Source organism: Myxine glutinosa, chromosome 7 (assembly GCF_964187855.1).
Source record: "Myxine glutinosa chromosome 7, kmMyxGlut1.1, whole genome shotgun sequence".
NCBI classification, from domain to species: Eukaryota; Metazoa; Chordata; class Myxini; order Myxiniformes; family Myxinidae; genus Myxine; species Myxine glutinosa.
Genome location: NC_136267.1, coordinates 62,175,278 through 62,247,366, shown reverse-complemented (window position 1 = coordinate 62,247,366; position 72,089 = coordinate 62,175,278). Strand labels below are relative to the sequence as shown.

Genomic DNA, 72,089 nt, shown 5'->3' with positions numbered 1-72,089 from the left:
TGATTTGAAAAAAAGATTTTGCTGATGCTATGTTGAGCACCTGTGAATTACATGAGATATTTTGGAAGTAAAATATGAAAGTAAGGTTGATGAAAGAAGACGAATTATTTAAAAGTTACAGTAATGATTGATTTCCTTCTCACCTTGTGGTGGGAGGACCACATGATTGTGCAAATGTTGATTGAATACATGATAAGATTTGAGATTTCTGGGTGATAGAATTTTGAGTATTTTGTTTTGTGAGGAAAAGGGAAATACAATTTTGAAGATTTATTGAATACATTCATATGTACTTTGGTTATGCTCGAAACATGTACACCCCTGATTTAATATGTTTTGTTCAGGTGTTACACATGAAATATAATCTTTCAAATGTTCTAGGGGAACCTGTGAATCAATGTAAATTGTTATAAGGCAGGACATAATCGGGATATTAATTATATTGTCAGTTATAATGTGTTAATTTCATGTTTTAAAATGATTCTACATGATCCAGTGTGGTGGAAACAGGCTCTGGTGTGATTAAATGAAAGAGGAGAATAACCCACTTGTACGAATCGAAAAGAGGCTTTTGGAAGAGTTGCTGGAGATTATGATCAGAGAATTTGGCTGGCTCAAGATGAAATTATTATGGCATGCACCTTCGAAACATGGAAAGACAATTTCCTTTGGAAAATTGATAATTGTGGTTCACCTACCCTCACAGGAGTTTCAAGTGACCACTTGCCTGAACCACATTGTTATATGTGGGTTGAAAGTCACCACCTGCTCCAGTACAATATCAGAAATATCTATCACATCAGCACCTGTTTTGGAGCTCACATCAACAGCCAAAGTTTCTTCTTCCATTGGCATGGCAAACTACAGCTCCTGCCTGATATTTCAACATGACATCGCAACACTGCTGATTGCCAAAGGAGGGTGTGTCCTGGATGGGACTGCTGGACTGCGCTGGACACTGGGCCTTCATAGCTCAACTGGCTGTTCCTGGTGTGCATCATGGCTCAATTGGACATCATGATCCTGGAGCCTTCATCGATGCACCTCCTGCTTTGGTCCTTACTTCACACAATTCTGTTGATTGAGCGGGATTTGTGCAGCTCCTCACACTCTCTGCTTGAGAGGGCAGGCCAGATGAAACTGGACACAGCCTTGGTGAAGATCTGCTAATGCTTGTTGTAAGAATGGCAGTGATGCTGCCAGCTGTGCAGAGTCGTTTTGTGATCTTGCCCATCTACAACCATATTGGTGATTCAACGCGCAATGGCTTGTGTGCTGCTGAGACGTGGCAGATTGTGCATTGCAAGCATAGAGAAGATTGTGACCTGTACCTGGTTCCTCAAGCACATGAGAGATAAGGGTCACTCTTTGATGACAGGAGCACAAAGTTCCAGCGTTCATCCTGCTGCAGAGAATCACACATGAATATTTGCCAAATATTAAAGGAAGTGGATCACTTGAATGAAAGAGCTCTGCAACAAATTGAACTGTCAACAACGGAGGGATTCAACATGCAAGACAATGCCTAATAACAAACAAACTTTTCCATCAGGATGGTGTATGCATGCTGTAGGTAGAGGTAAGTTATTTGTGAAAGCAGGGTTAAAATTCTGAACGATTGTTGCTCAAAACAGGGTCAACCTGTGACTGAAATAATTAAATTGAACACTTCTATATTATGGTCCTGGATACAGGACCAAAGGAGCTATTGAGGAAGTGTAAAAATAATTCTATGAATCGAGTGATTTATATGAGCCACAACCTGTCAAAATCGTGTGTTTAGAACCTACTTATCTTGTGTACAACTTTTTAATGATACATACAAGTTTATAGATTTTTTATATACTACACAATATATCCATATATTCTATATAATATTTCTTTATGACTAAGGGTAATATAGTTAAAGAAATGATGCTTTGAAATATAGTATTAGTATTAGATTGAGTCTTCCCAAATGATAAATAATTCTGTACAATAACAAATAATGATTCAGAAAATCACATTGCATTATATTTTTAATACACTCAAATATAAGTATAAAATGTTTTTATACCGAATTCTGTAGGCAAGTTGTAGAAAGATGAGGTTTTCTAGGTAAATAATATGGCTGACAGCTGGCGCCACGATGTCTGATTCAAAGACACTTGTTTACCATTTCCATTGTGTTTGGTAAAAACTAATTTCCATCGAGAGGAATGTTCTTCATTTGCATTTATTGTTTGCCTGTTGGCCAAACAAACTTGGTGAAATCATAACTGTCCTCTAGGTCAAATTAACTCAGTATGGAGTATGCAATAAAACATTGTTTGATAAGTGAGATGCAAAATACTTGTAAATTATTTTGCAGGGTGGAGGGGTGTATTCCCTCCCACTTGCATACTTGAGAGCAAATGATTTTCCCTACATGACCTCTGGGGAATGGTAATTCGCATGTACCTTTCTTTCTTCCCACTTGCTCTTCATATACAAGTTAATCTTATAGCTAGGTTTTGAAAAAAATTGCGTATAGAACTATAAAAATTGTGTGCAGTCTTGGTTTTACAAAAACAAGACCCGGAAACAATTCGGAAATAAATACTTGTAATTCATACAGTTGCATACAAGTTTGCTTCAGCAGGGTAGCTATCTCTGGCATTTTGAGTAAAAAAAATAAGACGTTCTCAGTAAATCTTTCCAAAAGCAATAATTTGAACACTTTGAATCAAATAAATCCAAATGAATGAGTTGAGAAAAATGAAAGCTTATAGTTTATTAGGGTTTTTTCAAAAATTTAGTCTGCATTCAAGAAAGAAGGTGTAAAGAAATCCTGGAAGCCGATCCCAAATAACGACCACGTGTATGCAATTCCTTTTTGTAACGGTATATATATATTGCTACGGTTTTGAGATTTGTACATATGACATCATTAAAGGCTAAAGGGTTGCCCCCCATAGTTAGTCCACGAGCAACACGTAGGCCCACTTAGAGTATTAGTTATGTCATTGTATGTGTGAGTATAGGCCATTTCCCCTAGTAACATCTGCGTTGTTTAAAGACATGAGTTTAGGTCCCTTCATTTTTGCGCCACCCTCCAAATTCCACCTATGGGCATAATTGATCCCGTGCCCCATTTGGCTGATCCCTCAGTTTGTTACACTTTGGCTACCCGCAGCAGTTTGTTACGCTTTGGCTGCCAGCAGCATTCGCTGTCCTTTGTTCGCTCGCTAGTCAAGTAACATGAGGTAGGCCTGAGAAGAGAGAGGAGCATGGGGTCAGGGTGGGGCGGTGTCAAGGAGCGCGTCAGAGGCGATGACGGTAAGGCCACCAGCCAACCAGGGCTCTAAGGGCATGGCGTGATAGGGCGTGGTAAGGCGTGTCTGGCAAATGCTAGAAGGTTCGCGGGGCGTGGATATAAAAGTCTGCACAAAGCCCTTGAGCAGGACTTGCTCACTTACTTACGTGCAGAAGACTTACTTACGTGCGGAAGACTTACTCACTTGCTTACGTGCGGGAGAGGACTTACCCGAAGGACTTACAAGGACTCACAGAGAAGAGGGCTGGAAGGACTTTTACGGTGAGGGCATTGAGAGCACTTAATTGTGTCAGCGCTTCAAAGCTTTGAACTGTATTCGCCTATTATGTACGCAGCCACGCGAGTGAACGCGGCAATAGTCACCAGTGTTAACCGCCAGAGCCCAGACCCTACCGTTCGCCCCGTATTATCCTGTGTGCGCCAACGACACGCGGATAGCTCCTGCCGTCTCTACTTACCATCTGCCCGGTACGAGCTGGGGACCGGAGAGAGAGATGCACGGAAGCCATCCCTGGACGTGGTGGTGACCATCCACCTGACCTTCATCAGCAAGCCCCGTGTGAGTGTGTCTGTGTGTGAGATGGGCCCGTTTGTCTTGGGGTAGTAAGTTAAGACTGTTTTTAAGGCTGCACTGTGTCTCTTCTTCTTCTCATCATTGTGAATAGTGTGAATAAATTCTGTTCTTCCTTTCTTCCCAATTCGACCGCTTCTGTGATTTCTCCATTGGGCAAGCATGGCACGAATAAGAACTGCTTGGATCGGGGTCTAGTAATTGATAACGGCATGGATCGCGTGTTCGCTACTGCTCGGCGTATCCACCAACACACGTGATTCGTGCGAGGCGTATCTCCTCGTTTCAGGGCAGCGCTAGTACTTAGGTAATAGAGAATCTGGTCCAAAACCCCATTTAGCGCTGTCCGGAAAGGACATCATAGGCCTCGGGTCGAACCTGGTCAGTCAAAGACAAGGGGACTAATCCCCCCTTGGTAAGGGGAGAAGGCCGGCGCTGAGATCCTCAACAATATACAGCCATACCCCGTTTTACGCCATTTTGACCTACGTCAAATCAGACTTTACGCCACTCTTCTAGAGTAAATTTCAGTTCAGCGAACATCATTATGTGCGACTTTACGTCACTCCTACGGACGTGAAAAAAATTTTTTTCCTTAAAAATATGTTTAAAATCAATAAAATAGTACATAAATTAACAATAAAAGAAGCTAAAAAACAATTAAAAATACAATAAAAAGCACATTAAAAAAATATATAAATGTACGTACAGTATACTGTACATACGCGCAGCTGCTGGTTCTCATTCAAAACAGAGGTGGCGTACAGTATTCCTTTACTGTGTCTGTGTTAGCCATGGGTCCTAAGAAGGATAATGCTAGTGTCTCCAAGCGTAATGTGGTTACGATGGAAGATAAGTTAAATCTGATTAAAAGGTATGAAAAAGGTGAAAAAGTGTCGGTGATAGCGCATAGACCTTATCGCGAATCGGAACCGCAATGCGTCATGGGATCGGAAAGGGGCAATAGCGCCGCCGGCGGTTGCTGTCACTTTGACAGACTGCTTGTTTACATTGACACACTACGTGAGAGTATTGACCTACTCTCAAGTGCCTTGTTGGTATTACACCTAGCGGAACAATTTCATACATTTCCAAACCTACAGGAGGAAACACGTCGGACAAAAAAATTGTAAAGATGACGAACATTGTAGACAAGTTCCAGCCCGGCGATATTTGTATGGCCGATCGAGGTTTCAACATTCAGGAACTGTTCTTGCATAAGCAGGTTGTTTCACTTCTACAATGGGAACCCCCCTTTCCCTCAAATATTTCTTTAAATCGCTGGATTTTAATGCCAAAAAAAGCTGAATTTCTTTCACATTAGCCATCTTCCTTTCCGTAAACACAGCGTCGATCGTAGACAGACGCTTCCTCTTCTGGGTTCGTGTTTACCTTTGCCCCCTTTTCGATCCCATCATGCTTTGCGGTGGAGCGCCCTCTGTTGATATTTACCGATTCGCGATAAGGTCTATGCCTTAGGGCTGCCACGGTCGACGGTATCGACCATCATTCATGATAGAGAACGTATTCTCGCATACGTCACTGAAAAAGCGCCGCCGGCTAAGACTGCTAAAATGTGTGTTTGTGTTCAGAAGAGACGCCATGTTTAAGGTGAATAACATAATCTTATTAATTTTATTTATTATTCTTTACAAATTCATTTATTAATTGTGTTCATTACTCATTTAAAAATATGACTAAAATGTGTTTTAGTGTTCTTTAAGGTTTAGCGATAGTTACATACTTTCGCGAGTTATTTACTCTAGTTTTACAGTGTTTGTCTTCATTTTAAGGCATTTTTAAGGCTTTTTTTTTTTGTATTTTTTTGTATACAGGATCGAGGCTCGTGAAAGAGCTAAAACACATTACGCCCGGTTTACGTCAAAAACCGAGTTACGTCACGGCTTATGGAACCAATTAATGACGTAGGCCGGGGTATTACTGTATATATATATACAGACTTGGCATTTAATATGGAATATATTTTTTTTTCTTGACTTGGGTTTACTTTATGAACTCAGTATATCAATCTGGTGAGTTTATTTTACCCTTCCGTGATGTCTTTGTTGAAAGAACCATGTCACCGATTGTCTTTCGCAGCAAGAAGTCAATAACAGGATTATATCACAGGTGGCGTGACAAAATGTAAGGACAGGCACATTTGATGATTGGCTTCACAATCGGGTATATAAGGGTTGTTACGTTCTGTATTAGTGGAAAACAACTGCTGCACGTCTACAAAAGTTATTGCCGCTTCCTCTGGAGATGGTCCATCAACTTGACAACGCTGCTTGTCATGGAGTGGTGGCTTTATGAAATTCTGGCATGAAACAGCGTGCTATTGCTCGGCAGTATGGCATCACTCAAGGTCAGGTGTCAAAGAACCTGAAACGAAATGCTCAGAGGGGTGTCCCTACTCCAATACCGAGGCCAGGACGTCCACGCAGAACCACAAGGAGAGATGGTCACCAGCTGCACCGGTTAGTCTGCAATGGCCATACCAAGTCAGCTAATCGGCTTAGGGCTGAGTGGCAGCAACTGACAAATGTGCCTGTATCCAGAAGGCTAGTCAACCAACGACTGGTTCAAGCAGGCTATCGTGCCAGGCGTCCCCTGAGAAAGCCACGCCTGACCAGACAACACAGCCAGCGCCGATTGCAGTGGGCCAGAGAGCACCGTCAATGGCAGCCAGGACACTGGAATCACGTAACCTTCAGTGACGAGTCTAGATTTCTGGTCTATCGTCAAGATGGCCGCGTCCGAGTGCGCAGACAAGTACATGAAGGCCACACCGAAGATTGTATAGTGCCAAGAGTCCAAGCTGGAGGTGGTGGGGTGACCGTTTGGGCTGCTTTTCATGCAGGGGACAAAACTGACCTGGTTGTTCTGAATGGAAACCTGAACCAGTTCAAGTACAGGGTCATTCTGGAAGAAACATTGCTTCCATTTGCTCGTGCAGCCTTTCGAGGAAACTTTGTCTTCCAAGATGACAATGCACGGCCTCATCGTGCTCGCATGATCCAACACTTTCTTGCTGACCGTGGTGTAGAGCATATGGAGTGGCCTGCCATGTCCCCGGATATGAATCCGATAGAGAACTTGTGGGCAGAATTAACGCGTCAAATCGACAACTTGGACCAGCAGCCCACCACTGTGCGTGAATTGCAGCAGGCTATTGTCACTGCATGGCAAGCGATTCCTGTCCAAACCTTGGCAAATCTCGTGAACAGCATGCCTCAACGTGTACGTGCTCTCCTGAATGCTCGTGGGGGTTACACGAAGTACTGAACTGTAATTTTACTGTCCGTAATCTCAGTCATAATTTAGCTTTTGTTTTTGTTGAAAATATTTTTGTCTAATGTGCAAAATAAAGAGATACTTCTGGAAAACGTACAGAGGTTTAACACAGTACTGTCCGTGAATTGAGTTCGATATCAGTTTCATCACTTTCAAGGATCAATTTATTTGCTTCAAAATGTCAAATGTGGTTTTTATTTATTTTAAAGGTCACATTAACAAAATCTAGAAGAATTTCAACATAATTCCAATGAACTTTTGGTTCGAAGACATCTTGAAAAGTAAGTTCACCCCCACAAAAAAAATATTCCATATTAAATGCCAAGTCTATATATATATATATATATATATATATATATATATATATATATATATATATATATATATATATATATATATATATATATAATTATATATATATATATATACATATAAAACACAGTTTGTGTGTGTGTGTGTGTAGGTGTAATGTTACCGATAGACTCCTAAACGGAGAGGCTCACGTACTTGATATTTGGCACAGACATGGCCATTGAGCCTGGGAAGAACATGGCCGACCTAAAAATTTATTTCATAATTTTTTTTTTACCATATTTTTACCTCAGCGCATTTCAGCGAGGAATATTACGACCGGAATGGCAGAGCAGCGCGTTGATTCGCTCAGAGCGATCACGTGATGTTCCTTGCCGCCATTAACTCAGTTACGCATTCGCACGTATTTCAGAGCGAAAAGCGATTGCGTTTTTTCACATTTCAGCGAGGAACATTGCCATTCACACCACATAGGTTTTTTTTTCTTTCACCTTTAGATCCATATTTTTTGCCATAACGTAGCGCATTATGGCTCTCTCTCGAGCTCGAGTTAGCCAATCACCTGGGAGCATGAGGCCCGGTTGGCCACGCCCACGACACGACGCAGAGTTGCAATCGATCGCTCAGAGCGATCACGTGATGTTCCTTGCCGCGCGATTGCGTTTTTTCACATTTCAGCGAGGAACATTGCCATTCACACCACATAGGTTTTTTTTTCTTTCATCTTTAGATCCATATTTTTTTTCAGCGAGGAATATTATACACGGAATCTGAATCGGTGGCAGAGCAGCGCGCTGATTCGACGATTCGCGCGCCCTCCCCCCTCCCCCTCCCCTCTCCCCTCCCCCTCCTCCTCCCCTCCCCATCCCCCTCCCCCTCCCCTTCCCCTCCCCCCTCACCCTCCCCCTCCCCCCTCCCCCCTCCCCCTCCCCCTCCCACCCCTCTCCTCTCCCATCCCTCCCCCTCCCCCTCCCCCCTCTCCTCCCCCTCCCCCTCCCTCCTCTTCTCCCTCACGTTTATACATGGAATGCCGGGTACTTCCCCCCCCCCCCTCTTCTCCCCTCCCCCCTCTCCTCTCCTCCCCTCCCCCCTCTCCTACCCTCCCCCCCATTCCCCTCCCCTCCTCTTCCCCCTCCCCTCCCCTCCCCCGCCCGGCAATGCCGGGTACTTCTGCTAGTATATATATATATATCTATATATATATATATATATATATATATATATATATATATATATATATATATATATATATATATATATATATATATATATACACAGTGCGTATCAAAAAAAAGGTAATCCGCATTCAAGGGGTTAATATGCAAAGCTTATTTATTTTGACAATTTACATGTGGTTTACTAATTAAGAGGATATCCTCAGCTTTCCATTGATACCTTCCATGCATCATTGCTGTCACACATGACCGAGTACATCTTCATTGAAAATGACAAGTTCAAATCGCATTTTTACAAGTTTGGCTAATCGATGCAAGTCAGGATAATTGGTGCAAAATGACCGTCAGATGTGAGCTTTTCTCAGGAATGATTGGCCTTTATGCACCTACACCTTCAACATGTCCACCTCCCCTTTCAACACAAAGCTCACAGCGGCGGAGCATGCCCTGAACCTGAACTGCTCGTCTCACCAAAGCCGGGTCATTGCCCAAAGCATCCACTTCATGTCGAATACGGCCCTGCAATTTGTCAAGATCACAGGGAGGAGTTACGGACACCTTGTTGGCGCCGTCTTGGGCCCACCAGAGATATCTGAAGACACCACGAACCTGTCGCTCAAAGTTCTCCTCCAGCTACGGTAAAACTTCATCATTGATCATCTGCAAATACCTGTTACCATTGACATTCCTTTGAAAGAAAAATGGTCCGATCACCTGACCACTTCCACAAAGTCCCAACCAAACAGTCCACTTTTGTCGATTCATGTTGGTGTCAAAGTTAAATTCCGGGGGTTGTCCTGTCGGTGCATATTCAAGAACATTATGGGTATTGACCTTGCCATCCATGGCGAAAGCAGCTTCGTCGCCGATAACGAGATACCGCAGGAAATTGACATCTGCTTCGCAACATGCTATCAACCATCCGGCAAGCACCAGCCTCCTGGAAAAATCCCCTGGCGTAAGTTGATGCCGGATGTGAATGGTGGAGGTCCAGTCTTGTGATTCGGTTGAATGTTGCCTAAGGCAATCCCGTCCCATTTCGTCTTGTGCTGTATCCCGAGGATGCTCCAAAACTTGCTGCCTTACTGCTGCAATGTTCATTTCCGATCGCCCAGTGCGCCTCCTACCAGAATTCCCCTAGTTACGGTTGAGGCCAGTGCCATGCTCTTGATATTTTCTAACATTCGCCCAGATGGTTTTGGCTGCTAGAGGCTCCCATTCTGGGAAACGTTCCCTGAACGCATCACGAGTTCCCTGCAAGCTTCCAGTTTGGTGGAAGGTTGTAACCACGAAGGTCCGCTGTTCAGTCGTAAGTTGAACCATCTTTTCAATGACTCAGACTGTCTCTAAACCCATACACCATAGGCCCATCTTAAATACCCATATTAAACAAAGGATGACGCAACCGACGATTACCAGAACAGCTTAACAATTTTACATAATCAACTTGGCAGTCGACAAGTATTGCGTCCATTTCAAACTGACTTGCATCGATTAGCCAAACTTGTAAAAATGCGATTTGAACTTGTCATTTTCAATGAACATGTACTCGGTAATGTGTGACAGCAATGATGCATGAAAGGCATCAATGGAAAGCTGAGGATCTCCTCATAATTGGTAAACCACATGTAAATTGTCAAACTAAATAATCTTTGCATATTAACCCATTGAATTCGGATTACCTTTTTTTTGATACGCACTGTATATATATATATATATAAGTTTATACTTTTTCTTATACTACACAATATATCCATATGTTCTATATAATATGTATATTCATTATAATTATCTTTTGACTTATGAGCGAAAAGATGAGTTTGCAGTTTGACAAAGAATGTACAGTCAATGAATGACCTTCAAATGTCCTTGAAGTCTTCAAGGATAATTAAAAGAATGATGGCTCCACTAGGTCTGACAAAAGACAATGGGAAACAGATGTGCCTCATAAAGAATATTTGATATGCAGACCTAATGTCTAAAACACTCAGCAAGAAGTCTGCCCATCCCAACATTCACTCGACCTATCAAATTGCATTTCCCCATTTCTCGATCCCCCCACTTTGCTCAACCCATCCTACTACTCTCCTCCCCTTTTCTTCATGTGACCAATCCCATCTTTTCTCCTCCTTTCACTTGCTCCTCCCAATTTATTTCTTTGTTTCCAGCCAGTATAAAAGACATGCTGACAAATTCAGCTGTTAGGATTTCACTTGGGTTGTAAATATTGTATGTTGATATTGTACTTAGGATTTCATTTGGTTTATAATATTGTATGTTGAAATTGTACTTATGATTTCACTTGGTCTGTAAATATTGTATGTTGATATTGTACTTAGGGTTTTTTACTGGATTTTTCGATACTGTATGTCGATATTGTATACTGTGCATACAACACAACAACAACATGCATTTTAAGGCCATTTTCCCTGCTCGAGCGGGGGTTAGCCTTGCGGTCCCCATGACAATCTTCTCCATTTTGCCCTATTTTCTGCATCTCTCCTTGTTAACCCACTTGCCCGCATTTCTTCTTCCACCATCTTTAGCCAAGTCTTTCTCGGTCTTCCCCGTCCTCTACTTCCTTCTACATTCATTTCCATCACTCTTCTCAACCAGTCAATTTCATCCTTCCTCAACACATGACCAAACCATCTCAACCTGTTCCTCTTCACAGCATCAATCACAGGCTCTATTCCCAATCATCTTTCGCAATTCATCATTTGTCTTCCTCTCTCTCAACGATACTCCGCACATCCACCGAACCATTCGCATTTCCACCCTTTCCAGCCGTCGTTGCTGCTCCACGTTCATTACCCATGTCTCGCTCCCATAAATCATAACACTTCTCACACATGCAGCATACACCTTTCCCTTCAGCTTCAACGACACTCCCCTCCTCGTCAGCACGCCACTCAGTTCCCGAAAAAAGAAAAAAAACTGTGCATGCTACTGTGTATTTGGTGTATCCTTATGATGTTTTCTTTGATGTACATCTCTACTCTACCAGGACTTAGGATTTTGTAGTGTATTTTGTAATGTGCTCTTCCTGATTTACAGTGTGTTCTTCTTGGTTTGATAAGGGTTTATTGTTTCTTGCTGTGTATCTTCTTGTAAACAAAAGTGATATCCTCCTCGGGAATTAAAATTTTCAATCCTTCTTCTGACAAATATTGTTTGGACATTGAATTATTGATTCATCAATTACATACTGTCCAAAATTCCACAACAGTCATCTACAACATCAAAGTTAGATTTCGTCTCACTTGGCTTCCTTCCTCAATGCCTTCATTCATAGCCCTCTTTCCTAGTGCCCTATATATTCACCAATTTTGGTAATCACCCCTTAGAATTACCCTTTAGAACCCATTAGAATTACCGTTTAGAATTACCCTTTCAAACCTTTTAGAATAACCCTTTATAACCATTTAGAATTACCATGTAGAATCCTTAATAATTACCCTTTAGAACCCTCTAGAATAACTCTTTATAACCATTTAGAATTACCATGTAGAATCCTTAATAATTACCCTTTAGAACCCTCTAGAATAACCCTTTATAACCATTTAGAATTACCATGTAGAACCCTTAATAATTATCCTTTAGAACCCTCTCGAATTACCCTTTAGAATTCTCTAGAATTACCCTTTAGAATTACACTTTAGAACCCTCTAGAATTACCTTTTAGAATCACCCGTTAGAACCCTTTCGAACACTTTAGAATTACCATTTGTAACCCTTTAGTATTACCCTTTAAACCCCCTAGAATTATCCTTTAGAACCCTTCAGAATTACCCTTTAGAAGCCGTGAGACTGACCATTTAGAACCCTTTAGTATGCTTTCTAACCCTTTAGAATTAAAGACGATGGGTTAAGTTAGAAAGCTTCTTCTTCTTCTTCTTCTTCATTTTTACGATGGACATAGTCAAATATTGAAGAGACTTCACCGCTTAAAATACACCATATGTTTCATCTTGTGTGCATAGTACTACATTGATATGCGCTCTAAACAACCCGGCAATAGCATGTGGGAAATGAGTGTTATAATAGAATAGGGAAAGGGTTAGTTGTGCATACCCTTAATGCAATGTGCAGCAATGTTAAGAAGGGAGCATCGTATCGATTATGCTGCATTTTATTTATGTGTAGAAAGAAGGAATGTTTATTAGTTTTTCAATAGTTGTACACCGCACCTTTCCTATGCCATCTACAGGCATTGCAAATCGTCATTGCCGGGCACCGAAGGGGGCTCGGCAGTGACGCACGCTGAAAGGGAGTACTCAGCTTTCACTCTGTTTGTTTGTTTTCTTGCTTGTTTTCTTTCTTGTTTTCTTTCTTGTTTGTTTTCTTTCTTGCTTTCTTGTTTTCTTGTTTGTTTGTCCGGGCGATATCTCAGCCATCCTTTGAGATAGGAAGCTGAAATTTCGGCACAGTAGTGAGCAGGGTCCTTTGTCAAAAACAGTATTTTTTGTTTTTTGATTAATCAATTAATTGAGGAGTTATTTAATTATTAGCGATTAATGAAGTACTTATTTAATTAATCAAATTTCCTTTCTCTTCTGACCATTAACTCAGGCACCTTTTGAGTTAGGAAGCTGATATTTGGACATGCCAATGACCAGGTGATTTGGCTGCAAAGGCTATTTTTGATTTATTAATTAATCAATTAATCAATTAATCGATTAATTATTTAATTATTTGATTAATGACAAAAAATTTAATTTTTTTTTAAGTTACAGATTCTGATGAAATGGTGGTGGTTTATGTGTTCTCTGACTGAATTGATTAATAATTTAATTTTTTTATGATTATTATTTATTTATTTTCATTATTAATCATTTATTTATCTTCTTTCTCATTTGGCCAATATCTCAGGCACCTTTTGAGCTCAGAAGCTAATATTTGGACATTAGTGACCAAGTGATGTGGCTATCAAGGATATTTTTGATTTTTTGATTAATCAATTAATCGATTAATTATTTAATTATTCGATTAATTACTAAAAAAAAAAAATTCCCCCCAGTTACAGATTCTGATGAAATGGTGGTGGTTTATGTGTTCTGTGACCGAATTGATTGATAATTTAATTTTTGTTAATGATTATCATTTATTTATTTTCATTATTAATCATTTATTTATTTTCTTTCTCATTTGGCCAATATCTCAGGCACCTTTTGAGCTGGGAAGCTAATATTTGGACATGACAGTGACCAAGTGATGTGGCTATCAAGGATATTTTTGATTTATTGATTAATCATTTCATCGATTCATTATTTATTGATTAATCGATGAATTACTTATTGATTAATCAATTAATTATTTAATTTTTTATTAATGACTTATTTGATTAAATTTCTATAAGATACATCTTCGGATGAAGCACTAGTGGTTTAGTTATGCTATTAGCCAATTGATTAAGAAAATATTTTGTGATAATCTTTTATTGATTTTAATTATACAATTAATCAATCAATTAGTGTACACCTCTCCCTCCCAATGCAGCCTCTATGAGCTGCACTGCGGTATTTCCGGGCGCCGGAGGCTCCCCGGCAATGCCGCGCTGTAGGATATTTAATTATTTGGCATGGGGGCGGTGTACTTTGAATGTATCTGTACTTGTTTGTTAATGTTTTGGTTGTCTTTTTGCCCATCTTTCCCCATAAAATGAGCGGGAGTACAATAGAGTTACTGGCTGAAGTGATGATGATGATGATGATGATGATGATGATGATGATGATGATGATGATGATGATTATGTCTACTCCCACATCAATCATCAGGTGCATATGGCTGCCGAAGCAATTTCTTGACTATTGTGCACAATCCTGGTCAGGGCATCACTGATTGCAGGATACTTGAATGGCTCATTCATCCCAGTAAGCTGGTACTCATTTCGCCAACCTCGGAAGGATGACAGGCTCAATCAACCCCACCTGTCAACCCCCCCTCAATCAACCCAATTCAACAATCAACCAGGATTTGAACTCAGGATCCTACAATTCCAAACCCAGCACCGTAATCATGAAGCCAACACCAGGCTTACTGGCTGAAGTAAACATGACCCCAAATTATGGGGGCACATGATGCGTGAGTTTGACCAGCAACAGTGAAGCTGGAAATTATCAACTGGGTTTCATCGGGAATGACGTGGGATGACCTGCAAGACAGGTTCTGGCTGCAAGACATGTCGGCAAGGAGAGCTTGTATGGGGCTGTCCCGTTATCTGTTGCTCGTCGAGCGGACAGTTCCGGTGGATTTCTGAAAAATGAAAAGGTCTAACCCTAACCCTAATCCTAACCCTAACTCCCCCTCCCAACCCAAATTGAGTATTACCGAGCTGGAGGACATTGCGGAGCAATCCTGAAAATGACTGGCTGGTATACGATAAATCCTCATACCACAAATATACCAGCAAGGTATTTGGCAGTATAGAACACGTTTACTACAGATAGATGGAGCCACATGCTATATATACATCCATAATATCCAGAAGCACCTGTGCTTGGAAGAGACGGAGTGGGCTACAGTTTATTGCCTGGGCACCACATTTAGACGACATGAATGCCATCAAACATGTCTGGAAATATGGATCGGGGATCTGCGGAAAAGCCGAACTCTGCCAAGTAATGTGCAAGGGCTGCAACAAAATCTACTCCACATTTGGCAAAATCTGTATGAGGCATTTTCTGCCATCCAGAAAATCATTGATTCAATGTCTTCACAGGTTCAAGCACTGTATCATGCCAAAGGTCATGCTATATCAGATACGAATATATATGGAGGCGATTTGATTGTGTTCATATTGCTGATTGGCAAAAAACGTAATTTTGACAATCCAAATCGAGGGTAACGTAGTATTTTAGCTCCTGATGCAATTTATTAAACCGCAATTAATAAGCTTTGTTATTTCTTGAATACAAACTGAAACATCAACGCGTCATCACTGTTAAACCTTCAATAATACCATTTTTGCTGTGAAAACACGAATATATGCGTGTTTTAACGTTTATATGTTTTGATGTTTGCTTATATATTGATTTCAGGCTTGTACTGTATTTATTTGTCTGTAGAGGAAGGGTCGGAACTGTCTTACCTAATGGAAAAGCGATGGCAATTATCTTTCAATTAATGGCCTTACTTTGTGTTTAAGACCAAATACATCATTGATTTGCAGGTGGGTCCGAATGCAGGCCAAAATACCAACTTAATTCCTTTTACTTTCCTTCATTAGCTTCAAGTGTTTAGCACCACTGGATTTAAATCTCCCAACTGGCATAGCAATTAACACTTATAAACGAGATTCTCCTGATTAACTAAAGTTTGCACATGTGCACACCATCAAACATTCCTCACAATATAGCCTGCTGTAGACATGAAATGGCTGAAAGTGCAATAAACATGTCACACTTTATGCACGGTACATGAATCCGACTGTCAATAAAACATCTTGGTCATATCTCAGATACAATATTGCCAATAAAGGATGTACAATAGTTAAGGGTTTTTAGGGTATCTTCTTAATTTATTTTTCTAGATCCTCCACAAGCCTCGACTTTGTATAAAAAAATAAAATAGCCCCCCGAGTGGGTTGACGCTCATCTCTTGACGTTGTAGTTCGGACCTCTGCTGATTTGAGAAAAACCCCCTTGGAAGCCCCCGATGAGCGATTCTGTGGACCATCGAGAAGAAGAGCTGTGTCGGGTTTTAGAGCAATCTGTTGGTAAATAAGGGACAAGTAGGGATCCAAAGTTTGGGGATTAACCCCTGCTTGAACCCTCATGATCCGATATCGAAAAATCGAAGCCTGAGCGATTGTGCGGGATACTGTCTTGTATTCATGTGTCAGGTTTCAGAACAATCAGCTGGGAGATGTGTGAGGAGTAGCCAAAATAGCAAAAAGTTAACGGATGGACAGATGGACAGACGGATGGACAGCCATCCGGATATCACTACCAAATTTATAAGTCAATCTCTTCCAGAATCGAGATATGACCCAATAAACAAACAAATAAATAAAAAAATACAAGAGGACCAGAGAATGAATATTCCATCCGGCTTTTTCTTCAAAAACTTCAAACCACATTTTGAAGTCAAATTTGCATTTTTTGAGGTTCAAGCTCTACCAAATAATATGAAAGTGTAATCCAGTGACTTTTCCTGTAAACAAATTTCCCTCTCTCTGAGATACAAACTGCATCTATTCATAGGAAAAAGAAAATCTATGGCAGCAAAGGCTTTTCACAACCAAGGTAATCAATGTTGCCAAATTGAATATCGCTAACTGTCGGGGCAGCTGGCAAGGTGTCCATCCAGAATCGGTGCAACATCGTTAGCTACCTGAGAATCGTTTTCGTGTCAGGTTATCTTCTTTAATGTTCCTCTCTGATAACATGTATTTTAAGATTGCAACACAATAATATACTCGGTTAAAGCAGGACATAGCCCAAAATAAATTCCTACATACTCATGTGATGTATGACACCAGATTGCATGCAATGATTAAGAGTAAGCTATTTCCTAACAATGATATTCTTCAGCAACATCAAATGTTATTACGAGGTAAGGTTATGTGCTGGAGGTGATGTATTATATGTGCAGTTGTGTACGTTTCCATCTTTTAACCTTTTCACCCCTCTTCAACTCTCACTTGCATAGGTACTCATGATGTTCCAAATGGATAATAACAAAAACAGTATCCACAACATATGTAACAAGAAAAAGAGCAATCAGAGATTGCAAACCATCGCCAGGATGTATTTCCAGTGGTTTTTAAGGCTTTTGTGTTAAAACAAATATGGCGGCCGAACCACGTGACCGATGACGTCATCTTTATTTTTTTTTCTAAACTCATTTATTCCTAGATTATGCTCAATAAATTTCATCTTGATCGGATGAAGTTTTGTACTTGTCGAATTATGACGTCATAATGGAGGCACCTATGACATCATCATTAACATATTTTATTTCACATGGAGAGTTCTTTACAATGAGCCATGTCTCAATTTCTTCGATTCAGCACTTTCGGAGATATAGAGGTGCAAATTTTTTCGGATTTTCCAAGATGGCTGGCAAACCACGTGACCGATGACGTCCTCATTTTTTTTTCTCCACCAGTTTATGCCGACATGGCGCTCAAGAAATTTCATATTGATTGGATGAAGTTTTGTACTTGTCGAATTATGACGTCATAATGGAGGCACCTATGACATCCTCATTAACTTATTTTATTCCCCATGGAGAGCTCTTTACAATGAGCCATGTCTCAATTTTTTCTATACAGCACTTTCCGAGATATAGAGATGCAAATTTTTTCGATTTTTTCCAAGATGTCGGCCGAATCACGTGACCAATGACGTCATAATTATCATTAAAAAATTATACAGGTGGATTTGCAACTATGGTGAAAATTTCTTGTCAATTGGAAAATGGTTGCAGAGAAAATCATATTTATTCTGTGCGGACAAACAGACAAACAAACAGACAAACAAATGAAAAATCCGTCAGAGACCGAGAACTTGCCGGAATGTACTTTTTTATCGGCCATTTTGGACAAATATGGCGGCCGAACCACGTGACCGATGACGTCATCATTATTTGTTTTCCAAACTAATTTATTCCTAGATTATGCTCAAGAAATTTCATCTTGATCGGATGAAGTTTTGTACTTGTCGAATTATAACGTCATAATGGATGCAACTATGACATCATCATCAACATATTTTATTCCCCATGGAGAGTTCTTTACAATGAGCCATGTCGCAATTTTTCTATTCAGCACTTTCGGAGATATGGAGGTGCAAAGTCTTTTCGTTTTTCCAAGATGGTGGCCGAACCACGTGACCGATGACATCATCATTATTTTTTTTCCTCCACCAGTTTATGCCGACATGGCGTTCAAGAAATTGCATCTTGATTGGATGAAGTTTTATACTTGTCGAATTATCTAATTATGACGTCATAATGGAGGCCTTGGGCCTAGAGAGTTAAAAATTGGGCACAGTCTATTCCAGGGCAAGACAAATATGTGTGTAAAGTATGGCGATTCTATGTGCAACAGTGTAGACGTAGTATTGCGCACAAACAGACAGAAAAAACAGACAGACAGACAAACAGACAGACAAACAGAGAGATTAAAAATCGGTCAGAGACCGAGGACTTGCCAGAGGGTACTTTTTGATCGGCCATTTTGGACAAATATGGTGGCCGAACCACGTGACCGATGACATCATCATTATTTGTTTTCTAAACTAATTTATTCCTTGATGATGCTCAAGAAATTTCATCTTGATCGGATGAAGTTTTGTAGTTGTCGAATTATGTCGTCATAATGGAGGCACCAATTACATCATCATTAACATATTTTATTCCCCATGGAGAGTTCTTTACAATGAGCCATGTCTCAATGTTTTATATTCAGCACTTTTGGAGATATAGAGGTGCAAGTTTTTTCGGTTTTTCCAAGATGGCGGCCGAACCACGTGACCAATGACGTCATCAATTGGGCACAGTCTATTCCAGGGCAAGACAAATATGTGTGTAAAGTTTGGCGATTCTACGTGCAACGGTGTAGATGTTGTGCTGCTCACAGAGCGACAGACAGACGGACAAACAGACAGACAAACAGACAGACAAACCAACCGATCAACATACTGGCCGGAATCTTTTCCGGCAAGTAACAAACAGACAGACCAACCAACCAACATACTTGCCGGAATCTTTTCCGGCAAGTAATGAAAACTGGACCCCCCAGATTTCACATTTTGGGTGACCTTGACAATAAGGATAACAAGAAAAAGAGCAATCAGAGATTGCAAACCCTCGTCAGAATGTATTTTCAGTGGTTTTTAAGGCTTTTGTGTTAAAACAAATATAGCGGCCGAACCACGTGACCAATGACGTCATCATTATTTGTTTTCTAAACTAATTTATTCCTAGATTATGCTCAAGAAATTTCATCTTAATCGATGAAGTTTTGTACCTTTCGAATTATGGTCGTAATGGAGCTACTACCTATGACATCATCATTCACATGTTATTTCCCATGGAGAGTTCTTTACAATGAGCCATGTCTCAATTTTTATATGAAGCGCTTTCGGAGATAACGAAGTGCAAAGTTTTTCGGTTTTTCCAATATGGTGCCCATACCACGTGACTTATGACGTCACAATTATTTTTTCAATTCTACAAGTGGATGTGCACCTATGGTGAAAATTTCCTGTAAATCGGACCAACAGTTGCAGAGAAAATCTTATTTATTCTGTGAGGACAAACAGACAGACAGACAGACAGACAGACAAACAGACTCAAATGCAATACCCTCTCCTCTGGCGAGGGTAACTAGAGAGTTAATAGAACATGATACACCATGCAGTGTTGCTTCAATCTTAATAAAATAATGATTTTAACGGTTTTATCGAAAGTTTAGTGTTATTGAAGTAGTCCAGAAGAACACCACTCTTATACACCACCCCCATTGAAATTGAATTGAGATTTTTGAAAGTATTAAAAAGCGATTTGTGTTCTACAATCTTCAAGAATACAATTAAATTTAGATAAAATGAAGATTGTAAAAGACACATAAAGAAATTTATTCTGGTTTTAGAGCCATTTTCTGCAGTGGCTATTACATCACCCTATCTAATGCATTACAGTACATTAGCTATTCGTGCCTGTTGTGTGTGTCCTTTATGACGTCCTTAAACACAGTTTCCTGTTTTTAATTATTTTCAGTTTTGTTTGACTGCCAGACAGGCAGACAGAGTAAAAATATGATCTCACTCCTATCTGCGCATGTGCGGTCAGGACAAATTTCGAGCCATGGTACGGTAAACCAATAGACTTGTCTTCCTAATCATGTTTCAATTCATGTTCAAAATACAACATTTCATTTAAATACGTCGTTCCACCATCATAAACTGATAAGACAGACAGACAGACAGACGGACATGAACCCATTGCTTAACCAAGCTTTGCTTTGCGTGTGCGGGGTAACTAGTGGATATACCTGACAAGAACAGGTGATGGGGTAGATTAGGGTTTGAAAGGACGGGAAGATGATGACAATACTGTGACATTGGGCATGAAGCCCCCACCATAATGCTGTGAATCATCCCACATAGTGAGCACTATGACAAAAGTCTACTTTGACTGGGCCAAGCGGAATAATAGGAGTTGGATGTAAATTTACAGTAGATGATATAGGCAGGCAGGAGCCTGGTGTTGGCTTAGCGGTTAGGGTGCGGCTTGGGATCCTAGGATCCGGAGTTTGAATCCCGGTCGATCACTGAATTAACGCCAGTGGGGTTGACTCAGCCTGACCATCCTTCCGAGGTCCGGAAATTGAGTACCAGCTTGCGAGGATGAATGATCTTGCGAGGATGGTGTGTACCCCGATTTAGATTAGGTACACAGTATCCCTGTACATCGCAAGAGGGTTGGTGTCAGTAAGGGCATCCGGCCAAAAAAAATAGCCTCAAACAAGGAACCATGATTGTCATGGGGCCCGCAAGGCTAACCCCTGCTCTAGCGGGGAAAATGGCCTAAAAACGATCATTCATTCATGATGAAGGCAGGATTGCAAGACTCTTAATTACGCTTTATGGAAGTTTAGTGATGCTGCACAAAATGATGAGAGTTAGAAAACCGGACAGACAGTGTCGTATTATTCACATAGATTGTCTTTTATTGAATGGCAGGTGATGGACAAATGGAAAATGACCAATATATTTTCAATGTCCCTCAACTACATACAATATTTTACCATTTCGGGCTGAGGTGTGGTACTTTTACCTTTTAGGTTAAATCACCTTGATGATTGTGATGTCATACCTCTGTTAATAGTGTGAGTGGAGCACACTTTATTTCTTCATCCACCTCTTCCCGTTTTTCATTCTCTCTTTTATCTTTATCTGAAGCTCTGAAAATGCCAGCCTCATTCTCAATGTCACATCTCGCGGCATTGTCACTTAGCTGAGAGTTTTGGTCTTCTTCAGACATTGCGGGGATGTTCCCTCCTTATATTTACACAAGGTTTGCAATGTGTCGTCTGGAAACACAGCACATTATCCCACCTGGAATAAAAGATAACATGCAAACGCATGTTTGTCAGAGGTAGCATTCACTTTTGTTGCTCAATTATTATATTACTGTCATTAGGTACCCACAGAACTTCCACATCTTACTATAATTCACCAAATGTCCATCCGTCTGTCTGTCTGTCTGTCTGTCCGTTCGAAGGTACCACAAAAACGGCTGAACCGATCGCAACGATAATTTGGGTGGGTAATCCTGGGATCTCCTGGAGTAAAATAGGGTATATTGTTTTTTCCAATTTCAGCTTTGGCCCCCAGCATTTTCATGTTTGGACTCCAGCATAACGTTATTTTCCCGGGTGCCGCACAAACGGCTGCACCGATTGGCTGCACCGATCGGACTCGGTAACCTCGGACAAAGACCTTTTATAAGGACATGGGTTGAATCCCTGCTTGAGAGAATGCCAACCCCCTCCCCACCATCACGGTCGTCTCTCCAACTCACAATCCAACAAGATATGCGGAAAGGATGACCCAAAACAAATTATCTTCTTTTTATTCGTATATAAACATCATTAAAAGTAAATAATGACCTCGGCCAAAGTTCAAACGACGTCAGTTTAATCTCTACATGAGAGAATTCCACATAGCTATTTGGGCAGTGTATACGCTAACAGATCGCTGTCTCCATCGATCTTGCCGAGGCCGTAACCCCTATTGGCTCAAGATCCTTTTAACTGTTGACTTGGTAGTTTTTACAATGAAGGAAACATTAACAATGTTGTTAAAAGTTTATTTTGTGATTAATTTGTGATTGGCGTTATATTGTTTGGAAAGAAAAAAAGAGATATCAAGTTCAAGTAAATGATGACATGCCATGATGGTTTCTACTTCTAAACGTGAACTTCGCGGATCGCCATATGCAGATTCGCCACGGACCCATGATCGATGTTTCTATATGTGAACGTGCCCGTTTGTTTGTGAACGGGTACGTTTTTCATGGATGTCCTTCACGAACTTGTTGTCCATGTCTGACCTGCGACTGAGGGTGCTACAGACATGTGGAATTTATTGGTTTCATGCTTTAGCATTCGCCGTATCTGCATTGCCTATTTGCTTCTGGCCTCCCACCCGTGTGTGGCACGGGTATCTCACTAGTAATGTAAAATGTGAACTCAAGTCTTCAACCTCCCCCCCCCCCCCCTCCCAACCCCAAGTCCTTAAACCCTCCCACATCCCCCACAACCTCCCCCCTCCCCACAACCCTAAGGCTTCAATCTGCTCCTCATTCCAAGTCTTCAAACTCCCTGCTCATGCCAAGTCCTCAACCTCCCTCCCCCCCCAACTCCAAAGCAAATACTCAACCCCCTCCCCAAAGCCTCAATCTCCCACCCTAACTCTCTGTCCTCCCTCTCCCCCTTTCTTCCCGTTCTCCAAAGTAAGAGGGCACTTTTACTTCAATGTATATTATTTCTTCATTAAGGTAATTACCTCATTGTAATAGTGCAATATTTAACTCTCTTTCATATATCCACCTTATTATTGTTATGTCTCCCAGTCCACTGAAAAGCATCCCCACAGCATGATGTTGCCACCACCATGCTTCACGGTAGGGATGGTGTTAGATGGGTGATGAGCTGTGCTCGGTGTCTGCCAGACATAGCACTTTGCATTCAGGCCAAAGAGTTCAATATCCATCTCATCAGACCACAGAATATTTGCCTCATGCTCTCAGAGTCTTTCACGTGCCTTTTTGCAAACTCCAGGCATACTGTCCTGTGCCTTTTACTCAGGAGTGGCTTCCGTCTGGCCTCTCTCCCATAAAGCCTCGAATTGTGAAGGGCTGAAGAGACTGTTGTCGTTCTGTCAGGTACTCCCATCTCAGCCAAGGAACTCTGTAATTACCCTGCGTTCGTGAAGCGAAAAGCGGGGTTAAGCATTCATGTACGTACATACGTGTGCCGTACGTGTCTGCATTTTAAAAATTCATTTACTCAGCAACTGTTGGTCCGATTGACATGAAATTTTCACCATAGGAGAGCCTCCTCCTGTAGAACATTTTAACGAGTATTATGACGTCAAACGTCATGGGGTACAGGCGCCATCTTGGAAAAAACCTTAAAATGCTGCACCTCTATATCTCCAAAACCACTGCATGGAAAAAATTGAAACATGGCTCATTGTAAAGAACTCTATATGGGGAATAGGTGTTGTTAACGATGACATCATTGGTGCCATAATTATGACGTCATAATTCGACAGGGACAACGCTTAGTCTGATCAGTTTAAAATGTATTGGGCGTGATCTATGAAACAATTATATTAGAGAATACTAGTGAGATACCCGTGCTACGCATGGGTGGGAGGCCAGAAGCAAACAGGCAATGCAGATACAGCAAATGCTAAAGCATGAAACCAATAAATTCCACATTCCTCTAGCACCCTCAGTCGCACGTCAGACATGGGCAGCAACGTGAAGGACTTCCATGAAAAACGTACCCGTTCGCAAACAAACGGGTATGTTCACGTATAGAAACATCAATCGTGGGTCCGTGGTGAATCTGCATATGGCGATCTGCGAAGTTCACGTTTAGAAGTAGAAACCATCACGGCATGTCGTCATTTACTTGAACTCGATATCTCTTTTTTCATTCCAAACAACATAACTCCAATCAAAAAATAATCACAAAATAAACTTTTAACAACATTGTTAATGTTTCCTTCATTGTGAAAACTACCAAGTCAAAAGTTAAAAGGCTTTTGAGCCGATAGGTGTTACGGCCTTGGCAAGATCGATGGAGAAAGCGATCTGTTAGCGTATACACCGCCCAAATAGCTATGTGGAATTCTCTCATGTAGAAATTAAACTCACGTCATTTGAACTTTGACCGAGTCATTATTGTCCCCCGTCGCTCAGCGGAGCAAAAGGGGGACTATGGCTTTCCCCTCCGTCCGTGTGTCCGTCCGTGCGTGCGGGCATGCGTGCGTGTGTGCGTGCGGCATGCGTGCGTGCGTAAGCGAAGGACCGCATTCGAATTTGGTGTGTGGGTGCAACCCACGTCAAAATCCAAGATGGCCGCCGCCATGTATGTCTGATGCCATGTATGTCTGAACATTGTAACCTGCATATCTTGAAAAATAAGCGAAGTACCAACTTCTAATCTGGTGTGTGGGTGTATCTAGGCATAAGGAAGAACGCTATTGAAAATTGGGTCGCCACGTCAAAATCCAAGATGGCCGCCGCCATGTATGTCTGAACCTTGTGAGATGAATATCTTGAAAAATAAGCGAAGTACCAACTTCTAATCTGGTGTGTGGGTGTATCTAGGCATAAGGAAGAACGTTTTTGAAAATTGGGTCGCCACGTCAAAATCCAAGATGGCCACCACCATATATATGTCTGAAACTTGTGAGCGAAATATCTCGAAAATAAGCGAAGTACCAACGTCTAATCTGGTGGGTGGGTGTATCTAGGCACATGGAAGAACGCTGTTTAAAATCGGGTCGCCACGTCAAAAGCCAAGATGGCCGCCGCCATGTATGTCTGAAACTTGTGAGATGAATATCTTGAAAAATAAGCAAAGTACCAACTTCTAATTTGGTGTGTGGGTGTATCTCGGCATAAGGAAGAACGCTATTGAAAGTTGGGTCACCACGTCAAAATCCAAGATGGCCGCCACCATATATATGTCTGAACATTGTGAGCGAAATATCTTGAAAAATAAGCGAAGTACCAACTTCTAATCTGGTGTGTGGGTGTATCTAGGCACAAGCAAGAACGCTGTTTAAAATTGGGTCGCCACGTCAAAATCCAAGATGGCCGCCGCCATGTATGTCTGATGCCATGTATGTCTGAAACTTGTAACCTACATATCTTGAAAAATAAGCGAAGTACCAACTTCTAATCTGGTGTGTGGGTGTATCTAGGCATAAGGAAGAACGCTGTTGAAAATTGGGTCGCCACGTCAAAATCCAAGATGACCACCGCCATGTATGTCTGAACCTTGTGAGATGAATATCTTGAAAAATAAGCGACGTACCAAATTCTAATCTGGTGTTTGGGTGTATCTCGGCATAAGGACGAACGCTATTGAAAATTGGGTCGCCACGTCAAAATCCAAGATGGCCGCCACGATGTATGTCCAACACTTGTGAGATGAATATCTTGAAAAATAAGCGAAGTACCAACTTCTAATTTGTTGTGTGGGTGTATCTCGCCATAAGGAAGAACGTTCTTGAAAATTGGGTGGCCACGTCAAAATCCAAGATGGCCGCCGCCATGTATGTCTGAACCTTGTGAGATGAATATCTTGAAAAATAAGCGAAGTACCAACTTCTAATTTGGTGTGTGGGTGTATCTCGCCATAAGGAAGAACGCTATTGAAAATTGGGTCGCCACGTAAAAATCCAAGATGGCCGCCACCATATATATGTCTGAACCTTGTGAGCGAAATATCTCGAAAAATAAGCGAAGTACCAACTTCTAATCTGGTGTGTGGGTGTATCTAGGCACACGGAAGAACGCTGTTTAAAATTGGGTCGCCACGTCAAAATCCAAGATGGCCGCCGCCATGTATGTCTGAATCTTGTGAGAAGAATATCTTGAAAGATAAGCGAAGTACCAACTTCTAATTTGGTGTGTGGGTGTATCTCGGCATAAGGAAGACCGCTATTGTGAAGTGGGTCGCCACGTCAAAATCCAGGACGGCCGCCACCATATATATGTCTGAACCTTGTGAGCGAAATATCTTGAAAAATAAACGAACTACTAACTTCTAATCTGGTGTGTGGGTGTATCTAGGCATAATGAAGAACGCTATTGAAAATTGGGTCGCCACGTCAAAATCCAAGATGGCCACCTCCATGTTTGTCTGACCCTTGTGAGCGAAATATCATATCATAGCATGTTTTCTGCGTGTTACACTTTGTCAACTCACATCACTTCCCCGACGGGGGACCTAGGCGTAACACTTGTTTACTTTTAATGATGTTTATATACGAATCAAAAAGAAGATAATTGGTTTTGGGTCGTCCTTTCCGCATATCTCGTGGGATTGTGAGTTGGAGACACGACCGTGACGGCGGGGAGGGGGTTGGCATTCTCTCAAGCAGGGTTTCAACCCATGTCCTTATAAAAGGTCTTTCTCCGAGGGCACCGAGTCTGATCGGTGCAGCTGTGCAGCGATCGGTGCAGCCGTTTGTGCGGCACCCGGGAAAATAACGTTATGCTGGAGTCCAAACCTGAAAATGCTGGAGGCCAATGCTGAAATTGGAAAAACAATATAGCCTATTTTACTCCAGGAGATCCCAGGATTACCCACCCAAAATATCGTTGCGATCGGTTCAGCCGTTTTTGCGGTACCTTCGAACGGACGGACAGACAGACGGACGGACATTTGATGAATTATAGTAAGATAAATTAGAGCCATTCGTTTTCAATTATATTAGAAATCGAGAACCTAAGATCTTAAGCCAGCCATATGTCATCGCTCACGTGGTCTGGCAGCCATATTGGATCAAAGAAAAAAAATGTTCAAAAACAGAAGAGTTGGCTCACAACAAGTCGACTGCGCCGGGTAAGTATTCTATGAATACCTTCTAGTTCTGTCACAGTGGTCATTGGGTTCTTGGTCACCTCCCTGACCAAGGTCTTTCTTGCCCGGTTGCTCAGTTTGGTCGTACGGCCAGCTCTTGGAAGAGTCTTGGTCGTTCCATATCCTTTCCATTCCCTGATGACGGAGCTCAATGTGCTCTTGGGAACCTTCAACGCTCTATAAATTGTTTTATACCTTTGGTTTTATACGTTTTATACCAGATCTATGCCTCCTCACAATTCTAACTCAGAGTTCTATGGATGGTAGAGTTTCTGCTCTGACATGGACTGTCAACTGTGGGACCTTATATATACAGAAGAAAAGTGTGTTTCTTTTAAATCATGTCCAATCAATTGAATTGACCACAGGTGGACTCCAATCAAGTTGTGGAGACATCTCAAGGATGATCAAATTAAATTGGATGCACCTGAGCTCTATTTGGAGTGTCATAGCAAAGGGGTTGAATACTTATTAACTCAAGACATTTCAGCTTTTCATTTTGAATTGATTTGAACAAAATAAAAATCCGCTTTGACATTATGGCGTATTATGTGTAGATCAATGCCAAAAAAAAATCTCACTTTAATCCATTTTTTATTCAGACTGTAACAAAAGAAAATATGAAAAAGCCAAGGGGTGTGAATACTTTCTGAAGGCACTTTACGTATCACCTGGGTGAGACGTTATAAGTGGGTTTAAATTCAAACGCATTTTGGACAGCTCAAAGGTGAGTGCACATACCCCTCAGCTATCCTACCAGCCCAATACCATACCTAAGATAAACAAGGATGACATCGTTTCTAGATCAGTACTTCCACTTGGTGAAAGCATATCATGGGAGGGCTCTTCAAAGCTTTGGGAGAATCACAGTGGAGAGAAGGCTGGAGTATAATAGGGCAGAGTGATAGATAGGGAAGAAGAAGAAGCACTCCTTTTGCGTCTTCAGATGCACATAGAGCTGCCAGGCAGTTTTTACCTGGCTTGCGGGCACAATCCTGGACGGGTTGCCACTCGATATGCCATTCGATAAGGAACAGGACACTTGAATGGCTCATTCTTCCCAGTAAGCTGGTAATCGTTTTGATGACCTTGAGAAGATTTTATCATTCTGTATTCAGTCTGTGGCTGCTGGTTGCATCATTACTGGGAGTGTGCATGTGCTACTGATGCAGTGCCCCCTGTTTCCAGGGGCTCAAACTCAGGAACCTAAGATCTTAAGCCAGCCACCTTTACCGTTAAGCCCAGGTTAGTGAGCGGAGAAGGACATGTTGCGGATCGTGAAGGCAGAACAGAGAAGATAATTACCATATGACATCTATCTATAATTCCAGTAATCTCTGTGTGTATGTTTGTATGTTTGTATGTTTGTATGTCTGTATGTCTGTGACCGCTGTTTCTCGACAACCACGGGTCCGATATACTTTAAACTTGCCAGGTATATTGCTGGGGACCCGAGGATGTGCCTTTTCAAGGTTTCATATTAATCGGAGAAGTAGTTACCGAGCTATGTCCAAAAAACGATTCAACCAATCAGAGAGCAGCGAGCTATCACGTGTGCCGAACGTGGCGAACAGACTCTGCCTCGGACGGCACATTTGAGAGCGTATTCATTTATTTCACGTTGGAAAACTATGTTGCCGTTAAACTATGTTTTAAAACTAATTAAAACTAATTTGCGATTCATTCGCTTTCCTGCGCGTTTGTGCACGCGATGGCGATTTCTTTACCAAACTCCGCAAGCCGTTCGCTTTGGACCAAACCATTTCATGTAAATAGAGGGGGGGGATTGTCACCGTACTCGCAAGCCGTTCGCTTTGGACCAAACCATTTCATGTAAATAGAGGGGGGGGGATATAATTTTAGATATAGATATAGTACGGGCATGCCCTAGTTGAGTTTAATTGTCGTACCCATCTCGATGAACTCGGGGTGAAATCCGTGGATAATCTGCATTTTCTCTTTATATCGATACAATTCCCACTTGGATCGGCAGTCTTTAATGACTTTTGTCTGGTATTTAGGTCTTATTACCCTGCACTCGCGAAGCAAAAGTGGGGCTAAGCGATCGTGTGCGTGTGTACGTGTGGCGTATGTACATACGTACGTGTGTCTGCATTTTAAAAACTCATTATTCTCGGCAACTGTTGGGCCGATTGACACAACATTTTCGCCATTGGAGCGCCTTTGCATGTATATTTTTTCATTCATGATTATGACGTCATAGGTCACGTAGTATGGACGCCATCTTGGAAAAACCTTGCACCTCTATATCTCTGAAACCACTACGTGGAAAAAATTGAGACAATGCTCATTTTCAAGTACTCTCCATGAGGATAAGATATGTTAATGATGATGTCATCAGTGCCTTCCTTATGACGTCATAATTCGACAAGTTCAACGCTTGATCCAATCAGTATGAAAAAAAAAATTCTCTGCAATTGTTGGTCTGATGGACATGACATTTTCATCATAGAAGCGTCTCCTGTAAAAATTTTAATGATAGTTATGATGTCATAGGTCACGTGGTACAGGTGCCATCTTGGAAAAATCTGAAAAATGTTGCACCTCTCTATCTCGGAAACCGCTCCATTGAAAAAATTGAAACGTGGGTCATTGTAAAGAACTCCGCATGGGGAATAAATGTCGTTAACAATAACGCCATTGGTGTCTTAATTATGGCGTCATAATTCGATAGGGATAACGCTTAGTCTGATCAGTTTGAAATTTATTGAGCGGGATTTACGCACCAATTATGTTACGGAATGTAAATTTATGATGTAATCTCACGCATGGTCTGGTGGCCATATTGGATAAAAGAAAAAAAGCCTTAAAAAAAACAAACAGAAGAGTCGGCTCACACCAAGTTGACTGTGCGGGGTAAGTATTATATGAATACCAATATCTATGAATACCAAGCAACACAGAGTTAGGAGTAAAAGGAGTTTGTGAAACCGTGATAGAATTTTGCCAAATGCAAAGGGCTACTGATCAGTGGAAGATCTTTACCTTGGCGATCCACAGTCGCTATTGATTGGTACGTATAACTCTTGTGTTCAAATTTACAATGTGTGGTGTAGGCCATGGGGTATGGCATCAAAACATGTGTATAATATCTGGGAGGAGAATTACAGTGCTCTCAAACATCGACATTGAGTCCCTTGGAATTTTTTTAAATGTTTGGAACCACGACGTTGTTTTCCTGCCCTTGTTCAAATTGTTCTGGCAGCTACAAATGTTTCATACCAAGCAAAACCAAGCTGTGAAATAACTTGCTTGATGAATGTATTCATATACCAGAATGCAAACTGTGGTCTTGATGAAATTGTTAAGGTTTCTACGCCAAGATCGTTTGTTGTCTCAAACAGCCCGTGGGTGTTTTCTTAAATTAGCGCTGTTTGTTGTGTTTTCCTGGAGGCTGAAAGTTGAACACACGACCAGGAAAACCAATAAAAGACCGTTTGACCTTTTGAAGATACGGTTCAGATCAAGATGCATCGTTGGGGTTATTTATCTGCTGAGCAAGTGGTGCCACACGATCCTAATGCGACGTCCAGTCCAGCCCCGGGGGGTGGTGTTAGATTCAGTCCAGTGAAGGCAGCACTAATGGTGGTTGGCAGGCAATAACGTCCTATTGATTGAGCCAAGTAGCTAACCACGGGATCCGTAGCCATGCCGTTCGGATTCATTCGCTACATCCACAACTTTGCGTCTATTCCGGCTTTTTGTGCCAAGGGAAAACGACTCATGGCCACACTCCATTGACGTTTCATGGACCTTTTTAATGATTTTAAAAATCAATTCCATATCGAGGACTCATGGAAGAGCAGATGTAAATGGGAACACAAACACCATGTACTCGCGTTCACCTTAAGCCATACTTTGGCGTCAAAAAATGTGGTGATGAGGCTTTTTTCAACTTTTTTCAAATTAACTAATTTAGCAAGTGAAAGTCGTTTTGCTCAACCATCCTTTCTTTCCGCAACTTCCGACCCATGACGTAACTGTAGGAAGGAAATCCTCCATCGTTTCTTTTTCAATCCACAAGATATGAATCAATTAACGAATCACCTCCAAGTGTCCATGCATTTCTTTGTATCATGACATGTCGATGTGTCTTCGGTGGTCGCAGTAAATTCCATCAGGCCAACAAAGGTGACACTGGGCTGAGACCCCACATGCATGGATCAGAGCACTGCCGTGTGTGTGTGTGTGTGTGCGTGTGTGTGTGCATGTATGTTGTTCTACATGCGGGTTTCAGAAATCCTCCTCCGTTATGGTAATTTGGGGGGAGGAGAGGGGTGGTGGGTGACGACGACTCATGGACCAGATGTGAAGTTTTCTTGTTCTCAAACGTTTCTTCTGACAGTTCTTTTGAGCATCGTCACAGAGCCCCAGACAGCTTCCAACTGCAGTTAGTTTGTATTAATACTCCCAGCGATGGTTTTTAAGGTCTTGTGAGGTTCTTCTTCATCATTCCCATTCCTCCAATTATCACCGGTACACATTCGGAGCTATTCAGCTCCCAAGATTTTTTCACTTCATTTTTGATGTCTTGGTATTCAGTCATTTTCTTGACTTCGATGTTGTTTAGGCCAAAATCGGTGGAAAATGAAACCTCAATTAGCAATGCCTTCTTTTCTTTTTCGTACTTCAGTACAATATCCAGTCTGATTCGAACTATCCTTTTCAAATCAACAACTCTCCTTTTCACATGTTTCTATACCTCCTCCAACCAACCACAATCCATTGTGTGTTTGGTACTTTATGTTTATCAATTTGTTCTCTCATCCATTCCCTCAGTCCTATCATTGTATGTCCCATTGCTTTATTCCAGTTAATCCTTTTGTTTTCTTGATAATTTGGTCCTTTTGTAAGTAATGTACATAACGGAATGTTCACAATTACAATGATGCATGTTATTTAAACGTTCCTCGACGTCTATGGATTGTACAGTTTCTTTATAGTTGAAGATTTTTTTCCCGAATTACATTTCCCAAAGTGTACACAACCCTCGTGTCCCCCTTCTGTTGTATTGTTTCTGGAAGTTTACCCCAAACTTCCTTCTGTTGGACTATTTTCCCGATATTGATCATTTCTACCCCATTGTTTTCAAACATTATTTTGATGATGTCATTGTCTTTTCTACGATTAACTTATTTAGGTTTCTATTTGTACATTTTATGGTCAATCATGTCGAGAATTGCTGCCATGAGTTGGATTGGGAGTTCCTCTTGATCGTCCTCTTCCATTAATCTGTGAACGATTTGATAAACTTCTTTCAGGTGTCTTTTTTTAAAAAGCATTGATTTTAATTCCACTGCTGTTAAGTAATGTAGAGATATTTGATTTGTTAAGATCTAACCAATCATTTACGGTTTGTTGTGGTGTGTCTGTAACTGGACGTTTACATCCATAACTAGAACGCCACTCAGTAGAGCGCATACTCCCGCCGTGGGTTTAGTTGGAATAATACGTTTTGTTTAACATCCACTCTCCCCAAAACAATAAATGAAAAAGAAAGTAAGCCCTAACTGTCAGAGAATTTATTTTCATATATCTCGGAATTAGAGGAGAAAAACATCATTTAAGAATAAGAATAAAAGCTTTAATGCACTAAAACAGAAAAAATCTTTCCCAAAAAAATTTCCCAAAAAATTCCTGGATCCGGAATAATATCCTGAGCTTCACCAAAAACTAATCAATTCTTCCTTATCCCAAGGGCAATCATCCCACCAACTTTCATCCACATCCGTTCTGAACTTTTCCAGATATCTTGTTCACAAACACCCGAACACACACACGCACACACACACACGCACACACACACACACGGACACGATCGAATGCATTACTCCCTGACGGGAGTAATTATGCACTCTGTGTCTCTCAGAGTCTCGTGCCAAGGTGTTAAAAACAGAAGCAACTAGAACGGCACTCGGTAGAGCGCATACCTCCACCAGGCTGAAGTTTGTTTTGTATCCCACTAATAGGGTTGATCTGGATTCGGACCTGAACGAAAATCTAATCGGCTTCTGCTTGTCATATAACCAACTCGTCCAACTAGTTTAGTCATAACTCGTCCATAACTTTTTTAAATATCGTGCTGTGTGTCGCTTTTCGCCCGATCTCCCAATGGCGAAGAATCACTTAAAAATTAAATAATTATCGTATCCGAATCCATATTCAGATCTTCACCAAAATCGAATTTATTAGTCCTCATCACACACCCAAACTCTTTACCAAGTTTCGTTCAAATCCGTTCATAACTTTTTCAGATATCCTGCTATGTATTGTTTTTGGCCCAATCACTCAATGGGGAAGAATCACTTTTAAAATTTCCAGTAGTCGGATCCGAATCCGGATCTTCACAAAAATCTAATCATTTCGTCCTTGGCACATACGCTACATGTCTGCAAATTTCGTCCGAATCCATCCGCAACTTTTTGAGATATCTCGTTCACAGACAGACAGACAGACAGACAAACAGACAGACAGGGGTGAAAACCTAACCTCCATCCTCCTTTGGTGGTGGAGGTAATTATGTTTTGTCCATTATGTTGTCCACTGACCTTACCTCTTATAAAGGAAAGAGAGGGAGAAGAAGAAGTTGTATGTATGTATCAGTAATTCTTTAATTTAATCTATAGCGTAATCAGTTCTTAATTCTACCGAATATATCAATAAGATAATTAATATCTATAAGTCTTCTACCAACTCCTCCCCGGCCTAGCTCCCCCAGCTCTCTCTGTGCTTTGTCCCCCCTAAATATTCCTACAGGTCGCACAAGATCTGCCAGCCACCCTCTTATGGTTAAACTGCCGAAATCTCGGCTCTCTGCTCACCTTCACTCTTTCATTCATCTTTTCTCCCGCCTCTGGAACAAACTCCCCCACTCCCTTCAATCCCACTCCTCCCTCCAGGTCTTTAAAACAGCTGTTCACCACCATCTCTTATCTTCTCCCATCCAAAACCTTGATCTTTTCTACCCCCGCTAATTCACCCCAGATACACTTTTTTGAAATTCCAACTTCTTTCCAGGAAGTCCTTGCAGTGTCCATATGTTTTATACCTCTCCCACTCCCCCCCCCCCCCCCCCCCTTCCCATGCCTTCCCCCCTCCCAAGCCCTCTCCCTCCCACAGTTCTCTCGATATCCCTGCTCTCAAATGTTGTGTTTGTGTCCTTCCCCCTCTCTCCCCATCTGGTCTTCTGCTCCTCTTATTATATGTTTTATGTGTCGGTTTGACTTTTTGTGTGGTTAATGTTAGCTCTTTCGCGAGCCTCGATCTTGTATACAAAACAAACAAAAAAAACCTTGATCTTTTCTACCCCCGTCAATTCATCACAGATTCCATTTTTTGAAATACCGATTTCTTTCCTGGAAGTCCGAGCAGTGTTTTTTTTACTTCTCCCACCGCCCCCCGCCCTTCCCATGCCTCCTCCCCCAAAGCCCTCCCCCTCCCACAGATCTCCCGATGTCCCTGCTCTCCATCTTGTCTCCTGCTCCCTTTATCATATGTTTTATGTTTTATGTGTCAGTTTGTCTTTTTGTGATCAATGTTAGCTCTTACACGAGCCTCGATCTTGTATACAAAATAAAAAAATAATTTAATCCATAGAAGTTCTTTATGCTCACAGAATTGTGTGATTGTTTTATCTTCCATCCTATCCTTTTTCTGGCCATTTCCGCTTATCTTTTTCTATAAAATGAACATTGAAGCTCAAATCTTTACAATATCCTGAAGTAAAGTGATGGGAAATTAGTGGACAACCAATAGTTTTATCTGGGTTTTTCATGCCGCTTTTGTCTGCATTCATTCTTACATGACATCTCTGCAATGTTTCACCAACATCGCCCATTTGCTACAGGTCAATAAGTAAACTATATTTGAGATTTTACATGTAATTAATTCTTTAGTTTCTCTCAACTTGTAAGATCTAGCCATTACAGTATAATTAATTATATTGCTCGTAGCAAATTTTGATCAAGTTATGCAATTGCAACATCTTACCCTTTGTCCAGCGTTTTGAAAACAGTACAAACAAATAAACAACAACAAAATTCTATATTAATTCTTTCTCTCCTCCCGGACACGTGCTTATTCGCTCTCCTCCTCGTCTCGACTTGTGCCCCGCCCCCTATATCTCGTTTTTCTTCCACCTCTGCTCTGGCTTTCTCAAATCCACGTTCCCACTTAGAGACTTTTCCCAGATTGTTTTTCATGGTTTTGTTGAAATATTATTTTAATATGTTTAAACCGCAGCCGTGATGCTGACGCCGCCCTCCCCCCACCCTCAGAATTTCCATGTTTTGAACGTTTCCCAGTGTGTACCCTGGATTAGAATAGGTACACCATATCCCTGCGTGTCGTAAGAGACGAATAAGAGGGTTGGCGTCAGGAAGGGCATCCGGCCATAAAAACATTGCCTCAAAAAGAGAACCATGACAATTACAACTACATATGGGCAGGGTACAGCCCGAAGTGGAGATCGGTTTCTGAGGTTTGGGACATGGAATGTTGGGACAATGACAGGGAGATCAGGAGAAGTGGTGGAAGTATTGGTCAGAAGAAGAGTGGACATATGTTGTGTGCAAGAGACGAGATGGAAGGGAAGTGGTGTGAGAATGGTGAAGGGTAGGCAGGGACAGAAATACAAGTTTATGTGGCAAGGGTGCCTGGAGGGTGTGAATGGTGTTGGTGTCCTGTTTTCTGAGGAGTTTGTAGACAGTGTGGTGAGTGTGACTAGAGTGAGTGATAGGTTGATGATGGTGAAAATGATGATTGGAAAGCTCTTGGTGAACGTCATCTCGGGATATGCTCCGCAGGTTGGTCGAAGCGATGAAGAGAAGGACAAGTTCTGGTGTGCGATAGAGAAGCTGATGGAAAACGTGAAAGATGAGGAAGTTGTTGTGGTAGGAGGAGACCTAAATGGACATGTGGGAAGGAGTATGGACGGTTTTGACGGAGTTCATGGGGGTTACGGATATGGTGTGAGAAATGGAGAAGGTGAAAGGATTTTGGAGTTTGCTGATGGAGCTGATTTGTTGATTTGTAATACTCAGTTCCAGAAAGAGGATAATAAGCTTGTTACATACACGTCAGGTGGGTCGACGACAACCGTTGACTACCTGATGGTGCGTAGGCGAGATAGGGAGCACCTCCGGGACACAAAGGTGATCCCGGGGGAGGAGGCTGTTTCAGAGCACCACTTGGTTGTCTGCGACATAAGGGTGAAAGGTGCGAGGGGAGCTCGGCGGGTGAAGTACCAACCGAGAATGAAGGTGTGGAGGTTGAAAGAGGTGACAGGAAGGGAGGCATTAAAAGAGAGGCTGAGTAGGGTCGAGGATGATGTGGTTGAGATTGAAAGTGGTTGGATGTCAATGAAAGCTAGTCTGTTGGGAGCCGTTGGTGAGGTATGTGGATGGACAAAAGGACCACCGAGGCACTCGGAAACATGGTGGTGGGATGTTGAAGTTGGAAAGAGGATTGACGAAAAGAGGAAGAAGTTCAAGGAGTGACAGAAGGCAAAGGGTACGGGAGCAGAAACAGCAGAGCATGAAAGTTATAAGGCAGCCAGGAAGGCTGCAAAGAAAGAGGTAGCAAAGGCGCATGAGGCATGTCGGAAAATGTTCGGAGAACGCTTGGATTCGGTAGAGGGTCAGAAAGCAGTATTCAGGATTGCAAAGCAGATAGCGAAAGAGAGGTGTGATGTGATGGGGGTGAGTTGCTTGAAGGATGAAGTGGGACAAATCGTTGTCGACCCAGATGGAATTAAAGGAAGATGGAAAAGATATATGGAAATGCTGTTGAATACAGAGAATGAATGGGATGGCAACATAGAGAGTAACTCAGTTTTAGGACCGGCAGAGAAGATAACTGAGAAGGAAGTTGAGGAAGCGATAAAAGCAATGAAGGGTAGAAAAGCGGGAGGGTCGACGGGAGTTGTGGGAGATATGTTGAAGGCAGCAGGAAGTTGGGGTGTGAAGAGAATGACAGAGATCTGTAATCTGGTGGTGAAAGAAGGCCGCATTCCAGTGGTTTGGGAACTGAGTACACTCGTCCCTCTATACAAGGGGAAAGGTGACCCTCTGGAGTGTGGCTCATACCGAGCGATAAAGTTATTGGAGCATGGAATGAAGGTATTGGAAAGGGTGTTGGAGAGGAGGATAAGGAAGAAAGTGAAGATCGACGAAATGCAGTTTGGATTTATGCCAGGAAGAGGAACGACAGACGCGCTTTTCATTGTGAGGCAGTTGCAGGAGAAGTACATGGAGAAGAGGAAGAAGTTGTTTCTTGGGTTTGTTGATCTGGAGAAAGCATTCGATAGGGTTCCACGCAAAGTATTGACATGGGCATTGAGGAAGTTAGGAGTGGAGGAATGGTTGATCAGAGTAGTGATGGCAATGTACAAAAGAGCGTGCACAGCTGTAAGGATGAAGGACGGGAACAGTGGTGAGTTTGAGGTGAAGGTGGGAGTGCATCAGGGGTCAGTACTAAGTCCACTACTATTTGTAGCTGTGATGGAGGTGCTGGCTCAGAACGTAAAGGAGGGTTTACCGTGGGAGTTGTTGTATGCAGATGATCTGGTGTTGATTGCGGAAAGTATGGATGGACTGAAGGAAAAGATGAACAAGTGGAAGGAATGTATGGAGACAAAAGGTCTGAAGGTGAATATCGGAAAGACGAAGGTGATGGCAAGTGGTAAAGCATGTGGGGAGGTGGAAAGAACTGGGAAGTGGCCCTGTGCTGTGTGTAGGAAGGGTGTCGGAGTGAACTCCATTCAATGTACAATGTGCGCTGAATGGGTTCATCAAAAATGTAGTGGCCTGAGAGGGTCGTTAACCAGTGTGGCAGCTACATTCAAATGTAAGGTGTGCACAGAGGGAGCTGCAGATGGAGGAAATGTTGAGTTGGATCTTGGAGACGGCATGAAGCTGGAAGGTGTGAAAACATTTTGCTACCTCGGAGACATGCTGAATGGAGAAGGTGGATCAGACTCGGCAACGGTTGCTGGAGTGAGATGTGCATGGAAGAAGTTTCGGGAACTGAGTGGCGTGCTGATGATGAGGGGAGTGTCGTTGAAGCTGAAGGGAAAGGTGTATGCTGCATGTGTGAGAAGTGTTATGATTGATGGGAGCGAGACATGGGTAATGGACGTAGAGCAGCAACGAAGGTTGGAAAGGCTGGAAATGCGAATGGTTCGACAGATGTGCGGAGTATCGTTGAGAGAGAGGAAGACAAATGATGAATTGCGAAAGATGATGGGAATAGAGCCTGTGATTGATGCTGTGAAGAGGAACAGGTTGAGATGGTTTGGTCATGTGTTGAGGAAGGATGAAAGTGACTGGTTGAGAAGAGTGATGGAAATGAATGTAGAAGGAAGTAGAGGACGGGGAAGACCGAGAAAGACTTGGCTAAAGATGGTGGTAGAAGAAATGCGGGCAAGGGGGTTAACAAGGAGAGATGCAGAAAATAGGGCAAAATGGAGAAGATTGTGATGGGGACCGCAAGGCTAACCCCCGCTCTAGTAGGGAAAATGGCCTTTAAAATGCATGTTGTTGTTGTTGTTATGCAATTGCAAATCCCACATCTACGCACTTAGCATTCAGATAAGTGTTCCCATTGGCTAATGAAGAATGACCATCTCCTCCAGCCAGGATATCTGAGTTAACTACAGCATTACCTTGTCAGGGAAAATATCCTTTGAGGATGGTTAGTCCCCAGGGACGCTTTTGAAACAAACACATGCACATACAGTCACGTGAAAAAGTAAGTACATTCACCCCATGTAAAGTTTTGACTTTTTCAACATATTTCAACATACAGCTATTTGATCTTCATTTCAACAATATTGATAGATAAAGGTGATATAATATAACAAATATGAAACATTTACATTTTGTAGTCCATTGTATAATTTAAATAAACATAAATGCAAATTTCGCATGTGAAAAAAGTAAGTCGACCCTTGGCTCTAAAAGATGGTATTGCCGCCTTTGGCAGAAACAACCTCAAGTAGGCGTTTCTTATGTCTACCAGTCTCTGACATCGACTTGGAGAAATTTTTGCCCACTCCTCGATGCAGAATTCTTTCAGCTGTGCGATGTTTGAGGGGTTTCCTGCATGCACAGCTCGTTTAAAATCCCATGATTTGAAATGCTAGTGTTGAAACGATCGGGTGGAGGGGGAGGGGGATGGGGGAATGGGGGATGGGAGGGGAGGGGGGAGGGGAGGGGGAAGAGAAGGGGAGGGGAGGGGGGGAGGGGAGGAGAGGGGGGAGGGGAGAAGAGGGGGGGGAAGTACCCGGCATTGCCGGGCGGGGAAGAGGAGGGGAGGGGAACGGGGGGGAGGGGAGGAGAGGGGGGGAGGGTTGGAGAGGGGGGGAGGGGGAAGAGGGGGGGGGAAGTACCCGGCATTCCGTGTATAAACGTGAGGGAGAAGAGGGGGGAGGGGGAGGGGGAGGAGGGAGGGGAGGAGAGGGGGGGAGGGGAGGAGAGGGGGAGGGGGAGGAGAGGAGAGGGGGGAGGGGGGAGGGGAGGGATGGGAGAGGAGAGGGGTGGGAGGGGGGAGGGGGGAGGCGAGGGGGGGAGGGGGAGGGCGAGGGGGGAGGGGAGGGGGAGGGGGCGAGGGGGGAAGGTGCGCGAATCATCGAATCAGCGCGCTGCTCTGCCACAGATTCAGATTCCGTGTATAATAGTCCTCGCTGAAAAAAAATATGGATCTTAAGATGAAAGAAAAAAAAACCTATGTGGTGTGAATGGCAATGTTCCTCGCTGAAATGTGAAAAAACGCAATCGCGCAGTAAGGAACATCACGTGATCGCTCTGAGCGATCGATTGTAACTCTGCGTCGTGTCGTGGGCGTGGCCAACGTGGCCTCATGCTCCCAGGTGATTGGCTAACTCGAGCTCGAGAGAGCCATAATGCGCTACATTATGGCAAAAAATATGGATCTAAAGATGAAAGGGAAAAAAACCTATGTGGTGTGAATGGCAATATTCCTCGCTGAAATGTGAAAAAACGGAATCGCTTTTCGCTCTGAAATACGTGCGAACGCGTAACTGAGTTAATGGCGGCAAGGAACATCACGTGATCGCTCTGAGCGAATCAGCGCGCTGCTCTGCCATTCCGGTCATAATATTCCTCGCTGAAATGTGCTGAGGTAAAAATATGGTTTAAAAATATTATGAAATACATTTTTAGGTCGACCATGTCCTTCCCAGGCTCAATGGCCATGTTTGTGCCAAATATCAAGTACGTGAGCCTCTCCGTTTAGGAGTCTACCGGTAACATTACACACACACACACACACACACACACACACACACACACACACACACACACACACACACACACACACACACACACACACACACACACACACACAAACTGTGTTTTATATATATATATATATATATATATATATATATATATATACACACACATACATTTTTTTTACACACACACACACACACAGGTTTTTTTGCCCATGGTACTCGTATGTAGGCCTCCCTCAAAGTCAGAATACCAACAACTCTGTGGTATCTTTCTTTTTATACAATGGGCTTCATTTCAGGTGACCAGGTGTCTTGCTTTGTGGTTTTAATGGCCGCAGATCATCCACCACACTCCTCACGGCACCATAAATGTATATGTTGGTTAATTTACAATTACTTGACGAGCTGCGCAGAGACCATTTCACATGTGCAATAAACCCAATGTAAAGCACTTTTGAAGCCTTCACCTGCCTTGTGTGGGCTCCCATTTTATGAACCTTGGTCATAACATATGCAGGCAATAACTACAGCTCTAGTTGACTTACCAGATAGAAACAGCCTCTCCAGTGGATCTTATTCACACTAACACAGTCCCAACGTGGTTTATATCGCTCTTCGTGAGGAGATGGACCTGAAAACGCGACTCACAGAACGGTTAGGTGTAGCCTGGGTAACGATAAACGCGGAAGTGACGTAGAAGGAAATTCAATCACGCGCTATTAACAGCGTGTAAATTCCAAGCGAGAGTTCTAACAGAACATATAAGTATATTTTTATTACTCTTCAGAACATCGTACAGTGTTATATTACCGCAGGTATAATCACCGCACAAGAGTTTAGATTCCGACCCCGTGCAGACGCTCTTTGATCAAGATGGCGAAGCCCGGTTTCCCCAGGGCAACTCACAAACCCCATCGTCAAACGTTACAATATCCACCCCCCCCCCCCCACCCCCCGACCAGTTCTGAAACAAACACATTTTCAATTTCCATATCCAAGGAACTGACTGCAAACTTCCCCAAAATTGACTTGAAAACGTTTGGAAACATATTACGGTAAAAGAAATTGCTGAACAAGGAAATGTTCGACTCAATCCACTTTAAACAGAATGGAAGGGAACAAAATGGAAAAGGGGGAACACCAACAACAGAGTACAAGTGAGAGTGAGATCAAGGGGAGAGGGAGAAGGACACGTGGGGGTGAACAAGCTTCACACAAGCTGAACCAAACACAGCAAGAAGAGGAAGGAGCAAGTGGGGATGAAACAGAAAAGGAACATTCCAACCGACAACAAACAAAAATAGGCGAGGGAAAGGAGGGGGGGGAGGGGCGAGGAGATCACAATAGCCTGGAAAACGGAAGTCCTTGGGAATGGGTGAAGGGCTGGGAATCTGGGAATCATAATAGCCTGGAAAAAGGGAGTCCTTCGGAATGGGTGAAGGGATGGGAATCATAATAACCTGGAAAAAGGGAGTCCTTCGGAATGGGTGAAGGGATGGGAATCATAATAACCTGGAAAAAGGGAGTCCTTCGGAATGGGTGAAGGGATGGGTATCATAATAACCTGGAAAAAGGGAGTCCTTGGGAATGGGAGAAGGAATAGGAATCATAATAACCTGGAAAAAGGTAGTCCTTGGGAATGGGTGAAGGGATAGGAATCATAATAACCTGGAAAAAGGGAGTCCTTCGGAATGGGAGAAGGAATAGAAATCATAATAACCTGGAAAAAGGGAGTCCTTCGGAATGGGTGAAGGGATGGGAATCATAATAACCTGGAAAAAGGGAGTCCTTCGGAATGGGTGAAGGGATGGGAATCATAATACCCTGGAAAAAGGTAGTCCTTGGGAATGGGTGAAGGGATGGGAATCATAATAACCTGGAAAAAGGGAGTCCTTTGGAATGGGTGAAGGGATGGGAATCATAATAACCTGGAAAAAGGGAGTCCTTCGGAATGGGTGAAGGGATGGGAATCATAATAACCTGGAAAAAGGGAGTCCTTCGGAATGGGTGAAGGGATGGGAATCATAATACCCTGGAAAAAGGGAGTCCTTCGGAATGGGTGAAGGGATGGGAATCATAATAACCTGGAAAAAGGGAGTCCTTTGGAATGGGTGAAGGGATGGGAATCATAATACCCTGGAAAAAGGTAGTCCTTGGGAATGGGTGAAAGGATAGGAATCATAATAACCTGGAAAAAGGGAGTCCTTCGGAATGGGTGAAGGAATAGGAATCATAATAACCTGGAAAAGGGGAGTCCTTCGGAATGGGTGAAGGGATAGGAATCATAATAACCTGGAAAAAGGGAGTCCTTCGGAATTGGTGAAGGGATGGGAATCATAATAACCTGGAAAAAGGTAGTCCTTGGGAATGGGAATGGGGGATCACAATAGCCTAAAAAAGGGAGTCCTTGGGAATGGGTGAAGGGATGGGAATCATAATAACCTGGAAAAAGGGAGTCCTTTGGAATGGGTGAAGGGATGGGAATCATAATAACCTGGAAAAAGGGAGTCCTTGGGAATGGGTGAAGGGATGGGAATCATAATAACCTGGAAAAAGGGAGTCCTTGGGAATGGGTGAAGGGATGGAAATCCTAATAACCTGGAAAAAGGGAGTCCTTCGGAATGGGTGAAGGGATGGGAATCATAATAACCTGGAAAAAGGGAGTTCTTGGGAATGGGAATGGGGGATCACAATAGCCCGAGAAAGGGAGTCCTTGGGAATGGGTGAAGGGATGGGAATCATAATAACCTGGAAAAAGGGAGTCCTTCGGAATGGGTGAAGGGATGGGAATCATAATAACCTGGAAAAAGGGAGTCCTTCGGAATGTTGTCATTTGGGGTCGAATGTGTATGTGTATGTGTGTGTATGTGTGTATGTGTGTATATGTGTGTATATGTGTGCTTATGTGTGTATATGTGTGTTTATGTGTGTATATATATATATGTGTGTGTGTGTGTGTGTGTGTGTGTGTGTGTATGTGTGTTTATGTGTGTTTATGTGTGTGTATGTGTGTTTATGTGTGTGTGTATATGTGTGTATGTGTATTGTTACCGATTCGTCACTTCCGTTGTTGTGGTTTTCATCCACTGTAAACATTTTTGATTCCATGTACTATTATTGTTGTCGTTTAAGGGAAATAGAGATTACTATTTTCAAAAGGTAAAAAAGTTAATGTTTTAAATGAAACCGGAACCGGACGACGACGAAGAGGAAGAGGAGGAAGAGAAGGCGGAGCGAGTGAGTCGGACAAGAAGCCGAGCTGCTTCAAGGTCCTGAGCGAACGTTGGCGAACGAGGGTCACGTGTGAACTTTGGGTTTCCTGGGAAAGGGATTCCTGCGACAGAGTTGTTATCGCTGTGACAGATAAACCTGCGTGACAGGTTTTGCGGTTGATTCCGACGAGAATCATCGGAGTGCCGTTACGGCATGAGAATGGGCCGTCGGCCATTTTTACCTCGCGCAGGATTTGCGCATCGCTCTTTTCACCTCGCTTTAACCATTGTCACCGCATTCAGACGTTAATCTGGTGTGTGTGTGTGTAACGTGGCTTTTGAGTGGGAAATCTGCGGTTCGCCGATTGGGAGCCGTGGAACGTCCATAGCCGAGGGTGTGATTTCCCAGTCGCATTGAGGGCACCTTTGCACAGCTTTGGCAGCGTGACTGTGACTGCCATCCGAATGGGATTCTGGTCCCGATTAGACATCGTTCTGACGATTACTGGAGCGGATCGACTTTGGCTTGATGCCGGAATAGAGACATTGGGAATGTTCTTCTTTTCACTGACTTGGATCACAGTGAGTTATATTGTACGAACCTGATGGTACCATCATAGGAAATATATATTGGTTGTACAATTGATTACTATTGTTTTTGTGCTGTTATTCTTGTGTGATCTTAATACAATACTTGTTTGTTGGTAACAATTGGTGTGGTTTCACCATTGATCTTTGACATACAGAATAACACATTTTTCTGCCGTGACCCCTCTCGGGGCTCGGAGGTACACCGTGACGGGGGTTTGGGGAGGAGCACATAACAGTATGTGTGTATGTGTGTGTATGCGTGTGTATATGTGTGTATTTGTGTGTACGTGTTTGTGTACGTGTGTGTGTGTGTGTGTATATGTGTGGATGTGTATGTATACGTGTGTGTGTGTTTGTGTGTGTGTGTGTGTGTGTGTGTGTGTGTGTGTGTGTGTGTGTATGTTTGTGTGTGTGTGTGTGTGTGTGTGTGTGTGTAGTCACACGTGAGTGTGTGCTGCCGAAGCAGTTTTGACTCAGGGCAAGGAAAAAATAATTAACACTTTCAAGTGTCGACTCTCGTGTTGGCAAAGGTAACCTAGGCTATAGAGGTACTATCTAGCCTGGATTTGAATCCCGACCCAGATATAAACTCTAATCCCGGTTTTTAACAGCCAGGGAGATCCATCAGTGAGTGTGCCGTCCCTCGGATGGACATTAAACTGGACAAGTTTAATGTTCCCACGGTGTCCTTCGCGAAGAGGAGGTGAGCTATTCCTACCCTAACGACTGGTCCACTATTAGGCCTGACCAGTCGGTTCGTGAAATACTTGGGCAAAAACTTCCCCCGGCCAAGCATACAAGAACGTGGGAATAATTGTGGTCGTTAAAGAATAAGAAATGTCCACTGTCGTTTCGACCGTCAACGGACTATGTTGTCCTCGAACCACACGCAGTATATTCCACCGAAGGTCGAACGGGTGCGAAGACCCTTCCTGTACGTTGAGAAAAGGGCAGGTCATAGTGTGCCAACAACTTACAAACGTACCACGACTAATCTCCCAATTATTTCCCTGGGAAGAAAATGGTAACATCGCAATTACAATCCACAACAATAAAAAGAGCAGAGATTGCAAACCCTCACCAGGATCTATTTTCAATGTTTTTAAGGCTTTTGTGTTAAAACAAATATGGCGCCCGAACGACGTGACCGATGACGTCATCATTTGGTTTTATCTAAACTAATTTATTCCTAGATTATGCTCAAGAAATTTTATCTTGATCGGATGAAGTTTTGTGCCTGTCAAATTATGGCATCATAATGGAGGCACCTATGACATCATCATTAACATATTTTATTCCCCATGGAGAGTTCTTTACAATGAGCCATGTCTCAATTTTTTCTATGCTGCACTGTCAGAGATATAGAGGTGCAAGTTTTTTCAGTTTTTCCAAGATGGCGACCGAACCACGTGACAGATGACGTCATCATTATTCTTTTTCTCCACCAATTTTTGCCGACAGGACTCTCAAGAAATTTCATCTTGATCGGATGAGGTTTTGTACTTGTCGAATTATGACGTCATAATGGAGGCACCTATGACATCATCATGAACACATTTTATTCCCCATGGAGAGTTCTTTACAATGAGCCATTTCTCAATTTTTTCTATTCAGTGCTTTGGGAGATATAGAGGTGCAATTTCTGTTTTTCCAATATGGCGGCCGAACCGCGTGACTTATGACGTCATAATTATCATTAAAAAATACACAGTTGGAGTTGCACCTATGGTGAAAACTTCCTGTTGATCGGATCAACGCTTGCAGAGAAAATCTTATTTATTCTGTGTGGACAAACAGACAGACAGACAAACTGACTCAAATGCAATACCCTCTCCTCAGGCGAGGGTAACAAGGAGTGCATTGCAATGACATTGAAGCTTTAATGTTTTGTACGATTGGCACGCACTACAAGGAAAGAGTAAGTTTTCAAGTGTCGACTCTCGTGTTGGCAAAGGTAACCTAGGCTATAGAAGTGTTTTGTACGATTGGCACGACAAGGAAAAGGCACGCACGACAAGGAAAGAGTAAGTAAACTTTTGCTCCTGCATGTTATCCACAAAATCCTTCAAATTACACCTGTAGGCTGTATGTTAAATTTTACAAAGCGGCATTGGCAGTGGAAAAACATCGATTAAATGTATAAAAAGAAGGAACTTTATTTGTATAAAAGAAGTTTCAGCGAGTTTTTAAAGCAGTGTTAAAAGTTGCATTTTCTTTGTAAAAGTTGTCACGAAGTCGGTGCAAGAGCAATAATAAAAAAAAAATTTTAAAGAAGTTTTCCCAACTAAAAACTTACCCCGAAGTCGTATCTCAAGAAAAACAATAATTATTATACAGATTAAACTTTTTCTAAAGTTCCGCACGTGTGGAACTCGAACCTCGAAGGGCAGAGGCACTTGGCTCTTGTTAACACGGACCAGTGGCTCCAATAATGTGTACACGAGTGCGGTATTACATTGGTTTACTTCTTAGCTCCCTCGACCTTGAAACTGCGTTTCTGGTGCGTCTTGGAGTGCTTGGCGAGGTGGTCGCTGCGCATGAAGCGCTTTTCGCACTCGGTGCACGCAAAGCGCTTCTCGCCCGTGTGAGTGCGCACGTGCCTCTGAAGCTCATCCGAGCGCGTGAAACTCTTCCCGCAGAAGAGCCAGCCGCACACGAAGGGGCGCTCACCGTTGTGCCAGCGGAGGTGTGCTTTCAGGTGCGACGTCTTGCCATAGACCTTGGCACAGCCAGGTACGTGGCAAACGTGCAGGCGTTTTTTCGAACCGGGATCATCTCCGCCGCAGGGGCTCTGGCAATTGGGACAGCGGCAGCGCCTGCAGCGGCGGGTACCCGTGGGCACCGCGGTCTTGGCACCGAGCAACGCGGCGAGCTGGGAGTGGTACTGCGCGAGAGGGAGATCCGACTGCTTGAGGGTTATTGGTGCTTGCAGTGGGAAGCGGTGCGCCACCTCGGTGCGGGAGCTTGGCGGCTGCATGCTAGGTCCTCCCCACCAGGAAGGTATCTCTTCCGTCGTGCAAGGAGATTGCTGCGTCGGGAAGATCGTGGACCCTCCGTGATGATGTGATACGTAGTGGGGCATTGAGGAGGGTGCATAATGCGAGTTGCCGAGGCACGTGGAGGGAGCCAGGTGTGGCGCGTTCAGCATCGTGACCATCGAAGCTTCCAGAGAAACAGGTGGCTCGGCGGGTGGGGTCAGAGGTATCTCCTGGGTCGAACATCCCAGGGGTACGCACAGTTGTGTCTTCAGAGACCTTTGCTGGTGGCTGTGTCCAGGAGAAGAAAACGAGTTTCCATTCCAGAAGTATCCTCGAGATGACGAAAGCACCCCTGGCCTAAGATCATAGTGTTGCACGCAGGATTCGGGCGAGGTGCTCGGCGTACGGTCCTACAAAAGTTGGGGGAGTAAAGGAAGCTGAGAACTTCGCTAACTTGTACATCAAGGGAGAAAAGTTTGAAAAAGAAAAACTTTCGAAGCAAGTTGCCAAGTCGTAATATAAAACAACCCTGACCTGCAGAAAAGCAGACACGTCGCTCCTGATGATGGCCAGCGCGGCCATGGTGTCTTCACCCGCTACAGGCCACCAAGTGTCCCTGTCGGCACGAACTCTTCACCGGACGCTCTCCCTCCCATCTCCAGAGGAGCTCTGCCCTGTCCGTCGGAATCGCTCCTTGGAACTCGATAGTCCTTTGGTCCACCGCCAGCCAGTGAGCATCCGGCGGGGAGTCCTTTGAACTCTATCTTCAGCCAATCATCAAAGTGCGGCGGGCATTTCAGAAAGGCAATCCTATCCGCTGGGAACGCGGCACTCCTGCGGTGTGTTTGTTGACGGGCATTAAAGGAAAGGCCCCGTCACGGAAGGAGATAAAGGAAAGACAATTAATGAAGCAATCATCATGTGAGGAATGCATATAAACAATGAATTGGATTTATTTTGACATTAAAGTTCCGCGGCCATGATAAGGCGCTTGTTGATGAGATGGGTCACTGGAACGACTTGGTTTGTTCTTTTCACTAAACGACTGTGAGTGACAATGGAACCAGCTTCCCCTTGTAGACCTCCCATCACCAGTGATGTGCATCCAACTAGGCTGCTAGGCGTGCGGTTCCGATGCAATTGCAATGGCCAGCTTGGAATGAAACTCTCATTTTGATGAAAGCTGCTTTGCACACGTCTCTTTCAGCATGACTAAAAAAAACAACAAAAAAACACTTTTTAAAGGCAACCTCCTCCAACTCCAAGTTATGATGGCAGAAGGAGCACCCATATATCTGCTCCGTCTGGCACCATCGTGCGGAGAGATGCAATCAAAGCCCTGACTGCGAAGCAACAGTGTGACAGTTTCTAGCTAGGTCGATATTCCAACTAGGCCAGACATGTCATAGGTGGATGCTCAAATTAGCAAATTACATTGTGTAGCAATATTGTACAAATAATTCATCCTCGTGATCTGATCTGATAATCTGGAATCTCTTTGGGGCCGTGGCTGCAGTTTTACACTGTGGGAGTTAGTGAGGCCACATCTAGAATATTGTGTGCATTTTTGGGCACATCTGAAGAAGGACATAACTACCATTAGTGCCATAGAGAGGGTTGAGCATATAAATACTAGATTGATTCCAGGGATAGCTGGACGAAGCTAGGAACTTTTGAAGGAGGCAGGACTTTATACATTTGGGAGAGTATTTCACTCAGAGATCACTCAGAGGCAAGGGTCTTTCACTCAGAGAGTAGTTGATGCATGGAAAGGTCTCCCTTGAAAAGTAGTGGCATTAGTTAGGTACCGAGAAACATTAGGGAGAGAGGGGTAATGGTGACATTGGCAGGACTTTTAGGAAGTTTGTCTGTGGATAGGTGATGGTTTCGGTCGTTGGAAAAGTGCCGGCATGATGACCGCCAAATGTCACCCTCCTTCGCCAAGGTTCCATGTTTAAATCCTTGTATTTATATCCTTGAAACCTTGAAATACGTTTGCTCAAAATGTTTTTTGTTGTGAATAAGATGAAGAAGTTGAACTGCCATTATCAGAATGATCACTAAACCAGAACCCTTCCCATCCCCCGTAACACTAAACCCTCCTTCCACTATGTCCATTCCATCCCCCAACACATTTCCCCTACCCCTCTTCTCCACCCTAGTTTACTTTTGATGTAACGGTCATCTCACGTTTATTTTACGCCGGGCCGAGATCTCTCAAGCACAACTTATCACTCGATCGATATTCGCTCTGCAAGTTTGCAACTGGCATACCTTAAAAAACATCCCATGGCTGAAAAGAATACCAAAACAATCTATTTGATTATAGTATTCCAGAAGGAATGAAAATCCTGGAATACATCAATATTCTTTAAATGCACATTGGTCTTCTTTCTTTCGAGTTGAACGCCCCCGACGATTCATTTATTGCAAGTTAAAATAAGTTTGAAAAACGATCTTTTGATAAAATATCCCAAGACCTGTGATTCATCACATCGCAATCGTACCGCTCCATTGCCTACCCCGGTGCGCAGCGTACGCCCATGATTAACCGGTGGTATAAGTTGGACGCTCGTTCAGCTCCATGGGAGTAAATCTAGCCCAAGTACTGGCCCAAAGACCTTTCCTTTAAGCAAAATAATTTATAACCTCCACCTTATTTACGGAACGGGAATCTTAAAGTCCCTTCTGAAGTAGCCACGCTCCCCCATTTCTCCGCGCTTGCACTACACCAGATCGCATTTTCATCAGATCTGATTCCCCGGTGGACTGAAGGCAAGATTGGATAGTTCATCGGCCAGCTGGCTGAAATAGCTACTGGGATCAGGAGTAATTTTTCTACACAAGAGCGGGGCTCATCAAAGAGCAAGGTTAAATCGAAAATGGGGTAATGGGGCACCAAATTGGCCACAACTGGCAAGGGAATTAACAAACAGGAAAGGAATCGAGAGAGAAGGGGAGGAAATACTGAAAAAGGTAAGTAAAAGTTAATGGGGGTAATAAAGATCATGGGTGAAGATGAGTCATGTCATCACATGAGGTGACCTGGAAGGAAGATTGGAAGAACGGACTCTAGAAGGTGATTCCATAGACAGGAGAAGTGAGGAACAAAGGAGTTGAGGCAGTCTACCTGAATTTTGGAAATTTAACCAGAAAGGGGTTACTGGGAAGAACACATGCATGCTGGACTTGCAGGGGACGGTTGGAGGAATGCGAGAGCAGAGGGAGCAATGTTGGAGAATAGACTGGAAAATATAGAGATCACCAACCTGCCCGCGATGTGGAAACAACAGAACCTGTGCTTCGGCCTCATCACGGGAGTTTCCAATAACATTGAGCTTCACATTCCACAGAATCCAGAGACAGATGTGATGCTGGTGTAGCAGCCCATAGTGGAGAACAGTACTCCAATGAGCTATGGGCAAAGGTCTAGTAGAATGTGAGTGAGTAGCTCTAATTTTCCAAGGAAAGATTTGGATTGATGGATGCTGCCCAATTTGCAGCTGGCTTTGGAGGCCATCTTTGCTATGTGGTCAGCCCAAGATAGGTCATGGCTGATGGCGAGGCTTGCAAGTTAAAGAGACAGAGCCTCTCCCAGTGGATGACTAAGGAAATAGATAGGTGGGTTAGTTTCATGAACCTTCCTGAGTGACGTGGTGAGACAATAGAACTGAGGAAGCCTTCAATTCTCATGCACGGTTTATGCACCTTCTACACCAATTGATGATCTGGGGAATTGAGGGATGGGGTGGTTGGTGGTGGTGGTGGTGGGGAATATGCATTCTGGTATCAGTGTTACAACTGATTTATATTTTCAAAACATTCAAACCCTCAGGAAGAATTGCCGCAGAGAAACAATAAAAAGCCAATTATATCAGCATTTTCTTGCATGTGCACAGACCATGCAGACACCTCATCCAGTATAAAACCAAACGAATGGCTTGTTGAAGTAACAACGATTTAAAAACTTCCAGCTTGGCGGCGACATTAATATAAGCAAGGCGAGAAGAATGCAGAATGCGTAAAACACAGAAAGACCACAATCGCAAGCAGATTTTGTCTAGACCTTCACCAGCTGGGGTGTGGCCTTCACCAGCTGGGGCTGCACAGGTAGGTCATTTATTGCCAAATTTATGAAAGGCAGTTCACGTGCTTGGGGGTTGCAATAGAATGTCCAAAAGTCACATGAGAATCATTAGCTTGTCTCTGATATTGTTCCACTGCCCACAGACACAAACAACCACTGAGCATCAAAGCACAAACTTCGTTGTAAACAGGGGGAAAGCAAAGAATTACAGGATGTTTCGCTACAAGAAGAAAAAAAAAGATTATTTTGCTATCTGTATTATATTCTCCGTAGGTGATGTGTATATGTGTATATGTGTGTGCATGTGTGTGGGTGTACATGTGTGTGTGTGTGTGTGTGTGTGTGTGTGTGTGTGTGTGTGTGTGTGTGTGTGTGTATGTATATATGTGTATATATGTGCATATGTGTGGATGTATGTGTATGCATGTGTGTGTGTGTCGGTGAATAAGAGAGATACAGAATTGTGAGGAACAGAAATGAAAAAAGGAGATGTGTGTGTGTGTGACCCACTCCCCCTTGTGTATGTGTGTGTGACCCACTCCCCCATGTGTGTGTATGTGTGTGACCCACTCTCCCCCGTGTGTGACCCACTCTCCCCCATGTGTGACCCACTCTCCCCCGTGTGTGACCCACTCTCCCCCATGTGTGACCCACTCTCCCCCATGTGCGTGATGTGGGAGGGAGAGGATTTGAGCTCTTAAAGTCACATTTTACATAAGATGTAATAACACATTTCAAACTGTATTTCCCATGTGCATGCACATGCATTCACATGTTATCAGAAGTAAATACATTGTGTAGATTACATTCTTTGTGGATCTGATAAATTGGCAGGAACCATTTTGTGTAACTGAATGTGCAGGTGCAGCATCTAACTCAATATGTCGAAATGTCACACACGCCAGTGCCAGTGCAACAAGTCTGCCGGTGAAACGCAAGAGGCTGTCAAAGTAAAGATCCGAATGGCAGACAGAATACGAGTGGGTCAATCCTGTCAGTGGCAACGAGAACAAGGCAAATTGTACGGTTTGCCGTCGAGCTTTTTCGATCGCCCATGGTGGACTGTCTGATGTGAAGCAGCATGCATCAGGTGATAACCATGTCCGAGCAGCATGCAGCAGGTGATAACCATGTCCGAGCAGCATGCAGCAGGTGATATCCATGTCTGAGCAGCATGCAGCAGGTGATAACCATGTCTGAGCAGCATGCAGCAGGTGATAACCATGTCCGAGCAGCATGCAGCAGGTGATAACCGTGTCCGAGCAGCATGCAGCAGGTGATATCCATGTCTGAGCAGCATGCAGCAGGTGATAACCATGTCCGAGCAGCATGCAGCAGGTGATAACCATGTCCGAGCAGCAGGCAGCAGGTGATAACCATGTCCAAGCAGCATGCAGCAGGTGATATCCATGAACTGTACGATGAGTCCACTACAGCAAGCAGCGTTGTGGAGAAGCTCCAGGAGGGTGATCAATGGAACACCTGAACATGGATGAACTGTACGATGAGTCCACTACAGCAAGCAGCGTTGTGGAGAAGCTCCAGGACGGCGATCAATGGAAGACCACAGACGTGGCTGCCAAGTGGATGGCTGTATTTCAGGCAGCTAATCTCCCAAATATGCTGTCAGTCATTTCCTACCTACTGAGCATACCAGACTCAACAGGGTTTGTGGAGAGAATATTCTCCAGAATGGCCAACAAATGGAGTCACGTCCGGAACAGATGCTCTGTGAAGCTCATGAAGAGTGAGCTACTGGTCTCACTCAACTTTTGAAGGACAAGCCATTGCTTCAGGCTGCAAGGAGCGACAAAAAGTACACATGGAAGATAAAGTAATGAGAGAGAGAGAGAGAGAGAGAGAGAGAGAGATGGGAGGGGGGGGGGGGGCAGGGGTGTTCAGAGCACCGAGGTTATATACTGTAAATATTTAAATATTTATATGTAAATATTTAAATATTTATATGTAAATATTTAAATATTTATATGTAAATATTTTAGGCCTGTTCAATCGGCTTAATTAAAGTTCTTTAAATTGTACACCAAATGGGTAGTTGGTCTAATGGCAACACTTGTGCTGTGTCTATTTTGTTTTGTTCAACTTCATTCATTCATTCAACTGATTGAAATATAAATCTGTAAATGACAATAGTAAGTTGTTTTGTTAGTCAATTAATTGATGTGGTATTGAGTAAAAGGAAAACTTACACAAATCTGCTATTTAGGAATGCACATATGTAAGATTTAACTGAGATATTGACTGAATCTCAGTATCTATACTGCTGCTCAGACAAGATGTATTTTCATTGATCTGCCAACAATGTGGGGCAGCACATGCGACATGGCCAATGCCAATGTATGAGTCCTATACGTCATTAAAATGCAATCTTTCTGATCCGCAGCCGAAGCAGTGGATCTGAACCTATGAAGTTTCTTTCATATCCACAGAACAACTAGTCCTACTCATCTGCTCACACTTTACGTGGAGAGATATGTATGTCCATAAAAGCATGAAACATGGCTTAAAAGTGGCAACAATTTCAAAATGTTCTCGTGGGGGGCGGTGGGTGTTCCTTATTTTTCCACATTGAAGGTGGCAACCCTAATAGAGAGGGGCAGGGGAGGGAGAGAGGAGCGGCAGAGAGAGAGAGACGGGGAAGAGAGAGAGGAGGGGGAGAGAGGGAAAGGAGAGAGAAGAGAGGGATAAATAGAAGGGGTGGGAGAGAGAAGGGAGGGAGAGAGAAGGGAGGGAGAGAGAAGGGAGAGAGAAGGGAGAGAGAGAATGCAGTCCCCCACTACCACAAATTGTACAGTCGAGTTTCCCACATTTGGGGAAATCGCAAGGGTCGAGAGAGAGAAGGGAGGGAGAGAGAGAAGGGAGGGAGAGAGAGAGAGAGAGAGAAGGGATGGAGAGAGAGAGAAGGGAGAGATAGAGAGATAGATATAGAGAGATAGAGAGAAGAGGGAGAGAGAAGGGATGGAGAGAGAAGGGAGGGAGGGAGAGAAGGGATTGAGAGAGAAGGGAGGGATGGAGAGAAGGGATGGAGAGAGAAGTGAGGGAGAGAGAGAAGGGATGGAGAGAGAGATAGAGAGAGAGAGAGAGAGAGAGAGAGAGAGAGAGAGAGAGAGAGAGAGAAGGGAGGGAGAGAGAGAAGGGAGGGAGAGAGAGAAGGGAGGGAGAGAGAGAAGGGAGGGAGAGAGAGAAGGGAGGGAGAGAGAAGGGAGGCAGGGAGAGACGGGATGGAGAGAGAGATAGATAGAGAGATAGAGGTAGAGGTAGAGGTAGAGATAGAGATAGAGATAGAGAGAGAGAGCGAGAGAGAGAGAGAGAGAGAGAGAGAGAGGGAGAGAGAGAAGGGATGGAGAGAGCAGGGATGGAGGGAGAGAAGGGATGGAGAGAGAAGGGATGGAGAGAGAAGTGAGGGAGAGAGAGAAGGGATGGAGAGAGAGAAGGGAGAGAGAAGGGAGGTAAAGAGAGCAAGAAGGGAGAAAGAGAGAGAGAGAGGGGTGGGAGAGAGAAGGGAAAGCGTCCGTAAATGAAATTGTACGTAAAAAACTGTAAATGCATATGTAAAAAAGAAAAAAAAACTCAATCAATTTCTAGCTCAAACATTGGTCGTAGAATGGGCCGTACTGAAGAGCTCAATCATGGGATGTCACTTTTCCAACAAGTCAGTTCATCAAATTTCTGCCCTGCTAGAGCTGCCCTTGTCAACTAACAGACATCTCAACTGCTATTGTGAAGTGGAAACGTCTAGAAGCAACAACAGCTTAGCCGTGAAGTGGTAGGCCACACAAGCTCACAGAACGGGACCGCCGAGTGTTGAAGCGCGTAGTACAAATAAATTGTCTGTCCTCGGTTTCAACAGTCACTTCCGAGTTCTAAACTGCCTCTGGAAGCAATGTCAGAACATGATCAACATGCGCAATGCCAAGCGTCGGCTGGAGTGGTGTAAAGCTAGCCGCCATTGGACTCTGGAGCAGTGGAAACGCGTTCTCGGGAGTGATGAATCACGCTTCACTATCTGGCAGTCCGATGGACGAATCTGGGTTTGGCGGATGCCAGGAGAACGCTACCTGCCCGAATGCATAGTGCCAACTGTAAAGTTTGGCGGAGGAGGAATAATGGTCTGGAGCTGTTTTTCATGGTCTGGGCTCGGCCCCTTAGTTCCAGTGAAGAGAAATCTTAACGCTACAGCATACAATGACATTCTAGACGATTGTGTGCTTCCAACTTTGTGGCAACAGTTTGGAGAAGGCCCTTTCCTGTTTCAGCATGAAAAAGCCCCCATGCACAAAGCAAGGTCCATACAGAAATGGTTTGTCGAGTTTGGTGTGGAAGAACTTAACTGGCCTGCACAGAACCCTGACCTCAACCCCACAAACACCTTTGGGATGAATTGGAACACCGTCTGCGAGCCAGGCCTAATCGCCCAACATCAGTGCCCGACCTCACTGATGTTCTTGTGGCTGAATGGAAGCAAATCCCCGCAGCAATGTTCTGACATCTAGTGGAAAGCCTTCCCAGAAGAGTGGAGGCTGTTATAGCGGCAAAGGGGGGGGGGGGGGGGGCAACTTCATATTAATGCCCATTATTTTGAAATGAGATGTTTGATGTTCGGGTGTCTACATACTTTTGGTCATGTAGTGTACATATCTATACTGTACACATACAAACACAAATATATCAATAGAATTTGTGGCACATGTCTTTTTTCCTGACTGCAGAATCAACTTCCACTTTGTCTTCAATCTCATTCTTCCCTCCAGGTCTTCAAGACAACTAACTGTTCATATCACCTAACATCACCTAATACCTAATAATAACAACTAATATCACCACCATCTCAGGTCATGCCCAATCCAAAACCATGATCCTTTCAACCCTCGCTAAAATCATCCCCACCCCTCCCAAAATTTGCTTCTGTATCCATATTTTCCACCCATTGCGTTCTTCTTTCCCCGCTCATCGTTACCCGCATCCCTTGTTTGTCCATCTCCGTCTATTTTATCCCTCCACCCTGCTGTTGGCATTTCCCCCTTCTGCTCTTCTTTTTGTTATGTTGCATCCTGATCCGTCCTGTGTTCTTACTCTTCCGCGACCCTTGACTACAAACACAAAAAAAACAAGATATAAACAAGGAACTCTGGTGCAGGAGTAGGCCATTTGGCCTATCATGATTGTCTTACACTCCACCCTAAAAAAAATCACCCATCCACACACAAACTACCTACAAGTGCTGCCAATATCCCTGCACCCCTTCATCTGCAATGCTTCTGGGTACCGATCTAATTCCAATATAAACCTATCTACTCTTTCTACTGCCACTACCTTTCTGCGGAGACCATTCCATGCATCAACTACTCGCTCACTGAAAGACCCTTACCTTACTACTGCCCTAACTCTCCTCTTCTTTCTTCCCAGGCTTTAATCCCATCACTGTCTATGCTGCGAAAAGAAATCTGTACTTATTTTGTCTATATTACCTTCATATCGTAAACATCTCTATAACATCCCCTCATAATTGAGCAGATGACAATTAATTATTCTCCATCATCAATCTGGTTTCTCAGAATTAAAATTTCCATTTCATTTTCTTCTATCAGTTTCATTGTCTAGTCTTTTGGGCCAGTGAAACCCGAATGAAGAATGCTGAAAGTCTAAAATCACCATGAATACCAAAAAGGTCACATCGTTGCAGCTGATTGGCAATGCATGTTTTTTTCAAGGGTGACGGGCACATTTGACAGCAACGATATTGTTCTCAGTATTGTGTTGGTTCACTAAAAATATCATCTTTTGCACTTTAGACTATTATCCCTCTCAGGACCAAATTAATAATAACTGTAGGAAAAATCTGATATTTGAGGAAAATGATCCAATGGGAAGGTTATTATTACGATTTTATGGAAATTTTTTATGTGACCGTTACATGCAGTGCATTATGGGATGTTGCATATTTGCAACATTGGTCCGATTGGGAATTTTACAATGAATAAAACAGGTCTTATGAAGTTTGAATTTATTAAAAGTGTGGTCATCATATTCAGTGAAACGGTCTTTTACATGTTCAGGACAGTAGTTAAGTCTGTATTATGGATCAATAACATAATAAGAAAGCAAAATCAAAAGTTCAGTCATGCCCTGAAATTTTCTTTTTCGTGTGATACTCTAAGTAACAGTTTTTGTCCTTTGTAAAGCACAACAGCACTTTGCACTTTTGGCAGGCCATTTGTGTGTAACCCTTGCTGCACAGCCTGCATCGTCCACGTTTTTCAGCATGGGTAGGAAAGTGATCGAGTCGATCGAGCCTGACATCAGCAGAAGGTGCGACGGTTCTCTGCTGTGGTGGTAGAGGCGGGGTGGGTGGAGGACTTCCATCTTCCAAAGAGGGTCTTCCTCTTTCTCTACTGCTCCCGTCAGCGTGTTTCCCTACTTTGATAAGTGCGTCTGCCACTTCGGCGCGGAAGTCGAGAAGTGGCATATACTTCTGCTGTTTCTGGTTGAGGTGACGCCGGTAGAGGAGCCAGCCATTGACCAGAGATAGGTCAATCAAATAGTACAAAATACGCAGATACCAACGGCGTGGGCGAATACCAATCCGATAAAGCGCCATGAGCATGTCTGCCAAGTCCACCCCACCCATGTTGGCATTGTAGACCTTGACAAGGTGGGGTCTGTCCACCTCAACAAAGTCCTTCTTTACTTTTGACCACCTTCTGCATTTATCCACGGGATCCGGCCCAATGTAGGATGATGTCAGCAATACTGCCTTATTGTCATACCACTTGACAATGGTCAATCCTGTGGTTGTTTCATATTTGACGTCAAACGAGCCACGCCCAGCTTTACCCAGTTCCTTGTCAGTTTTGAGGACACATCCACGCAAGCGGTTGCGGTTTATAGTAGCAACTGCTAGAATCCCCATTTTCTTCAATTCCACAAGTAGTTCAGGTGAAGTAAACCAGTTGTCGAAAAAACACTTGTAGTTCAGTCCTTTTGGTATCTCTGCTAGAAGACGCAGTACTACACCTAATCCACGTTCATTCGCCACAGTCCCTTTGCCAGTATAGATTTCAAAGTCATAGTTTATTCCACTCACACCTGCCCTAGTGAAAACCTTTATCCCCCATTTGTGCGGCTTGTTTTTTATGTATTGTTTCATGCTACTTCTGCCTTTGAAAGGGATCATTTGTTCGTCGATTGAGTTGTTTTCTTCTGGTTCCACTTTCAAACAGTTTGCACGAACCTTCTCGAGTACTGGACGAACCTTGAACAACGGATCGTAACCAGGGTCACCTTTTTTTTTCAAATTGGTATTGTCGTTCATATGGATATAGGTTCTAAGGTGGTCAAATCTTTTTCTGCTCATAACTCCTGCGACTGCTTCATAACGCGTAGTTTTTCGCCAGTACATGCGATAAGACAGCATATGTACTACAGTCATCATAATGTGCATGCCAATAAATTGCTCCATTTCAGCAGGAGTACTTTTCAGTTCTGGGGCATTCTTCATAACTGCATACAGGTTGGATTGTTCAGCTATAAATTCAAATACAGATTCGTCCATGAAATGGTCAAAATACCACTTTGGACTGGGTATTTCGTCTGGCGGAGGAGAAAATGCGTGTCCCCGGAATGTTGAATCTACATCAGCCTCTGGGGGTTTCCTTTGCCTCCAGATAAATTCTTTGTTGACTCGAGCTGGTACTGGCTGGAGTTCTTCTTCATTATCTTCATTGTCATTGACTCTGACTCGGTGGACTTGATGGATTTCAATATCTAGATGACTCGGATCAGCTCTTGCCATTTGTTCCAATGTTTCGTCATCAAGGCTAGCATCTGAGTTGTCTGTTTCGCCATTTTCGTCGAAATCAGGATCAGCATCTTCATCGTCTGGCAAGGATTCATCGTCAGAAATGGCACCATCAGGAAGACAAACCATCTCAATCACCTCATCCGTCGTATATCTTCGTCGGCCAGCCATGATACCAATTATAAAGCCTGCAAGAACAAACAACAATGTCAGAAACACTGCCCGGAATGAATACTCTTGGGTACCGAATTGCCGGGGGGTTGGAATAAGCGGGGGGGTTGGAAAATTATGCCCTGAATAATAATTTTATAGAGATTATGCCCTGAATAATTCCCTTTAGTAATTAACAAACAAAGGGGAAAAGAAAACCACCATATAATACATTGTAATACACAACACATGCAATCCAAAACAATAAACACATGACATCAATTGTTACCTGTATGGGCAAATGTTGCATATTTGCAACATCAAAATACACCAACCCCCTAGGAATATAACCAACTGATATTATATTTCTTAACTCACATCTACTTTATCTACACATATTCAAGATTTCTCTTATACAGTATTGCGTTCAATAATGCAGATGATTCTTATGAAACTTACCTGAAACAGAAGCCTACAAAATCACTGATCCGGCAAGTATGGTGGCCGACATATTCAATGTAAGACAGACCAGCTACCTGGCGAGTTGCCTGGAAGCTGTCAGTTGCAATCCTGCAACAAAGTCCCGCACTGGCACCTAAACGTTTAGAAACACTAAAAAAAATGCAAATACTGGCAATTAACTAATTGGCAATTAGCTGTTGCAAATTTGCAACGCCTGCCCGGAAAGGGATTATTGCTAAGGTGATTATTTCTTAACGGATGTGATGTTATGTACTTACGTATATGTGGGTCTCACGGCCAATTGTATTTTTTTTTGTACACAAGATCGAGGCTCGTGTAAGAGCTAACACATGGAACATATAATAAAGGGAGCAGGAGACAAGAGAGGGCGAGAGAGGGAAGCACAACAACAGTGGAGAACAGGGACATTGGGAGATCTGTGGAAGGGAGAGGGCTGGGGTGGGGTACAGGGGTTAAATAAGATGGACACTAATGGGATTTCAGGAAAGAAAACAGCGAATTTGATGAGGTGGATTTGGGGTGTTTTTACGGGGGTGGAAAAGATCAAGGTTTTTGATGGGGGAAGATAAGAGATGATGGCGAACAGCTGTTTTAAAGACCTGGAGGGAGGTGTGGGATTGAAGGGAGTGGGGGAGTTTGTTCCAGAGGTGGGAGAAAAGGGGAATGAAAGAGTGAAGGTGAGCAGAGAGTCTAGATTTTGGCAGTTTAACCATAAGAGGGTTGCTGGCAGATCTTGTGCGACCTGGAGGAATATTTGGGCGACAGAGCACAGAGAGAGCTGGGGGAGCAAGGCCGGAGAGGATTCGGTAGAAGACAGAAAGACCACCAACCTGCCTGCAGTGAGTGAGTGAAAGGCCCTCAGAGTTAGCTTCATCGCAGGAGATTCCAATGATTCTGAAAGCTTTGGCTTCAACAGCGTGAAGCCGAGCTAGGTGTGAGGCAGGAGCACCGGCCCAGAGGGGGGAACAGTATTCCATTGAGCTGCAGATGAAAGCCTTGTATGTGGTGAGGAGCTCAGGTGTGTCAAGGAAGGACTTCACACGACGGAGAATGCCCAGTCGGCGACTGGCTTTGGAGGCCAGCTTGGAAATGTGGTTTTCCCAAGAAAGATCATGGCAGATAGTGAGACCCAAAAGATTGAGCGACAGAACTTCTTGGAGAGGATTGTTGAGAAAGTAGATGGGAGGGTTTTCCAGTCGATCTTTTCAGAGAGACATAGTAAGAGTATGAGATTTGTCAGGATTGAAAGACATGTTCCACTTGTTTGACCAGTCTGTGATTTTGTCCAGGTCTGCAGAGAGTGGTGAGGCTGCAGGCGGCCGATCTGAGGGATGAGGAATAGAGCGGCAGAGAGTGGAGTCATCAGCAAAGAGATAGAGAGGATTTTCCAGAGAGTCGGAGAGATCATTGATGAAGACCAGAAAAAGCACAGGGCCCAGAACACTACCTTGGTGAACTCCAGCCAGAACAGGAAGGGGCGATGAGAGAAATCCATTCAGGGCCACACGTTGACTATGACTAGAGAGGAAGTCCACAAGCCAGGCATGGAGATTTCCATGGATACCATAGGATGAGAGTTTGGTGAGCAGAGCTGGGTGCCAGACCGTATCGAAGGCGCGTGATATGTCAAGGGAGACAGCTCTGATTTCCTGTTTGGCATTGAGGACCTCCATCCATTGTTGAGACAGCAGAAGCAACATGTCCAGAGTAGAATGACCTGGTCTGAATCCAAATTGATGATCGGAGATCAAGCCATTGGAGAAGAGGAAGGATTTGATATCTGAAGCAATGATGGATTCCATGACTTTGCTGATAATTGGGAGCACGCTCATTGGTCTGTAGTTGCAAGGATCTGTTTTTGCACCTTTTTGTGCAAAGCGGTAATGTTGGCTGATTTCCAAGCAGATGGAAGATGACCTTGACGTCCTTGAGCAAAAGAGAGGGTGAAGAGAATCGAGAGAGGGTGCGATAGAGCGGCAGAGCAGGATTTTAGGACCCATGGGCTGATGCGGTCTGGTCCAGTTGCAGAATCAGAGCCGAGGTTTGACAGAAACTTCTCCACCTTGTCAGGAGAGAAGGACACAGAGTGCAGGAGCAGTTGGGTACGACTGGATAAGGTGGGTACAGCGAGCGATGGGTTTGGGACATAAAATTTTGAAGCAAACACAGAGTTGAGGTATTCAGCACTTTCACGAGCACAGGTGTCTGCTCAAAATGAAGTTTTTTCACTCATATAGTTTAAAATTTAAATATTCAAAGACATCATGCACCCAAATAGCATCATTTATCGATAATTTGTCCAAGGTGCCCTTTCCCAACATTTTTATACCATTTGCAATGTTATCTGACATATGTTGACAAGTATACAGTGCCCCCATTCAATACACTGACCATCAAGTTACGATTCTCGCCAATTTTACGACTGATGTTGAATGTGACCCTCTTGGCAATGTTGATTCAAAATTATTAAAGGTTTGGTGGTCCAATGACTCTATGGACTAGTTAGTTACCATATGGTAAACAAACGTGGTAATTCCGACAACGATATTATGCCAAATTTGTGCTACGACCAGGAATCCAGGATATTTCCAGAAAATGACAATCAATTTGTTTATATCCACAATATATGTCACTCACACTTATCATGCTTATTATTTTATCAATTTGTGTCAGGGAATTAAATTGCAATTGGTAAATAATATACAATCTCCTTTTGGATGAAATATATATTTCAAGACAGTGGATACATACTCCATTTTCACTATTTCTTGCACTCTCCCTCCCACACATTCCCGATGTCCCTCACAAATGTTGTGTTTATGTGCTTCCCCTTCTCCCCCCATCTTGTCTACCGCTCCCCTTTTTATATATTTTGTTTGTTTGTCTGTTTGATTTGTTTGTGTGATAAATGTTAATGTTTTATGTATGTTTGTGTGATAAATGTGTAAATAATGACCTCGGCCACGAGCCTCGAGTTTGATTTGTTTGTGTGATAAATGTTAGCTCTTTCACGAGCCTCGATTATGTATACAAAAAAAAGGAAAAAAAAGAAAAGAAGCATTGATTGTATGAGGTGCTTACAATGTATATTACATCTTACTGTGATTCACCAAATGTCCGTCCATCTGTCTGTCTGTCCGTCCGTTCGAAGGTACCGCAAAAACGCTGAACCGATCGCAACGATATTTTGGGTGGGTAATCCTGGCATCCCCTTGAGTAAAATAGGCTATATTGTTTTTCCAATGTCAGCTTTGGCCTCCAGCATTTTCAGGTTTGGACTTGCGCATAACGTTATTTTCCCGGGTGCTTCACAAATGGCTGCACCGATCGAGATATGCGGAAAGGACAACCCAAAACCAATTATCTTCTTTTCGATTCGTATATAAACATCATTAAAAGTAAATAATGACCTCGGCCAAGTTTCAAACGACGTGGGTTTAATCTCTACATGAGAGAATTCCACAAAGCTATTTGGGCAGTGTATATGCTAACAGATCGCTGTCTCCATCGATCTTTCCAAGGCCATAACACCTATCGGCTCAAAATCCTTTTAACTGTTGACTTGGTAGTTTTTACAATGAAGGAAACACGTATGGGGAGTACATACGACATAGCGATTGTGAACGTGACAGCTCTGAGGCGTCTTTCGCTTCACATCAAATTATTCAATACATTCATTCACACATTTAATGATCATTACGCTCATTCTTACGCTCATTAAACGTTCATTAAACATTAAACGTTCATTGAACGATTACGAAAATAAAAACGAAAAACATTACGAAATTACGTTCACACCGTCACATCAAACACGACCGTGAACACAAACATCGTCACAACATCGTCACAATGAAAACATCGTCACAAATGTTACGTTATGTAATTAAAACCGTGAACACATCGAATATTGGAGAGCCCATTGCCCAAATTTGAAACACGATGGAATAATATTTACTGATATGAACAGTGATGTGGCTTTTATTGAAATTCTACAAATACTGTTTAGATTTTTATGATTTGCGTGTGATATGATTTAACGGATGTTTACATAAATCGTTTAAAGTAAAAAAAGCCTTCAATTTCTGATATTTTGCCTTTTCATTTGGGCCTCCCAACTGAAGCCCTGCCCCTAGGGCGGGTACCGTTGCTAGTATATGTAATTTCAATTTGACATGTAAATTTCGATTGTAAATTTTATATGTAAATTACAATGTAATTACAATTGTATATTACATATATATATATATGTGTATGTAAAAGTTTATCCGGATTTCAAAACTTACATCTGTTTGCACAGTAATGTTCAACACAATACATGAATAGACACAAGTCAAGGTGCACAAGTCACATAAGTTCTTGGGAATTCAAACAATAAATCATATATTGTGTGTGGAGCATGGTTATGCAAATTTTTTTGATACATACTTGAAGGAATGGCTCAGAAGTCATCGTCATCATTGTCATATGGCTCATATTGGGCAGAACTGTCTTCATATCGACAGATGTTCGCTGATTGTCACAGGTACTGAGTTTGCACATGTCTGTGCAGTTGAAGCCACTGGCCACGCATACACACTTTGGAAGCTTGCAGCGTTTGGGACAAGTAGAAGACAGTAACTCCCACACAGTTTGAGGTATGGGTTGTCTGTCCATCCAGTCTACTGCCAGCTATGCTTTGCTCCCTCTGACTGATACCGATGATGAAACTTTTGGGGTCTGGCTCAAGGGTTAAATCTCATTGTTGTTTCCAGATCTTCAAGGCAGCTGTTCACCATACATCTCAGATCATCCAAAATAATGATCTTTTCTACCCACGTTACAATCCCGCCCCCCACCCCCCACCCACATTGTCAGCTGATATGTATTGTCATCTGTGAGACCTTATATAGACAGGTGTGTGCCTTCCCAAATCATGTCCAATCAATTGAATTTACCACAGGTGGACTCCAATCAAGGTGTAGAAACATCTCAAATATGATCAAGAGAAATGGGAGGCACCTGAGCTAAATTTCAAGTGTCATAGCAAAGGGTCTGAATACTTATGTAAATGTGATATTTCAGTTGTTTTTTTTAAATAAATTTACAAAACTTTCTAAAATCCTGTTTTCTCTTTGTCATTATGGGGTATTGAGTGTAGATTGATGAGGGAAAACATGAATTTAAACGATTTCAGCATAAGGCTGCAACATAACAAAATGTGAAAAAAGTGAAGGGGTCTGAATACTTTCTGAATATCTATTACATATGACGATGTATATCTAATATCACAATTAATTACTTTACGCTTACGCTATCACATCCAAGGCATTGATGAGATAACTAAACTGTACAAAGCAATGCTAACCCCTAGGAGTCATTTCCTCAACAATTACTGTATTACGGTAACAATCAATTAGAATACCGTAATTTGTCTTGTCCAATAAATACATTTGCTTGACTTGAAGGTAAACGGGAAATGCACGAATGGTTGATTGAATTACTTTAAGGGTCTCACTATGGTCATTGTCTGTTTGATACACCTGGTGTGGTGTCTTCGTCATTTTGAAGGGTTTAAAACAAGGTGCAAAAACTTTGTTGTTTTATTCCAATCCGGTCACAACCAAAATAAAACAATTATCCTAATCCACTCCAAGAACTGAAGAGTTTGTTTGTTTCCATCCAATGAGAGCTCCCTACCTCCCTGGACTATTCAACCCCCACACCCTAACAACTGTGCTCACCCACTCTTCCCCTTTTCCTGCCTCACGTTCGCACAAACTCCACTTCACCTTATTTTCTCTACACATGGCTCATAACAAACAAACACCGAGCTCACGCTTCCCTAGACTAGACTAGACTCGAATCAAGCCCTAGACTCGAATGCGGCCTAGTGTTCATTGCGATCTTTCGCCCTCGAAATACTCGGCACGTGCGGCCTCGTGCCCCAAATCGACATTTACCTTTGCCGTAGCCAGCGTGCACCAAGAGCGATTCACTTGCCATGTGTCACCAAATTGTCAAGATGGCAGGTATAAAGTACTGAGTCAAGGTGCAAATTCACATCGGGGTCAACTGTTATTATTACCTGCAAATTAATATCGGGGTCAAATTCATTTCGAGGTCAACTATTATTATTACATGCAAATTAATATAGGGTCATCTGTTATTATTACCTGCAAATTCATATAGGGTCAACTGTTATTATTACCTGCAAATTCATATCGGGGTCAAATTCATAGACAGGTCAACTGTTATTATTACCGACAAATTCATATAGGGTCAACTGTTATTATTACCTGCAAATTCATATCGGGGTCAAATTCATAGAGAGGTCAACTGTTATTATTACCTACAAATTCATATAGGGTCAACTGTTATTATTACCTGCAAATTAATATCGGGGTCAAATTCATACAGAGGTCAATTGTTATTATTACCTACAAATTCATACAGGGTCAACTGTTATTATTACCTGCAAATTCATATAGGGTCAACTGTTATTATTACCTGCAAATTCATATAGGGTCAACTGTTATTATTACCGGCAAATTCATATAGGGTCAACTGTTATTATTACCTGCAAATTCATACAGGGTCAACTGTTATTATTACCTGCAAATTCATATAGGGTCAACTGTTATTATTACCTGAAAATTCATATAGGGTCAACTGTTATTATTACCTGCAAATTCATATAGGGTCAACTGTTATTATTACCTACAAATTCATGCAGGGTCAACTGTTATTATTACCTGCAAATTCATATAGGGTCAACTGTTATTATTACCTGAAAATTCATATGGGGGTCAACTGTTATTATTACCTGAAAATTCATATGGGGGTCAACTGTTATTATTACCTGCAAATTCATATCGGGGTCAACTGTTATTATTACCTGAAAATTCATATAGGGTCAACTGTTATTATTACCTACAAATTCATATCGGGGTCAAATTCATGGAGAGGTCAACTGTTATTATTACCTACAAATTCATATAGGGTCAACTGTTATTATTACCTCCAAATTCATATCGGGGTCAAATTCATGGAGAGGTCAACTGTTATTATTACCTGCAAATTCATATAGGGTCAACTGTTATTATTACCTGCAAATTCATATCGGGGTCAAATTCATGGAGAGGTCAACTGTTATTATTACCGACAAATTCATATAGGGTCAACTGTTATTATTACCTACAAATTCATATCGGGTCAACTGTTATTATTACCTGCAAATTCATATAGGGTCAACTGTTATTATTACCTGCAAATTCATATCGGGGTCAAATTCATGGAGAGGTCAACTGTTATTATTACCTACAAATTCATATAGGGTCAACTGTTATTATTACCTACAAATTCATATAGGGTCAACTGTTATTATTACCTGCAAATTCATATCGGGTCAACTGTTATTATTACCTGCAAATTCATATCGGGGGCAAATTCATGGAGAGGTCAACTGTTATTATTACCTGCAAATTCATATAGGGGTCAAATTCATAGAGAGGTCAACTGTTATTATTACCTGCAAATTCATATCATGGTCAAATTCATAGAGAGGTCAACTGTTATTATTACCTGCAAATTCATATAGAGTCAACTGTTATTATTACCTGCAAATTCATATAGAGGTCAACTTTTATTATTACCTGCAAATTCATACAGGGTCAACTGTTATTATTACCCACAAATTCATATGGAGGTCAACTGTTATTATTACCTGCAAATTCATATCAGGTCAACTGTTATTATTACCGACAAATTCATAACGGGTCAATTGTTATTATTACCTGAAAATTCATATAGGGGTCAACTGTTATTATTACCTGCAAATTTATATAGGGTCAACTGTTATTATTACCTGCAAATTCATATCGGGGTCAAATTCATGGAGAGGTCAACTGTTATTATTACCTACAAATTCATATAGGGTCAACTGTTATTATTACCTACAAATTCATATAGGGTCAACTGTTATTATTACCTACAAATTAATATCAGGTCAACTGTTATTATTACCTGCAAATTAATATCAGGGTCAAATTCATACAGAGGTCAACTGTTATTATTACCTACAAATTCATATAGAGGTCAACTGTTATTATTACCTACAAATTCATATAGGGTCAACTGTTATTATTACCTGCAAATTAATATAGGGTCAACTGTTATTATTACCAAGCCTGATGTTGGCTTAGTGGATAGGGTGCCGGCTTGGGATACCTAGGATCTTTGGTTTGAATCCCAGTCGATCGCTGAATTAACGCCAGGGGGGTTGACTCAGCCTGTCATTCCTTCCGAGGTCAGCAAATTGAGTACCAGTTCACTGGTAATTCCCTGTGTGTCGCAAGGGCGACTAACAGGGTTGGCGGCAGAAAGGGCATCCGGCCATAAAACATTGCTTCAAAAAGGGGACCAAGGTGCCCGAAAAAGGCCAAATTGTTACTGTTATTATTACCTGCAAATTCATATCGGGGTCAAATTCATATAGAGGTCAACTGTTATTATTACCTGCAAATTCATATAGGGGTCCACTGTTATTATTACCTGCAAATTCATATAGGGTCAACTGTTATTATTACCTGCAAATTCATACAGGGTCAACTGTTATTATTACCTGCAAATTCATATAGGGTCAACTGTTATTATTACCTGCAAATTCATATAGGGGTCAACTGTTATTATTACCTGCAAATTCATATAGGGGTCAACTGTTCTTATTACCTGCAAATTCATATCGGGGTCAACTATTATTTTTACCTGCAAATTCATATAGGGGTCAACTGTTATTATTACCTCCGATACCGAAGGTGGATGGAGGTTATGTTTTCACCCTTGTCTGTCTGTCTGTCTGCCTGTTTCGCCCTTGTCTGTCAGATGTCGGTCTGTCTTATTTATTTGTATTTATGTTTGTTTGTTTAATCTGTGTTTAATTAGGATAATCTGTGAGTGTGATAACCCGCGAACGCTTTGAGCTATCTTCGTCAAACTTTACCAGAGGATTCCGAGTTATTAGTTATATAATTTTTCGATTGATTAATTGATGTTCAAAAAGTTACAGATTCAGATGAAACAGTGGTGGTTTAGGTATGCTATTAGCCAATTGATTAAGAAATTAATTATTTTACCATTATTATTTATTTATTTGAATTACTCAATTATTCAATCAATTAACTATTTCCTTTCTCGTCTGGCCAATATTTCAGGCACCTTTTGAGTACGAAGCTGATATTTGGACACCACAGTGACCAAGTTATTTGGCTGTAAAAGGCATTTTTGATATATGGATTGAGCAATTAATCATTTAATTTTTGATTACTTACCTAATTAATTAATTTTCAATAAGTTACAGTATCAGATGAAACTGGTAGTTTCGGTATGCTATGAGCCAATTGATTAAGAAATTATTTATTTTATGATTACTCTTTATTTATTTTAATTATTAACTACTTATTTATTTTCTTTCTCGTCTGGGCAATATCCCAGGTACATTTTGAGCTTGGAAGCTGATATTTGGATAAAATCATTTTCAATTGATAAAAAAAAAATTCAATGATATCGATTTTCCTCAATGAGGCTTCTGCCTGATGCCTTCTTATTTTGTTTTCCTGTCTGTGAACAGGCTATCTCAAAAGGTTGTGGACGGATTCGGACTAAATTTGGTGGAGAGGTGGGGTATGTGACGGACTAAATAATTAGATTTTGGTGAGGATCCAGGTTTGGATCTGATAATTTTTTACGTGATTTTTCACTATTGAGAGGGCAAAAAACGATATCTCAAAAAAGTTGTGGACGGCATGATTAATTAGTCTCACAAAATAATCTCTGAGTTTAAATGCAATTAGAAGCAATGGTCAGAAGATTGTAAAAAATATATGTAATTAAGAAAAATGACTGAGGTTTATCAAGACTACTTCAGTATAAAAAAAAGTAATTTAAATACAAGGTTAGCTTAAAACAGATAAATAACGCTCATCTATCCAGAATACAGGTCTAAGCTTAAGGAGCTTTTGCTGATATCAACAAGGAATGAAAGTCAATCACATTTGAAGAAAAGTAAATAAAAAATAGAAAACTTCTGCATTTGCAAAGAATGATCCGTAACTGCAAACCTACAATGTCGGATCAGCTTTGGCAGCAGAACAAGGCAGGACGAAGAAGGGCTTGCCGGTGCATCACATATCTCTTCTGTTGCCACAAAAAATTCCAAATGGTGTTTTGAATAAACAACGCATCGAAATGGGCTTTTTAAAGGCCAGCCTTTTACAGTTGAAGTTCCTCGTTCTTAAGCATCTGTTCATCCACGTTCGGCTTAAAATTCCATCGGACCTCATTTGATGCAGGCCATGATGTTCCATGGAGATGGCAGGATTGACTATGTAGCCTACATCGGAAGATCTGAGAATCAGAGCTTCCCAACGTTTCAAGAACAAAGGCTTTGACACAAAAAAACATCCGATTGTGATGAAAAATTAAGCAAGTAGAGATCCATACAAAGTACACCGCCCTCATGCAAAATAAAGAAATAACATATCCAAGTGTGCAACATTACCAGGGCGTCTTCAGCTTGCAGTATTCCGCTTGCCTTGCAGCACATGGAGAGAGAATTGGGAGGGAGTGGTGTCCAATAATTTATTGATTAATTGTGCAAATAAAGTAAATAATAATCGTAAAATAATTAATTTCTTAATCAATTGGATATTGGCATACCTAAACAACAACTTCATCCGAATTTGTAACTTTTTGAAAATTAAGTAATTAAATAATTAATCGAAAAAATCAAATAATTAATAAATTAATTCATTTGTCAATAAATCAAAAATACAATTTACAGCCAAATCACTTGGTTATTGCCATGTCCAAATATCAGATTCCTAGCTCAAAAGGTGCCTGATATATTGCCCAGAGGAGAAAGAATATAAATAAGTACTGAGTAATCGATCAATTGATTAATAAAAATTATATTAAAATACCGTTTTGCCAAAGCACATGCTTACTATTGTGCCCACATTTCAGCTTCCTAGCTCAAAGGATGGTCCAGACAAACAAATAAACAAACAAACTAGAAATCGGTCAGAGACCGAGGACTTGCCGGGATGTACTTTTTTTTTTTCAGGGGTGTTGGTTAGAATGGAATCGGATAATGTTTGACAGTTATTAGTAAAAAAAAACAATTTTTGACCTTGAGTTTGACATTTCAAGGTCACTCAAGTTCAAAGGTCATGGTGCCAAATGAAATGTCGTATGTGACTTCCTATATGTCAGTAACAGTAAGTGTATGCATATCTCTTGTACTTCTAGAGTTATAGTGGTTTGAAATATATTTTAAATGAAAACTCGACTCCCCTGATTTCACGTTTTGGGTGACCTTGAGCTTGACCTTGGGCCTAGAGAGTGAAAAATTGGACACAGTCTATTCCAGGGCAAGGCAAATATGTGTGTAAAGTATGGCGATGCTATGTGCAACGATGTAGACATAGTACTGCGCACAAACAGACAAACAGACAGACAAACGAACCAACCAACATACTTGCCGGAATCTATTCTGGCAAGTAACAAGTAAGAAAGAAAACAAAGAAACAAACAAGAAAGAAAACAAACAAACGGAGTGAAAACTGAGTACTACCTTTTGGCGTGCGTCATCGCCGGGGGCCCCTTTGGAGCCCGGCGATGACATCATGCAGCGCCTGGAGATGGTATAGGAAAGGAGCGGTGTAAAATAAATCAACAGACTTAGATAACCCATAAAATATGCTCGTGAAACAGAGATATAGAGCAAAATAAATCTCGCGAGATCTCGATCGGGGCGGTCACGGATTTTCGAAGCTGTTCCACGATCTTCACGCACGCTCGAAGCTAAGTCATTGTCACATTTGTATTCTTGTCTAAACTGTTTATCTTACGTGTGTGTACCTTTTAAGTGTCCCTCGGTAGTTTTATCGGGGTTAATCTTTCATACCTGTAAAAAATAGTCGAGTATCTCGTGCCGCGCACGGCCACGCGGCCTAGTTGTTGAAGCTTCCGACCTGGAGGCTTGGTTTCTCTCCGGGCATCCAAAGTGGTTATTTTTTCATTCGTGTGTTTGTCAAATTTCAACTCGTTACTTTATCGTCCATGCTTTATTGTTTGTTTATAGTTAGTTTTGGTTTGAATTTCCTGTAACTCGTAATTAATTAATCCTGTTCTGCGCCTCGTGTGCGGCCTTGTACCCCTGTCGGTGTTTGTTAACTTAAGTCCCCTAC

At 42.3% G+C, this 72,089-nt stretch overlaps 1 protein-coding gene and 1 long non-coding RNA gene across 2 annotated transcripts; both read right to left on the bottom strand.

Moving 5' to 3' along the window:
* Window positions 1-21,306: 21,306 nt before the first annotated feature.
* LOC137430557 (uncharacterized) lies at window positions 21,307-41,224 on the bottom strand. The gene is made up of 2 exons (XR_010985095.1): window positions 41,094-41,224; window positions 21,307-21,717 (listed from the first exon to the last, which is right to left on the bottom strand). It is a non-coding gene; the product is annotated as an uncharacterized LOC137430557 (long non-coding RNA).
* Window positions 41,225-46,812: 5,588 nt separating this feature from the next.
* SP5 (Sp5 transcription factor) lies at window positions 46,813-47,911 on the bottom strand. Its single transcript, XM_068121522.2, has 2 exons — window positions 47,864-47,911; window positions 46,813-47,739 (listed from the first exon to the last, which is right to left on the bottom strand). Exons 1-2 carry the CDS (start codon window positions 47,909-47,911, stop codon window positions 46,813-46,815), a joined length of 975 nt encoding a protein of 324 aa, XP_067977623.2.
* Between the last annotated feature and the right edge of the window lie 24,178 nt (window positions 47,912-72,089).

Excerpts from the sequence above, each read along its gene's own strand:
- SP5 (XM_068121522.2), bottom strand. The coding sequence starts at position 47,911 with ATGGCCGCGCTGGCCATCATCAGGAGCGACGTGTCTGCTTTTCTGCAG. Across the intron at positions 47,740-47,863 it reads ACGTGTCTGCTTTTCTGCAG|GACCGTACGCCGAGCACCTC; the intron begins GTCAGGGTTGTT and ends CAACTTTTGTAG.